Source organism: Phocoena phocoena, chromosome 5, assembly GCF_963924675.1.
Source record: "Phocoena phocoena chromosome 5, mPhoPho1.1, whole genome shotgun sequence".
NCBI lineage: Eukaryota > Metazoa > Chordata > Mammalia > Artiodactyla > Phocoenidae > Phocoena > Phocoena phocoena.
In genome coordinates, this window is record NC_089223.1 from 2356332 (window position 1) to 2428420 (window position 72089).

Here is a 72089-nt window from a genome sequence, read left to right on the forward strand (position 1 = left end):
TCTGATTTAGTAGGCAGCCTTTTCATTTGATTGGTAGCTCCCATGCTGTGCAAAAACTTTTTAGCTAGAGTAGTCCCATTTGTTTTTGTTTTTTAAAGATTTGTTTATTTATTTATTTTTGGCTGCATTGGGTCTTCGTTGCTGTGCGCAGGCTTTCTCTTGTTGCGGTGAACAGGGGCTACTCTTCGTTGTGGTGTGCAGGCTTCTAATTGCGGTGGTTTCTCTTGTTATGGAGCACGGGCTCTAGGTGTACGGGCTTCAGTAGTTGTGGCACACAGGCTCATAGTTGTGGCTTGCAGACTCTAGAGCAGAGGCTCAGTAGTTGTGGCGCACAGGCTTAGCTGCTCCGCGGCATGTGGGATCTTCCCAGACCAGGGCTCAAACCCGTGTCCCCTGCGTTAGCAGGCGGATTCTTAACCACTGCGCCACCAGGGAAGTCCCCCATTTGTTTTTTATTTTTGCTTTTGTTTCCCTTGTCTGGAGAGATAGATACAAAAAAACATTGCTAAGGCCTGTGTCAAACAGTGAACTGCCTATGTTTTCTTCTAGGAATATTATGGTTTCAGGCCTCACATTTAAGTCCTTAATCCATTTTGAGTTTATTTTTGTACATGGTATGAGAAAGCAGTCCAGTTTGACTCTTTCATGTAGCTGTCCAGTTTACCCTACACTGTTTATCAAAGAGGCTTTATTTTCCCCATTGTGTATTCTTGCTTCCTTTGTCATAGATTAATTGACCATATGTGTGTAGATTTATTTCCGGGCTCTCTATTCTTTTCCATTGATCTATGTTTCTGTTTTGGTGCCAGTACCATATTGTTTTGATTATTGTAGCTTAGAAGTATGAAATCAGGGAGCATCGATAACTCAAGCTTTTTTCTTTTTTCTCAAGAAAGAAAAAAGCTTGTGTCATCTTTGATTTCTTTCATCAGTATCTTATAGTTTGCTGAATATGGGTATTTTTGCCTCCTTAGGTAGGTTTATTCCTAGGTATTTTATTCTTTTTACGTGATAGTAAATGGGATTGTTTACTTAATTTTTCCTTGTGTTCTTTTGTTGTTAGTGTATAGCAATGCAAGAGATTTCTGTATATTAATTTTATATCCTGCAACTTTACCAAATTCATTGATTAACTCTAATAGTTTTCTGGTGGCATCTTTAGGATTCTCTATGTATAGTATCATGTCATCTGCAAACAGTGGCAGTTTTACTTCTTCCTTTGCGATTTGGATTTCTTTTATTTCTTTATCTTCTCTGATTGCCATGGCTAGGACTTCCAAAACTATGTTGAATTATAGTGGTGAGAGTGGACATCTTTGACTTGCTCCTGATCTTAGAGGAAATGCTTTCAGTTTTTCACCATTGAGAATGATATTGGCTGTGGGTTTGTCATATATGGCCTTTAGTATGTTGAGGTAGGTTCCCTCTAGGCCCACTTTCTGGAGAGTTTTTATCATAATTGGGTGTTGAATTTTGTCAAAAACTTTTCCTGCATCTTTTGAGATGATCATATGGTTTTTATTCTTCAATCTGTCAGTATGGTGTATCAGCTATTATTTTTTTAAATATGTTTTTTGCCCCTTTTCTCTCCCTTCTCATTCCTACACCCCTTAATGTGAATGTTAGTATGTTTGATGTTGTCCCAGGGGTCTCTTAAGCTATCCTTCTTTGTTTTAATTCTTTTTTCTGGTTAGCTTGGGTGATTTCCACTGTTTTGTCTTCCAGTTCGATGATCCCTTCCTCTATATTATCTAATCTACTGCTATTTTTTTCTAGTGTATTTTTCAGTTCAGCTATTGTGTCCTTCACCTCTCTTTGGATTTTCTGACTCATTGGTAAACTTCTCACTGTTTCATCCATTCTTTCCTCACGTTTGTCGAGCATCTCTCTGATCATGACCTAAACCCTTTATTGGGTAAATTACTTACCTTCACTTCACTTAGCCTTTCTTGTGGAGTTTTATCTTGTTTTTTCATTTTGAAAATATTCCTTTGTCACCTCATTTTTCTGGTTCTTTGTTTTTGTTCTTCTCTGTATTAGATAGGCTGGTTATATTTTCTGATCTTGGAGAAGTGGTCTGAAGTAGTAGACATCCTAATCATCCCAGCAGCACACTCCCTGCTGGTCACCAGAGATGTATTCTCTAGGGGTGCTTCTTATATGGGCTGCATGAGTCCTTTTGTTGTGTTAGGGCCAGCTACTGTGGGTACACTGGTAGGTGTGGCTGGCCCTCAGCCCAGTTGGTTGCCAGGCCCTGCCTAGTGCAGAGGCTGCTGGCCACTGGTGGAAGGGGCCAAGTCCCAGGATGGCTGGCTGTGGGGACCATGTTGTCCCAAGACTGGTGCCCACTCACTGGTTGGTGAGGCCAGCTCCTGTTGCAGCTGGCTGAAGTGCACCAGGGGGTCATGTGTCTAGTGCCAGCCCAGCGTGGAAACAGAGACTCGGCTCTTGAAGAGAGAATGCAAAATCTCACATGCTGTACTAGTGGTCTAACACTAGCTCCATGACCCCCTAATGCAGAATCAAGTCCTGGGGTGGCTAGCTGCAAGCCAGGGGGTCCTGGAGCTAGTCTTGGCCTGCTGATAGGCAGGACCAGGTTCTGCGGATACTGGGCACTGGGGGTGGGGGCTACCTATGGCTTCTGCTGGCTTGCTAGTGGGTTGGGCTAGTCTCTGGGGGTGGGGGCTACCTATGGCTTCTGCTGGCTTGCTAGTGGGTTGGGCTAGTCTCTGGGGGTGGGGGCTACCTATGGCTTCTGCTGGCTTGCTAGTGGGTTGGGCTAGTCTCTGGGGGTGGGGGCTACCTATGGCTTCTGCTGGCTTGCTAGTGGGTTGGGCTAGTCTCTGGGGGTGGGGGCTACCTATGGCTTCTGCTGGCTTGCTAGTGGGTTGGGCTAGTCTCTGCGTTGCTGGCTGCTTAGCCTCGGGCATCACAGGACTGGTGACAACTGGCCTTTGGGTGAGGCCAGATTCCAGTGCTAATAGGCTAGTGGGAGGACATCAAAATGGTACTTGCTAGCACCAGTGCCCTAGTGGCAGCATGAGCTCCTGAAAATGGCTGTTGCCAACACCTGTGACCCCAAGGTGAGAACTGCTTGCCTCCCGCCTCTCCAGGCAACTCTCCAAGATCAGCAAGAGGTCTGACCCAGGCTCCTTTCATATTACTGCCTCTGCCCTGGGTCTTGGAGTGTGTGAGATTTTGTGTGCGCCCTCTAAGAGCAGAGGCTCTGTTTCCTACAGACCTCTGGTTTTCCCCAATGCAAGTCTCACTGACCTTCAAAGCTAGAAGTTCTGGGGACTCATCTTCTCTGTGCAGGATCCCCGGTCTGGGGAGCCCACTGTGGGGCTTAGACCCCTCGCTCCTTGGGGAAATCTCTGCAATTGTGATTATCCTACTGTTTGTGGTCACCTACCCATGGGTGTCAGTCTCGACTCTACTGTGTCTTCACCCCTCCTCTCATCACCTTGTGGTTCCTTCTTTATATCTTTAGTTGCAGACGATCTTTTCTGCTAGCCTTCAAGTCATTTTCATTGATAGTTTCTTTGTAAATAGTTGTGATTTTGGAAGGAGGTAGGCTCAGGGTCTTCCTTCTCCACCATCTTGGTCACCTTCAAGAGATTGTTAAAGAGATCTTTAGGAGATTCTTCTATCTGTTCAGTTTTTTAAAAAGTCACAAATATAATTTCATGAACTATTTAAACTAATACACACCTAGGTGGTGCTACGGTTGAAGAAAAGTGCCTTTACCTCTAGGGGATCCCGAGTATGTAGCAACAATACAACTTAAATGTGCCCTTAAGCTCGTGTTAAATAGTAGAACAGCTTGTGCTCAGAAGGCACTGATAGGTCTCAAAGTCTTCACCCGTGCTCTGTCATTGACTTGTCACAACAACCAATTGAACTGAACAGGATCCTGGTCCACAAATCTTCATGATACAATCTACCCACACAGAAGAATTTCTTTACAATATCATACAAATTGTATCCAGGTCTTGGAAGAAGTTAGGTTTTCAAGCTCTGAAGACAAATTTTGCTTGTTTTATTGTTTGTTTTGTAGGTCAGTGATCAAAAAATATTTGTTGCCAACATAAATGAAAAAATGAATGAATGAACATGGGGTGTGAATGTAATACATAATTTCATAATGTCCTAACTTTTTATCTGGAAGGACTCTTACCATACTTTTGAAAAACTCAATAAGTATCATGTATTGATCACAGTTTGCTCACAGATTCACAACTTTTTAATTGTTTCATTTTTATTCCTTTTATTTCAGAAGCTCTTGAAAAGTACATCAAGTTGAAAGTGAACCAGCTTGCTCTCGGGCAGGACCAGAGCCATGAGCAATAATGGAACAGACCTCACCACTGGTTTCATCTCCTCTATTGTAGCCATCCTTTTGTTTGGCTCAAACTTTGTACCACTTAAAAAATATGAGACTGGCGATGGTAGTTATGTTTCCTTCATTGTTAGTCTTAAATTAATTTTAAATGTGAAGTTCACTTTTTCGGTCTTTTTTAAATGATGGCTATAAAAATGAATTTTGCTGTACCTGAAGCCAAATGAATAGAGCTTAAAAAAAATCATTTGACAATGCCCATGCCATGTTATCTGACTGCTAGTCAGTGTAGGATAACCTTAATATTGTGTTTCATCATAAAGCTAGGATGGGGAAAGCCTTTTAGGCATATCTGTTATGTTTAGAAAAGAAGGAAGTTAGCTCTACTGATAACACTTGTTGTGCAAACACAAATTGCCAACACGATTGATAGAATAGAAAACAATTTGCACATAACACGAAATCTGTGTTTGCCTATGAGCAATTTTGACTCTGACGAGAATTAGGTGAACACAGAAAACTGCACCCAGTAATGCACAAAATATGCTCACACACACCCCTTCACACAACCACCAGGTCTGTTACACCACGCCCATACACATCTGGTGTTCAAACCCTCATTCACCACCTTCCCAATAATTCACAAGCTACAACACTTCTGACATCCATTTGCATAAGTCAACTTCAGATCTTTTTTAAGGTAAAGTTCCATATTTATTGCAGCATTTGTGAAGGTCTTAACCACTTAACCAGTGTAAAACTGCACTACCATCTTTTTAGGCTCCTCTCTTTCCTTAATAAGTTGTTGATGAAGTTTCTGAGTGTTGTGTCCTTAGCCCCATTTTTCCCCCTAAGCTCTGCAGGCTTTATCACCTGATTTTACACAGTACGGTGATGTTTAGGAACACACATGTCACATTATGGTAGAACTGACTGTAATGTGAATTATCGGGAAGGAGAAGCAGTAGTTGTTTTTATCTACCTGCCTTTCCTGTTAAAGCCGGGAGAAATTGGGGATGTTATGGTGAAACCCTGGTGGGAGGCATTGTGTTTTCACTCCAATTTATGTCTTTTTTTTTTTCAACTTTATCTCAGCCTTTTTTCTTATGTCTTTATACCACTAAGACAATAGAGTTACAAATCCTTTCCCTCCAGAGCCTTTCTTCTTCTCCCCTTTGGAGTTAGAACAGGAATGAAAAGTGCTAAAAAAAATAACAAAAAACATACTGAGGGTTAGAGGACCTGACTTTTGGGTGTTCTACAAGAACTGAGTGATCCCAGACAAACCTTATCCACTCTTTTGTTCTCAGTTTCTCATTTGTAAAATGAAGTTCCCTTTCATCTCTGTGTTCTTATTTTTTTTGTCTTAGAGGTTAACAGCCTTTTTTTCTCTCCTCCACCGTGAGATTGAATAGAAATAGGGAAAATTTTCCAATAGAGTCAAAAGTGCTACACTGAGTTATAACTACCTTAGTATTTTTTCCAATGTCGATGTTTTCTGTAACCTTTTAATCCCTAAACCCTCCTTCTAAGCCTCAGAAAAGTACAGATACACCTCATATCACCATGTGACCTTCAAGTAACTTGCAGAGCATAGGAAAGGGAGTAGCCCTGACCTAGAAGGCTAATTCTCAGGTCTGGAATGTCTGACTCATTGCAGACACTCAACTCCAAGTGCATGAGACCTACATATGGCCGTAAAGGACTTTATGTTTATCCCAAAATGGTGCATATGGTCCCCAAAGGTTTAAATTACTATCATGCTGTTGTGAAGTTCTTAATGTTTTGTCTTTGGTGAGGAATGGCACTAAGTATAGCATCTGAATAAAAGTATATAGTCTTGGTCTTGCCAACATTCTTTGGTAGAAAATTTTTGATCCCTGTTAAGCCGGAATGCACAGTGTAGAGCAAGCTTTGGAGTCCAGTTAAGTTTAAATTCCAGTTTTACAGACTGTTAGCTATTTGGACAAGTTGCTTCATCTCCGATTCATTTTCTGTCTTTGAATTAGGGTTAATTATGTTGCATAGTAGTTACAAGAAGTATAATAAACATGTAAAGTGCCTGGCATAGAGGCATGCAATAAATTGTGACCATTACTATAATAATTCATTGATATTCCTAAACGCACTAATTTCCTTAGATCAGTTTGAACCAATGACACCAATTTTTTTTTTTATTTCCAGGAATGTTTCTCCAGTGGGTTCTTTGTGCTGCCATATGGTTGGTTGCCTTGGTGGTCAATCTGATGTTACATTGCCCTAAGTTTTGGCCTTTTGCAATGGTTGGGGGCTGCATTTGGGCAACAGGTAATATTTGATATAATTTATTCTTTAATCATTTTATGCTATGATCCAAATAAATCTGGTTCATAGTAGAAGGAAACTAAATGAACAATTTAGTTTCTTTCATTTATATGCTCCATAAATATTTTTGGTACCTTTCCTGACTCTTTCCTTTTAATGATTTCTTTCTTAGTTCCTGGTAGATAATTGTGATAGTAAAATTATTACTATATATTATATGTATAATTATATAAAATTATTATAGGAAAAATGTTTCACTCGCTATCTGTTCAAGCATAACTCATATATTAGTTTAAGTGCTCTGGTCTTTCTTTCTTTCTCTCCCATTATGTTTGTCAGAAAATATTTATTAAATAGTCGTTTCTACTACTATCATCTTTAGGACTTGTCCTTAAAAGTAGACAAACACAGACACATTATCATTTCAAAAGCACTGGCAGAGAAACAGAAGCAAACAAAAATCTTCCCTCTGTTGCCTTCTCACTGTTGCCTGAAGTTATATAACTAGAATTTACACCTTTGCTTGGCCAATCAGGAATGCTTTTCTTCTCTTACTATAAATGCACCCCAGGAGAGTTTTCTTCTCTTTAGCAAAGAGAATCCCAAGTATCAAGGCTCTCTAGAGGCAGTTTGATTAAAAGCAAATGAATTTTTAAACGTTAAAAATGTATTGGGTAACTACTTAATTTGAATCTCTACAGAATTAAGTGATTTAGTGAAGATGATGAGTTGGAGGACAAAAGAGTTAACTTTTAAATTTCCACTAGAGTTGTAATTATTATAGCTCACTTATACCTTAGTATGCTTATGATTGTCATGTCTAATGGGAGAGGGGAACAGAGAAAGCAGCCATTCATCCTGCAGATCTTGACAACCACCATAGTGTCTATATTCACCCAGCAGGTCCCACTGGGAGTCGGTGGGTTAGAGTCTAGTTTGAGAACTGCTGCAGACGGGGATGCTGTAGGTTACAGTAGCTGATTGGATGTGAGGAGCAGAGGAAAGGGAGGACCCAATGGTAATGTAGGGGTTTTCTCGTGAGTGATTGGAAGAGTGATGGTGTCATTGACTTGGATGAGGAAAACAGGGAAGAGAACGTGTCTGAAAGGGAAAATAATGAGTTCAGCTGGAACCTTTTGAGCTGAAAGTTCCTGGAAATTTCTTTTTTTCTTTTTATAAATTTATTTATTTTTGGCTGTGTTGGGTCTTCGTTGGTGCATGCAGGCTTTCTCTAGTTGCAGCGAGCGGGGGCTACTCTTCGTTGTGGTGCCCAGGCTTCTCATTGCAGTGGCTTCTCTTGTTGTGGAGCACGGGCTCTAGGCGTGTGGGCTTCAGTAGTTGTGGCTCGCGGGCTCAGCAGTTGGGGTGCACGGGCTCTAGAGCGCAGGCTCAGTAGTTGTGGCGCACGGGCTTAGCTGCTCCGCGGCACGTGGGATCTTCCCAGACCAGGGCACGAACCCGTGTCCCCTGCATTGGCAGGTGGATTCTTAACCACTGAGCCACCAGGGAAGCCCAGGAAATTTCTTATCGGCACTAAAACTCTGGAGAAGGTCCAGGCTAGTACTGGGAGCATGTGACTCTAGCTGATAGCTGAAACCATGAAACTAGTCAAGTACCCAAAGAAGAATGTAGCAGGAGGAGGGGTGTGTTCTAGGGAAAATATTCAGAGGGCATCTAAATCCGGAAGGTGTGATGTGAAAGAGCAGCCAGAGAAAGAGAGAAACAGGAGGCAACTGGGAGATGAAGAGATCTTGGAAACCAAGAGAGGGAACCTTTCCAGAGGAGATTGACTGAGACCAGACAGCCAATCAAGAACTGGAAAGACCAACCATGAACTTAGTCCTGAGCACGAAGCACTGGGTGCAGGACTCCAGAAGACAAGTGGGTGAGCATGGGAGAGCAAAGTCTGGGGCCGTACTGGGACAGGGACATCTGCCAGTGGTTGGCCCTGGTTCGAGTCGTAGGGGATGGTCACTACTGATTTTATCATTGACCAGCTTCTGCAAAAAGACATAAAACAGAGACCTAAGCTAAGGACGAAGAACATTGGTGCAGTTTGGCAAGGAGCTAATCCAACATTTTCTCTGTAGGATTTTGCCCTAAGCCTGGCTCTTTCAGCAGTCATAATCCTGAGTTGAATGCCAAAACATGCGGCTGTTTTATTTTTAAAATGACGAATTGCGCTTTACTAAGTTTGTCCAAATCCCATAAGCTTTTTTTTTCATTTTTATTAAAACTTTATTTTGTTTTCTTTTTTAAAATTTTTATTGGGTTGTAGTTGATTTACAATGTTGTGTTAGTTTCTGCTGTACAGCAAAGTGAATCAGTTATACATATATGTATAACCACTCTTTTTTAAGATTCTGTTCCCATATAGATCATTACAGAGAATTCAGTAGAGTTCCCTGTGCTGTACAGTATGTCCTTATTAGTTATCTATTTTATATATAGTACTGTGTATACGTCAATCCCACTCTTCCAATTTATCCCTCCACCCCCCCTTACCCCCTGATAACCATAAATTTATTTTCTACATCTGTAACTCTATTTCTGTTTTGCAGATAAGTTTATTTGTAGCCTTCTTTTAGGTTCCACATGTGAGCAATATCATATGATATTTGTCTCTGTCTGACTTACTTCACTTAGTATGATCATCTCTAGGTCCATCCACGTTGGTGCAAATGGCATTACTTCATTCCTTTTTATGGCTGAGTAATATTCCATTGTATATACGTACCACATCTTCTTTATCCACTCCTCTGTTGATGGACATTTAGGGTGCTTCCATGGCTATTGAAAATGCAAATCAAAACTACAATGAGGGGTGAGCTGTGACAAAGCGAGAGAGAGGCATGGACATATATACACCACCAAACGTAAGGTAGATAGCTAGTGGGAAGCAGCCGCATAGCACAGGGAGATCAGCTCGGTGCTTTGTGACCACCTAGAGGGGTGGGATAGGGAGGGTGGGAGGGAGGGAGATGCAAGAGGGAAGAGATATGGGAACAGATGTATATGTATAACTGATTCACTTTGTTATAAAGCAGAAACTAACACACCACTGTAAAGCAATTATACCCCAATAAAGATGTTAAAAAAAAAAAACAAAGAACTACAATGGGGTATCACCTCACACCGGTCAGAATGGCCATCATCAAAAAACCTGCAAACCATAAATGCTGGCGAAGATGTGGAGAAAAGGGAACCTTCCCATGAGCTTCAGTTGAAATTAAAATAAAAATTAATTCAATTGATAAACTTGTTTTCTGTATTGGAAATAACACCTTTCTTCTGTATATTTCATCTACAGGAAACATTGCGGTTGTCCCAATTATCAAAACCATTGGTTTGGGCCTTGGAATCTTAATCTGGGGATCATTTAATGCCTTAATCGGCTGGGCAAGCTCAAGGTAACACAAAGCAAAGTGTTTCAACTATGATTCTCTGCACTCACCCTCTGTGTAAGGCCAGTGCTAAGAATGGGACTAGCTGAGAGGAATAATGCTTGGTTCCTACCCTCACAGAGGCCACTACTGGTAAGGCGTACACATAATATATGCTACCTTGAATTACTATTTCCCTTAAGTTCTAAAGAAGTGATCTGACACTCTGATCAAGATAAAGTAAAGGATTGTCTCTAGGGAACAAATAGAGCGAGAGAAAGGACACTGATATTTATGTTCCCTTTCTATGTGTGGCAATTTGCTGGATATATTATGTACATTATTCCCATCTCATTTTCACAACTATATGAGGTAAGTGCTATCTTATAAGAGAACTGGCACACAAAGAAGACGAGGAACTTGCTGAAGTTCACAGAGCTAATCAGCCATATTCAAACCCAAGCCTGCTGGTTCTAAAGCCCACATTCTTCCCTCTGGGGTCTGAGCCAGTGTCAGCAAACCCTGGTCCAGCTTCCCAGCCATTTTTGTAAATAAAGTGATATTGGAACACAGCCAAACACATCCGTTTAAGGAGTGTCTGTGGCTGCTTGTTCCCTATAACGGTAGAGGTGAGTAGTTGCAAGAGGCCACCTAGCCCGCAAAGCCTAAAATATTTACCCGCTGGCCCTTAAAGGGAAAGTTTGCCAACCTGCAGCTCTAGAGCTGAGCTGTCCAGATAGGGTCCCCGCAAGCCACATGTGGCCATGTGTATTTAAATTTAAATTAATTAAAATGTGATAAAGTTAAGCATCAAGTTCCTCGGCTGCAGTGGCCACGTGTCAAGTGCTCTATCGCCGTATCTGGCGGAAGCTGCCCTGTTGTCTGTTGCAGCCTGGGAACAGCTTCATCATCTGAGAAGATCCTTTCGGACTGCACCACCCTCAGTCAGCATTAAGATGAACATTCAAGTTGAGTTTGGGAAAATAAATAGAAAGGGGGCTTTTACTCTAACCTTGCTTTCCGGGCCCCTCTTCCCACTCAAAACACTACAACAACGTCCGTTATGACAAAGCCAGCTAAGTTCCAGTACATTCTTTCCTGTCCTTTCCTCATCCCCGCCCTGCTTTTTACAAGTGCTATTTTCTTTTTCCTGTCCTTGCCTCCTTTCTCTGGCCCTGGGTGGTTCACAGTGATTGTCGGTGATGATCACTACAACCTCAAGACATGGAAAAAAAAAAAAAAAGAATTTAAAGGGATGCCAAAGAGCAGGGATCTTTAACCAAGCAGTTATTGAAGTCTATTTCAAGTATTATACACAACAGCAGTCAACTCGTCAGCATTCAATTACCCACTTAATCTATTTTTTCTTCCTTCTTCCTTAGTCTTAATGAGAAAGGGACTTTTCTTTTAGACAAGTACTTTTACATATACTAGCTCATTTAACCTTAAGAAACCTGTACGTGAGGTATAATTGCATGTATAATTGTTCCAGTTTTAAACATGGGAAATTGAGACACAATAAAGATAGTTAACTTATCCAAGTCACAGGTAGGAGGTGAGGGACCTAGGATTTCAATCCAGGAATCTGACCCCGAGTCCATGGCCTTAAACACTGTGATGAACACATATTCAACAATATCTACTTTGATATGACTCTTTCAATTTCCAGGTTTGGCTGGTTTGGAATGGATGCAGAAGAGGTGTCAAAACCACTGCTCAATTATATCGGAGCCGGGCTGTCAGTAGTAAGGTACATGGCCATTTCTTATGATTTAACTCTTCTTCCCAACATTCAGGACACTTGCTAAAGATCCTGATGTGTGGACATTGCTTTACACCCACGTCTCATCAATCAACATGATTTTTTCTCAGATGCTTCATTTACATTGACAGGCATGGCTTCAGGGGACAGAAAGTATCAGCTCTGGGGTCAGGGGCCCCAGCCTCAGTGGTCAAAAGCTCTGAGACCCTGGGAAACCTTTTAGCTGCTGTGAAGCTCATTTTCATTATCTGTAATATTCAGAAAAATCATAAGACACAGCTCATAAATGAGGATCAAATGGAGTTAAAGTATTTTGCGAACTAGAAAATGCTGTAAGTCAATGTTATTCTGGCTTCCTGATGCTCTGAAATAGCCACTGATTCTCTCTTATTACTCATGTATTCTTTGCCACTCAGTTTCCACTCTCCTGTCACGTCACTCAGCTCTTCTCAACCCGCTCACGTAACAACTCTCTCACCTGTGACAACACACACTCATGTAAATACCTGTTCGGGGATGTCTAGTTATATTCACTGTCTGAATGGCAGTGTTCAGTCCATAAAACCATCACAGAATTAGGTCACCTTAGATTCAGTCCCTTTTCCTCTCTAGAATCCATCTGTATTTCCTGTCAGCACCTCTCATAATGGATAGTGTTGCCTGCGAAGATTTTAGTACTTTTTTATTTTTCAGGGAAAGAACACTATATTTCCCTTCCTCCTGCAGCTGATGGCTTTTCTCCAGCCGCATTCAGGAACAATCTCTTTGTTGTTGAAATGTTGCCTTAGAGAGTTCTTCCAGGCCAATCGGAGAGGAAATAACATTGATTATTCTAAAATAGCAGATTCTTGACATTTTTGGTTAGAGGCAATTTTGTATATTTTGTACAATTCACAGAGCATTCAAGCTTTGAAGAACTCGCTCAGAAAACATTTCTTTACGCCCCAGAATTGGAATGTAGAATGCCTTCATCTTGACTTAATGATAATTTGAGGCCAATTTATCCACTCCATCAGGCTTTGTTTTTCTCCATGTTCCTTCTCCCTTTAGAAAATGTACATTCTCTAAAATTACAAATTATTCACGTTCTATCACTTCTACTTGTGTGACCTTGGGCAAATCACTTAATTTCTCTAAACCTTGGTTTCTTCATCTGGGGATAAAGTGGGGATAATAATTGCACCAGCCTCATAGGATATTTTGAGGATTAAATAAATATGTTCAGTGCTATGTATAGTGCTAGACACATGGCTAATGCTCTATATGGTGGGTAATTTTAATTACACTAGTCACTCTTTTAATTAATAACTATTTCATGTTTGGTTTCTGTTACCCCTTTTGGTCTATGTTGTCCAATTCAACAGTTAACTAGCCAGCATGTCTGGGAGTCACCCAACTTAGTCTGGATCTTGGTCTGAGGCAGGAAAATGCAGTGATCTCTTCTGTGGTGCATCCTGGCTCTCTTCTAAGTTTCTTTTGTTGACCTGAAACAAATAGATGGCCAGATTGTCCCCAGCAAAAATGGGTTTATTCAGGATCAGCAGAGAATTGCAGTTCAGGGTCTGCAACCATGGCGAGCCAGTACAAGTCCCTCACATCAAGGGAAGGAGAACGCTTTTATAGAGGACACAAGGAAGTTGGGAGGGTTATAGTAAACAAGGAGTCCATGGCTGTCCATTGGCTGAGGCCTGGCCAGGAAGGAAGAGGGGTCTGCCTCTTTCCCGTTGGGCTCTGCTATGATCACAGGGTATGTGAGCTCCCCATTCTGGTCTCTCGACTCTATTTAACTGAGTTTTCTGTTTGTTAATATTTTTTACCCTTTACTAAAATGAATTTCTGGAACCTTTCCATTTTAACTCCATTAAATCAGTTTGTTCTGAAGAGAATTCATTGAAATGACTTGGAGTTTCATAGCCAGTATAAGGAAACTTGGAATCTGGTTACATTGGTTTAGGATGTTGCTTTTCTTTTTAAAATGGAAACAATTGCTCCCATCCTCTGTATAGTCAATTGTAAAGCGTTGCTAAGGTCATGTCTAGCCTTACATCTTCCCTACGTGTTATCCAGGTTAAGTATCAGTCAGTTTCCATATCCAAGACCACCCCAGGCATCTTGAACAGCAGAGGATTTAGCACAGGGAATTGTTGACAAAAAATGTTATAAAGCCCAAAAGAGCAAAGGGAGAAGGTGGCATCACCCAAAGCCCAGGGCACCCACCCCAGCTGGCACTGTGGGGAGAAATGTGTCTGCCTTGAGCTGCTGACACCCCAGCAGCCACCCAAGGCAAGATGATGCCCGACCTCACCCCACCCCCACCGTTGGCAAAGCCGAGTTTCGGCAAATGTAGTTTTCAGTCTTCTAGTCCCCATGGTTCAGGGTGGAAGTGGAGTGGATGCCAAGAAACAAAGTCCAGGACACTCTCTTAGACATGCTTCAGTGAAGATCCAGGAGTCGGAGTTCACAAGAAGACAGATTTCCTTTTCAATTAGAAAAAGGCTTTGAGAACTTCCCTGGTGGCACAGTGGTTAAGAATCCACTTGCCAATGCAGGGGACACTGGTTCAAGCCCTGGTCCGGGAAGAGCCCACATGTCTCAGAGCAAATAAGCCCATGTGCCACAACTACTGCACCTGCACTCTAGAGCGCTCGAGCCACAACTACTGAGCACACGTGCCACAACTACTGAGCACACGTGCCACAACTACTGAGCCCACGAGCCACAACTACTGAAGCCCGCGTGCCTAGATCCCGCGCTCCGTAACAAGAGAAGCCACAGAAGTGAGAAGCCCGCGCACCACAAGGAAGATTAGCCCCCACTCGCAGCAACCAGAGAAAGCCCGCGCACAGCAATGAAGACCCAACGCAGCCAAAAATAAATAAATTAAAATTTTTTTAAAAAAGGCTTTGAATTATCCTTGAATCTACTCTCCATTCTTTTCTCTACTTCCTTAACTTGCTTCCTCTGTAGAGTTGTGTTGTGAGGAAACCCAGATCTTTGATTCTAGCGGTTAGCTTTCTTCAGAGCCACAGTCCTTACGTAGAACTGCGGATCAGGCTAAATATCTCGACATGCATGCCCCCTGGGTGCCTCCTACTCCGTCTCAGGTGGGGCTACCTGTGGAAGGGGAACCTGCCAGGTCAGGCACAAGGTCAGCCCTGCACAAACCCTGGGCTGCTGGTTCCTTTCTATTTGCCTTCAACATTTCCCAGTCAGAATTACTTTTCTTACTTTAGCCTTCCCTGAAAGTTGGTCCCTCTTCCTGCGTTCCTTCTCTCCGTAGAAGGTATTAGCCACAGTCATTCAAATTCAGAACCTCGGGCATCTTGAATTTTTTTCCTTTGTACCTGACCCCATATCAAATCCTGTAAAATTCTTTCTGAATCTTTCAGAGGTTCCTCCTCTCCTTTCCCTCGGTCCCATACTACCTGCCCACCTGTATACAGTTGTAAAAATCACACATCTCAGTTCCCTAGTTCCATTCTTTCTTGTTGCCAGTATGACTTGCTTGTATCTGCTCTCAAATCAGGACATCACTCTTCTACTTAGGAACACCTGAAGGCTCCCCACTGGATTCAGAATAAATCTGTCTCCTTAATCCAGCATGTCCTCCACAGTTAGAGATTCAACACTTCTTCCTAGCACAGTTTCGCCCGGGGTTGTCAGTTCACTGACCCAGGATTACTTATCATACCCGACAAAGCCCTTTCCTCTGCCTCCCTGAAATATCACTTAAGATTTCCCATTCTATATGATGTTTTCTTGATTTTCTTCTTCTAATTATCAATAGAATGAGTCGCCCCTAAACTCCCATTGTATTTTGCACTTCTTCTATTGCCCACATTCTCAGGGTCTGTGTTGTATTACTCAGACAACCCTCTTTATCCTTAAACTATGAGATCCTGAAGGACAAAGTCTGTTATTTTCTTTGTGCACCATTTCTCCCACCATCACTATCAGACTTCACTGCACAGTGCTTGACATATAATAGAGGCTTGCTGAAATCAGTCGTCAGTGTAGACACACACGTGAGTTTTACTAATAGGAATGTGCATAGGGTTACAAATCTAGGGAAATTGGAAAGGTTGAAAGTATAGAGAAGTACCCTTGCGTATAACATATTGATTTATTTTTAAAGTTTCCCATGCTTTTGAAAGCATTTGCAGACTCGATCATGGAACTTTGTGTTTGACATACTGTACCAAGGTCTTCAAGTCTGTAGCCCAGAAGACCTTGTGTTCTATTTGGCTTTATGTTCATATCCATAAGATACATCTCATTACCTCGTCCTAACTCAGTGCCACCAGATTCCCTCTTGACCTAATCGAGCTGGATTCTTCTTTCTGACTCACCCATTTCACGTCTAGTATACAGGCTCAGACCACTGATTCCTTAGTCTTCATTTCTTCCTCATGCTCAGCACCCCATCTCCCATCCAATTTGTAGTGAAACTTCTCAACTGACTAACGTATTTTGAGATTTTATCATGTGCCAAAAAATACCCCGAGAATTTTGTAGCCATTACTATTTAATTCTCCTCACAGTTCTGTAAAGTGGGTATATCTCCATTTTTTATTTTATTTATTTATATTTATTTATTTATTCATTTAAAAAAAATTTTGGCTGCGTTGGGTCTTCGTTGCTGCGCGTGGGCTTTCTCTAGTTGTGGTGAGGAGCGGGGGCAACTCTTTGTTGTGGTGCGCGGGCTTCTCATTGCGGTGGCTTCCTTGTTGCGGAGCCCGGGCTCTAGGCACACAGGTTTCAGTAGTTGTGGCTCGTGGGCTCAGTAGTTGTGGCACGTGGGCTTCAGTAGTTGTGGCTCACGGGTTCTAGAGTGCAGACTCAGTAGTTGTGGTGCGCAGACTTAGTTGCTCTGTGGCATGTGGGAGCTTCCCAGACCAAGGCTTGAACCCGTGTCCCCTGCATTGGCGGGCGATTCTCAACCACTGTGCCACCAAGGAAGTCCCTCCCCAATTTTTAGATGAAAAAAGTTGAGGGTCAGAGAGGTTAAGTGATTTGTTGGAGGGTCACACAGTTGTTTGAGGAAGCACTCTAGGGCTTTTCTCTGTGTCCTTCAAGTATATTTCTAACATATCATCCTCTATTGCTATTAGAAAAACAGATGGGTCTATACAAAGCAGAGGGTTTTCATGGTAACTTTGAGGAGAAAATGCAGTTGCAGTGTCTAATGTTAGCTTTGTGAATTAACATATATATGAGCACACACACATGCCTATTTAACAATTAAGATAGACACATATAATCAGGTTTTATGCATTCAATTTTACTGAGTGTCAGGTACTTCGAGGACCTTGAAGCAGATGGAAAATGTGGTTCCTATCTTCTATTGAATTGGAAAGTCTTTAGAGAAAAAAGATTACATGGACCTGTGGCAGATGGTCTGGACCATGTGATGACGATTCTCAGTGTTTTGGGAATTCAGAGAAGAGGACAATAGGGGAGGACCAGCCGGGGGTGGGGCTCCCTTCTCACAGTCAGCACTTCACGTCTTCTCTAGTTTGGGTAAGAGGTGAGGACACGGTATGTCCAGCTAAGGAAGGCTCACAAGCGGGACGTACAAGCTTGGAGCAGGGGCTGGTCAGGGAAAGAAGTCCATGGGAGAATTATGTTGAGAAAGGTTGAACAGGGCATGAAGCAGAGAGCAGTAAAAATCAAAGCGAAACTCGAATTTCCTATGGAAGGGAATATGGAACCATTCGCGTTTATAAAGCAGCCAAGAGACTGAACTAAGGAAGCTAACTCGACATTTTAAATTTTTGTACAAAAGATAGGGTTCACTAGTCTGCACTCAGCTACCTATACTATTTCAGTCTCACGTGTGCTTTGAAAACTTCTTATATTGCTTTAACTTTTGAACCACGCAAGTGTTTTTAAAAAGGAATATCAGAAGAATACCAACGTTGTTAGTTTCCTTCAGTTAATTTAATATTTTAACACATTTTAGCATTTTGGCGTGGTTCAAAAGTCAAGGTCAGTGAGGCATTTATTACAAAGATACTGGACATGAATAGTCAGTGCCTTGGGAGAGAGAGGTTAAAGGGCAAAAAGGCATTAGGCTTACGTTTGTTTTTATCTCTTAAAATATACTCTGGAGATCTTTCCATATCACAGCACAGAGGGCATCCTCATTCCTTTTTTATGGCTGTGTCATATTCCACTGGATGATCATGAAGGTCGGCTCACCTGAGTGCGGCTGTGCTTGTGTTAGAGGTCCTGGAGCGGGACTGGTAGGGACAAGAGTGGACACACCTATGCCTTTAGTACATGGCCTCAGGGTCTCCTCTGCAGGGGTCACACAGTTCTGCACTCACACCAGTGGTACTTATCTCCTCGAGTTTGTCCAATTGAGGATGTTAAGCTTTTTGGGAGGGGTTGTCAATAGAACAGGTGAGATATATTATCTCAAGGTGTTTCCATTTGTGTTTTTACCATGTGGTTCCAGGGTTAAAGCATGAATAAAAAGAAAGATGGGGCCATTGACTGAAACAAGAAAATCAGGAGAAAGATCTGATTTGGGAGGGAAGCTTAGGAGTCTAGCTTTTAAGCTGTTGTAATTCAAGACAAGGAGAGATGTCAAAGAGAACAGCAGTGCTGGAGAAATGGCAGGACCCCTGAAGAGGCAGTTTGGAAGTAATCATCGTATCATTAAGATACGATGTCTTCCCTTAAATTCAGCCAACTTAATGTGAACCAGGGTTGTGATAAATGTCACTAAAATTTATTTTCTTTGCAGCGCTTTCATATTTTTGTTCATCAAAAGCAAAGTACCAAATAACACATATTCTGTGGACACCACACCATTAATAACAGAGCATGTGAGTAGAGAATGAGAACCACCTTGATCTGAAACATATAATTAAGACAAAAGGAAAATGCATGAATTTGAACGCAGATAAGAGGGTAAAGGGGTATTTTTTAAAATCAGGGCAATCTGAAATATTTTAGCATATTTATTATGGCTAGGTCTATGTAGCCATCAATATTTCCACAGTAAAGATGCTCAACAAATACAGAGGTCTACTTCTTTTTATTAACGGTAGATCCCTACTAGGAGATGTGCACACAAGCCCATATTCTGAAGTAACTTAAGGATTTCCGCAGTACGGGAACACTGAATACTGAGAAGGAACACGAAAATGACTTTAGAAAGGGGGAGGAAGGAGGCTTTAAAGTAGGATTGGGAGAGGGCAGGGGCCACAGATAAGACAAAGCCAGTGAAAGGGTAAATCAAATCACACGAAAGTGGGAATTAGACTTGACTTTCTTCTATTTCTCTTTTCTGCCGTATCCCATTCCACTCAAAGGTGAAGACAGGAAATAAGTAAGGAGTCACTGTTTTGACACTGAAGAACATAAATTAGTCTGGAATAGCAAGTCTAGGTTAAACAGGGGCAATCTTTACAAGACGGCCCGCAGCACTAGTGCCAGTGGCTCCATATACAGAAGTGGTTCCAGGGCAAACTGCCACGGCCATGAGCACAGACTCCAGCACCACGGATGCTGAGTGTCTCGTGCGCCTGCCCAGGGCCCAGTGCTGGCTGCCGCCACCTCCCACCCACACACTGAGGCGCTGCCTCCCTGGTAGGCACTGCCTCTACTCCTTACTTCAAAATGAATCGTTTCTTCCCCTTCCTTCTTCCCCTATCAAAACTCTTATCAACTAAGGTGACAGAAACCTTAGTTAAATTGACACTAAAGTCAAATAATAAGTAGCTTAGGTGTTAGAGGAAAGAGATGTATTGATCCGTAGGCCTCTCTGATCAGGGAGATGTTTCAGAGAGAATGAAGGAGTGAGACGGGGAGAAGGTGTCTGGTATTCCTTGCCCACATTAGGGGGGTGGGGAAGAAAGGAAAATAAATGCAACTTGGTAAAAGCTACAGAGAAGGCTAACGACCTTAGATTTTTCCATCAAGATGGAAGTATGTAAGCAAACTTAAGTTTAAAGATACATAAAAAGTATTGGTCACGATGCTGCCATACGTCACGAGCTGCTCGTGGGGTGAGAAAGCACGATTGCCAAAGGAAAGCTTGATTTAGCACGTAACGAAGAATTCAGATGTACAATAGTTTCTCATCTCTTGTGAAAGCATTAGGAGTACGGCATCAAGGAAACTTCAGCTAGGAGACAGAGATGCTTACATTCAATAGCAGAAATATTACGAATTTGCTCATAACTTTTCCTGACTTAGAATATTAGCTAATCTCAAAACAAGGCTGGAAGTGTTTCGTTAGCTAATTTAGTTAAAGAATCTGGATGAAAATATGCCTATCGATCTTAGGTATTCCATAGTAGAAGAGTCTAAGTTCTCATTTCTTTACAAGTTATTAAAATTTGCAAATAGAATGCAAGCATTAATAACTTTTGTTAGCTTTGACAGGTGTATCAAAATAGCCATTTAATAAACTGTGAAAAACATTTAAACAGAGAAGTTGCCCACTGCCAGACCATTCTGAGTGACAGAGAAACAGAATCAGAAACATTTGAGTCTAGAGATGCCCACAGAATCAGTATGCAGGGTGACATGGTCATATTTTAAAGTGCGGTTGAGAGAGAAGAGAAAAATGCTGAACATCTTCTTGTCACCAGTGTGGTTATCAATTGAATGCTGTTTTCCTTTTGATTTTTGCCAATGTTTTCAACAGGTGGTTAACAAAACTCAAGACCCCGATTCTGAACATTCCTGGGTGGATAAACTTTCTACAGTGCAAAACCGCTTAGTGTAAGAAAAGGTTCTCTTATTCTGTTTTATATTTGGTTAAAGCAAGAGTGAAGTAATATTCTTCTGAGTTCAAGACGAAAATGGTAACACAAGCTTTGACTTCCTAGCTCCATGGTAGAGAGACTTTCGGGCCGCTTGCTGAATTTTAAGGTACAGAGGGCCTGGCTCTCAGTGCTCCAAGGAATTCCTAAGCCACTGCAGTGTCTCTAGCCAATAAGTAGCTGACAAAAGCAATCTCATTTTGCAGGACTTTCGTGCCTAAAGTAAAAGTAAAGTTAAAAAAGAAAAAGCAAAGTAAAGTAAAACCATAGGCCACAGAGTATAATGGCCAGTATGCTCCCAGCCATCCCAATTGAATTAGGTCCACGTCTCCATTACATTACCCAGGATGCTCTCCACCGGAAATCCCTCCACTCGTGTGTCAGACAGTTTTATAATCCCAAGATATTTATTGTCAAATATAGTAGAATATTTTGTGTCTGTGTCGGCCCTAGCGCCCACCCCCAATTCTTTGTATCAAGACCAGGAGAGTTAGGCTCAATGACAGCCCTTATATTTTAGGGTTTGGGGGGCTGACAGAGAAGTAGGAGAATGTTTATGTTTTATGTATGAAAATTTTGTATATTTTATATAAGAAATATGGATATGTAATAGTATGTAGCTTGCATTTTTCAGTTGAGGGATGTTTTAGACTTTCTGTGGTGACACCTCAAGAATAGAAGGCATGTCCTCTGTTAGTATATACAATGACCTCACAGTGGGAAAGAGGCAGTACTGGGTGCATAATAGATGCTCAATAAATATTTGAATAAATGGAATGAATGAAAGAATGAACTAACCCACACGCTTTGGAAGAAACAAATATGTTGCTATTTTTGCTTTGGAATAAAATAGATATATCAAACAAAACATTTTTCACAAAGCATTGCCTTTGTTAAGGGAATATTTGTTAAGAAGAATGTTTTCAGTTGTCTCATTGGCCAGCCTAGTCTATTAATCTGGTCCACGTTTGGGACCCTCGTCCAGGACTAGATGGTCTAGGCCTCCCCAGGATGCAGGGGTTTCCATCATGAACAGAGCTCACTGGCCATGTGAGTGCCTACAGTCTCATATTCCTTAAAACACCACTAAAATAGACTTTTTTTGGGGGGGGGGGCCACACCCCATGGCATGTGGGAATCTTAGTTCCCCAGCCAGGGATCGAACCCATGCCCCCTACAGTGGAAGCGTGGAGTCTTAACCACTGGACCATCAGGGAAGTCCCTAAGCATTTGTTTTCAAGCTTGGAAAGGTATGGTTTTTGCCTAAAACTCTTTCCTGTTTCATGCTATTGTCCTTTATATTAAGCCAAAGGGATTGTTGCAAAATATTATTCACCTCCCTGCCAAAACCACTGGAAACACTTGCTTCACGCAAATACGGCCCAAGTCTGAGGGATCAACGTGACCCTAGTGCTTAAGGCAAAACGTTTTCTTCTTACAGGAAGTAATGTTTTACCTGAAATATTCCAATTATTTTGTTAGGGAATTCCCTGGTGGTCCAGGGTTAAGACTTGGCGCTTTCACTGCAGGGGGCCGGGGTTCAATCCCTGGTCTGGGAACTACGATCCTACAGGTTGTCGGCACAAAAAAAAAAAAAAAAAAAAAGGTTTCTTAAATTATGTTATTAAATCAGCACTTCCCCTTGACCATGCCTAAGACATAGGCAAGTCTGTGGATCTCAGGAGTTGTTTTGAACAAACGTGTGTTTGGTCCTTAGTCTATCCTAGTCATTATTATTATCTGTGCTATTGTCACAGAGGGTTTAAAAAAGAAGCATAGGGCACGGTGTCAGTCTACAAATACTGCATAATTTAATGAGAGAGCCAGGTTTATTTACGTCACCTGTAGAATATGATGGCAATATTCCCACCTACGTAATGACAATTTATCATGATAATCCATTGCAGCATCTGTAAATCATGTCCTTCCACCATTAGATGGTGGAGGACGGAAGCTGCATCACAGCAAGTTGGCATCAGGTACCTTGACCCTGCAGGGCACTCCTGGGGCTTTTGCTTGTCACCCCACTTGAGATAGATGGGTGATTGCTACACAATGCCTTGTGATTTCCACTTTGAAGCATGCTTTTGCTATGATTCCATGTGTGCGTTTAGCAGAAACATTGCTTTGGGCCCAGATGAATAGTGATTTATTTGTTTTTAAGGGGCTGCAGTCTCGCGGTAATATCTGGAATACTCTATGGATCTACATTTGTGCCAATCATTTACATCAAGGACCACAGCAAGAGAAATGATAGTATATACGCAGGGGCAAGTCAGAACGGTGAGAGGAAAAAGTTATTTTACACGTATCTAGTTAAGAGTATAAAAAGAATGGGACTGTGGTAGATATTGGTACATAGATTTGTCGATGAAAATTCAATTAACAGTCAAGTTAAGAAGCGAAAATAGGGAATTTTATCTGAGCCAAACTGAGGATTATAGCCCAGGAGACAGACTCTCAGAAGCTCTGAGAACCGTTCCGCCTGTTAAAAGGCAAACGCACTGTCGTATACTGTTGCGAGACAAAGGATCGTACATCAAAATGACGTACCGATATTTTACGTAAAGTTCACCAAGGACACATAGTCCACCGTAAGCGGCTGCAAAGGAGCAGCAGGTCGCCATGGCCCGCTGCAGAGCTGGGAAAGAACAGGTCTTTTAAGAAGTTATCATACATTGGTAGCATCAGGAGCAAGAAAGAAATTGATCTTTCCGGTCAGGCAAGCGCTCCCATTCTGAGACGCTCCAGTTAAAGTGTAACGCAGATGCGTACCTCACATTCGGGGGGGAGGAAGCCCAGACAGACACAGAGAGAAGTTTATGTCTAGATTTTCTCGGCGTGCCTTAAAATAAAATTTCATTTCATCAGATTTGATCTTACTTTGTCATTGCAAGTGGTGAGTTAGAAGGGCACGGGAAACTAAAAATAAAGGACTGTTGGAATATTCTCATGTGATCTTTAACATACAAATAGAATCAATTTTAGTCAGGATTCATTTCAGCTACTTGGATCTTAACACATGGTTTTTGGCTTTACTGCAAGATTTGGAGATTAGTTTCCAGTTTGATGATCTCTAGGAAAATATGTATTCTTCTCCTCTTTAAAAAAAAACACACACAAAAAAAAACTGAAGTGTAGCACATAGTACTTTAAAATCAAATAAAGGTCAAAATACAGCCTGCTTAGTGTATAATTTTTCGAGCACAGAGTAACGCATTGAAAGGCCCAATGTAATGCTGCCAAATTATCTCGGTTTCTAGCGCTAGAATTAATCTCTCAAGACGTCACTTCCACACAGTGTTCAACAGCCCTCTGCAGGCTCCGAGGAGGTGAGAGTGTCTAATTCAGGATCCTGTGATTATACTGAAACGTGGCTTACACCCACGAAACGATAAAAGAATGATATCGTGGTTAAGGCAGTTCTACATCCATGGCACAGGAAATGAATGTCTTCTGTGATCCGATAAGGGAGACTTCTGGAGGGCAAGTCATGAGGGAAAGATTGATGGAGAAGCTGGGATTTGAACTCTAAGTGAGCAGATAGACTTTGAGTGACTGCCATGGTCTGTTTCTTCCTTTTTATATTCAGCCCCACGAACAGTACTCAAACTTTTATTAATTTCTGTCTTTTTTTAAAGATTTTATACAAATACCTTTTGTATTTTTATTCTTTTCATTTTAAAGGATAAAAACTAACAAAATTAGAATAGCATAGGATAAATTAAGAGAGAAGGAAAAAAGAGTGACAAAATAAAAGAGCCATGAATGAGTCGAAAAACTGTGCTACTTCCTAGTGATGAGTCATAATTTGGCTCTAAGATTTCTTACAGCCACAAAGGAGATCAGATCAGTCCCAGAATTCAGCAAACACAAGATAAAAACAACTAATTGTTCAGCAGTACGGTTGTTCTTGGTACTGGGACATAATAAACAATGTCCTCAACAATCTCTTCCCATAAATAGTACAATCAGTTCTTAGGGATCTTTCTTATGACAACTCAGATGTCGTCTGATAGAGGTACACTTTATTCCAATTTATTCAAAAATAATTCAAGGGGGCATATTTTTTTAATGTCACTTGTTTAACAATCACATAAATGGTATATGCTCTGTGCTGGGCGCTGTTCTAGTTACAGTGATAACTCAAGGGACCCTCCTAGCAACCTTACTGGTTGGATACCATTATTATTCCGGTTTTACAATTGAGAAAATTAAGACAGAGAGAGAGTAGGTAACTTACCCAAGTCTCCAAGTTAGCAAGTGGTGGATTGATGAGTCCCACCAGGTTGTCAGTGTTTGAATCACTAGCTATGCTGCCTTTTCTGGTGGTCTTTGGGTGGATGTGTTGTGATATGACTCAGAGGTAGGATTTACGACTTTAGAAGAAGAGACAAACGCTTTGACTTTCAAGATTTTCTGGCTAAACAGGGCCACTCATCTTTCTCCAAATTTAGTTGAGACATCGAGCCCAGTGTGACCTTCCCAGCCAAGAACCTGCATTACACCCATCTGTTTGGCCAAAGGACCCTCTGCTTTAAATAGTCAGTGGAGTTGGGTTTCTCAGATATTGGGCCACCATCTGTGTTATTAACTCCCCCGTGTAATTAGGTTTATAGAAAACAAATAAAATCCTCTTTGGAATAACTTCCTGAATGTCCTTCTGTATAGCTGCCTGGGTAGCTGCCATCTGCAACCTGGAAGCTTGTCTCCAGATTGATCAATACACTATATAAAATTAGCACTTCTAAAATTTTTTTACACACCATCCCCCAACTACAGTCTACTTGGAGATTTGCTACAATGGCTATAGCCATCAGTAAAATTAGGTCTGATACCTGTTCTTAAAAAAGGAGATATGTTCTTTGTTATAAAGCAGAAACTAACACACCATTGTAAAGCAATTATACTCCAATAAAGATGTTTAAAAAAACATAAAAAAGGAGATATTAATGTATATTCACATAATGTTTATTGTTTCTTATTTAGCTCTCCAAGATAATCATAAAAGCCAGTCTTTTAGATTTGATTATAGTAACTTCTTACTATTTTAAATATGTTAATTAAAATTCTATATAAATAACATGTAGATGATAAAATAGAATTAATGCTTCCTTTACATTTAAGGTTGATTTGAGTGAGTTTGTTTTATTCTTAGGACTCTAGATGTATTTGAAGTGACTAAACTGATACGCTTGAGAGTTTTCTAACCTGTATTTCCAGATTTAGACTACGTTTTTGCACACTTCAGTGGCATCTTCCTTGCAAGTACAGTCTACTTTCTGGCCTACTGTATAGCCATGAAAAATAATCCTAAACTATATCCCAAAGCAGTCTTGCCAGGTAAGAATATTAACGACAGAAACTCTTCTTACTCTGTGAAAGTATCATGCCCTATTCATTTAGCTTGAATAATCGTCTTCTGGAAACCAAGCCATTCTCTGTGTGTGTCCGTTTTTGTGTGTCTTTGTGCATATGTGTTCATTCCCTCAGTGACTTTGGCCCAGTTCACCACCAAATATGAAGGATTTAAAAACCGTGAAACTGGGTTTGAAATGCCAAGTCATTATTACAGAACCTAGAACTTGAACAATGAATCTAAGATTGTTTCCTGTGCCGAAACATCTTGTGTATTGAGGATCAGACTTTAGTATTTCTTCTTCACCAACTAAGGATGTATATTAAAAGTCAGAGTCCTGGGGCTCTCTCTATATTTTTATCTATCTATCTATCTATCTATTTATTTATTTATGGCTGTGTTGGGACTTTGATGCTGCCCTCGGGCTCTCTCTATTTGCAGTGATCGGGGGCTACTCTTCGTTGAGGTGCATGGGCTTCTCATTTTGGTGACTTCTCTTGTTGCAGAGCACAGGTTCTAGGCACATGGGCTTCAGTAGTTGTGGCGTACAGGCTTAGTTGCTCCACAGCTTGTGGGATCTTCCTGGACCAGGGATTTAACCCATGTCCCCTGCATTGGCAGGCGAATTCTTAACCACTGCACCACCAGGGAAGTCCTGTATATATTTTTAAAGTGTCAACAAATACGAATCTCCAGTCACTTGGGAAAATAAACATTTTCTCCAAAAGTTTAGGGCAAATTATTTTAAACTTTAAAAAAGTTATGTTAAATACACATGCTTTTGGATTTAATCAGTTAGGCATTGGTTTAAAAAAAAAGTGTATATATAATAAAAAGTTATAATTTCTCACTTATTTAAGAGTTTGCTATAATTCGATATGGAATATAGATCCACAAGTAAAATTTTTTAAAGAACAACATAAAGCATATGTCCGAGATTCACTTTGAGTGCCTGATTCAGTTAAGCCAAAGTGTGCCACTGTACCGCTATACCATTATAGAAAATGGTAGAATATTTACTGAATGTCTAGCTAAAGTATCCTGAAAATTTTAGCTGCTATTTTTATTCAAATTCCAGGAGGTTTTTTTTCCCCCCTTAGCTAAGTATCATCTTGAATTTCACATATTTTTTTATATTGTCACTAGGGAAAACATTTTCTCCAAAAAGTTAGGAGAAATTATTTTTGAGCTTAAAAATGGCATGTTAAATGTACATGCTTTTGAATTTAATCCACGAGGCACTGATGGTAATATATCTGTGTGTGTGCATATATATACATACACACACACATATATATAAAATGAGAAATTATATGTGTTATAAATATAATGAGAAATTATAATTTCTCACTTATTTAAAAGTTTACTATAATTCAATCTGGAATATAGGTCCACAAGTAAAGTCTTTTAAAGAACAAAATAAAGCATATGTCAGAGATTCACTTTGAGTGCCTAATTCATTGAAGACAAAGTGTGCCACTGTACCACTATACCGTTTTAGAAAATGGTAGAATATTTACTGAATGCCTAGCTAAAGTATCAAAACTTTTAGCTGATATTTTTATTCAAATTCTAGGAGTCTTTTTCCCCTTAGCTAAGCATCATTCTGAGTTTCACAGATTTTTATGGTCATGGTTTAGAGTAAATGGTGTTTGCAGAATATGTTCAGACCCAGTATCTTCCCTGGGTCCCCCTCCACTATCCAATCTTTACCTCAACTACTATTTTGGGTACTTGATTTCATGTCAATAAGGTAAAAGGTGATCTTTACACCCACAGCAGTCAAGAAAAGAGAAATCATTTGGTTTCCAAAATGGTCCTAAAACACGGCTAAAAAACCCATGTTGGCCGTCAGTGTTGATAGGAGTGTGTTGATCTGGGCACTTTAACATTCCCGCTCTACCTGGAGTGTGGATTTTTCAGGAGGGGAGGTGGTTGGTAAACGTGTGGTGTGTGTGTGTTTCAGGATTCCTGTCTGGAATACTCTGGGCCATTGCTACCTGCTGTTGGTTCATAGCGAACCACTCCCTCAGCGCTGTGGTCAGTTTTCCAATCATCACTGCTGTAAGTAGCTGAACTGCTTTTCCAAATTTTTGTTTTTCAAACGTAAATCTAATTTTTCTCAAGCATTCTTAGTGAATCACTGAAGCCTGTCATGGAGTTTAATTTTTCAGGAGTATAATTAGTATAACAGATTCATGTAGATAAACTGATACCCTCTAATCTCACGTCCTTGATCTCTAAGGGAATATTGCTAACCTCATTTTAGCAGGTTTGTTAATCTTTGATAACCTTGCAGTTTTTGTTTGGTCGTTTTACCTAATTTCGTTTGGGATACATTGTAATTTGCTATTGATAACAATATTCATCTCTATATAACAGTTTATAGATGTAAAAACTGCTTTTGTGTGTATTATCACACTTGAATCTCATGACAGCCTTGTGAGACAGAAAGTATTTCGGCCCCTGTTCATAGGGCTTGTCAATATTTTAAGGAAGGCTTTCAGAAAGTGCTGAAGCAAAGTATTGTCTCTGGATGGTGGCATTTATCATGCATTCGTAACGCAGTTTGCTTCATCTGATGTTTTTAGGTGCCAATCATGTAGCGCATAGGTAACAGAAAAACAAAAATGTTTCTTTTGACATAGGCAGGACAGGTATTGTCAGGCTTGTGCCCATTTTGAAGATGAGAAAATTGAGGCAGTAGCTGACAGAGTCGTCTGAAAGAACATGGCTACGTGGACATCTCAGGGCTTCTCAGGAGAGAGTTTCTTGCATGCAGGACTACATTTTGCCTTTAGTATAGAATCCAATTTAGAATGTTTCAGGTTCCTTATGGTACTAGGACCAAGACACACACACACACACACACACACACTAATTAATTGCTTTAACATTGAGCTCTTATTTCTACTCTAGTATCTTAGGTTGTTAAGTTGTTTACCTGCCTCCCTGCTTCCTAAGTCATCATCATAAACAAAATTTGCCTAAAACATTTTAGCAGCACACCTGTGCAAGCCTACAAAACTGATATTTTCAAACACATCGTCTGGTCTAAAATACAATTCCATAAAAGTTTGAAACATCCTTAAATTTTAATTTAAATTCTGGGTTTCAAACAGCATATTTTGACAGTTCTGTGTTCATAAAACTGTTGGCTTTATTTTTTATTTGAATTTAGTGGTACACTAAAGTGAACTATTTTAATAGGTTAGGATTTTTTAAATTTAAAGGGCTCACATTTTGACATTCTTAATTTCTATTAAGGGAAAATGTTATCAAAATTGAGCAAGTTATAAGGAATATATATATATATATATATATATATATATATATTTTTTTTTTTTTTTTTTTTTTTTTTTTTGCGGTATGCGGGCCTCTCACTGTTGTGGCCTCTCCCATTGTGGGAGAGGCTCCGGACGTGCAGGCTCAGCGGCCATGGCTCACGGGCCCAGCCACTCCACGGCATGTGGGATCCTCCCAGATCAGGTCACGAACCCGTGTCCCCTGCATTGGCAGGCGGACTCTCAACCACTGCGCCACCAGGGAAGCCTTATAAGGGATATTTTTAAGTTTAAGTCCTCATCATTGGAATGGCATAAGACCCAGCTTTTTTCACAGAAAGGGTTTGTTTCTCATTATTTCAAAGATATTTAATGCTAGAAGTGACCATATAACAGGAAAATGTAATGGGAAATGGGATATATCACTTACCAGTGAAATGCTTAAAAGTAAATTTGTAGATCAAAGTATACAGTATGATATGCACCTCAACTAGGGATGCAAATGTTATTTGACAGTCATATCCCACTACATAAGGAGGAATGACACATTAAAATAGATGCAGTCATTAATCACATCAAATTTAAGCAACTTTTTGTATAAAATACACAGATAGAATTAAGCCACACAAGACAAACAGAAATACAAATGGAAAATGGAAAATATGATACAAGTGAGAAAGTAAGCAAATAACACAGAGAGTAAATAGTTATGTGATTAAACACTGTTTTACTTTTGCTTGCAAAAGGGGGTGAGACAATGTGATAACTAATTCTTCTTAACTGGGAACATTATTTCCTCAGAAAAGACCAGTTATTTTCTAACACTAATTTTTTTTTGTTTTTGTTTTTTAAACACTAAATTCTTAATAGAATTTATCCTATGGGGCCTTATACAGGGGACGTGGAACAATAATAAATAATATTCTTCACAAAAATTTTATAGTAGATAGAGATATGGTTTTCCTCCTACTGTTTCTTGTTTTAAGTTATGGTAAAGACTTCACACAAGACATTAAAGCCCGATTCAGTGGAAATAAATGGCTGAGGCAGCTGGGGTGTAGGCAAAGGGCCGGTGGAAGTGGTCACTGTGGCATTTGGAGACTCCCGCGTCAGAAGCATGATCCTCAAACACTGTGATGAAAGCAGGCGTCTCACCCGCCAAGTGTGGCTTCCTCTGGCCCCTGAGGAGTGTTTCCAGGAGGGACAGGTATTTCTGGGAGGTGAGGGCCTAGGTCTTTATTGCTACTGGGCTCTTGCTTGATTTCACTGTCATTAGTTCAAAGACAGCCTTGTCTGGATGCAGAAAAGATTCGGCCCTGCCCTTCAGGATCTTACCTTCTTCTTTATTTTATTTTCATGGTAGAGCTAGATTGGTTTTAATTTTAACTTTTTTTGCTGGAAAATTTCAAAGACACCCATCACCCAGCTTTAACAATTATGAATATGGTCAGTCTTGTTTCATCAAGAGTACATTTTTCAAATCCCAGCAGCATACCCTTTTACCCTAGGACATGTATTTCCATTCTTAGGACCCATCGGTGACTAGACTGAGAGTTCCTTGAAAGCAGCATCTACATTGTTTATTGGCAAATATTCAATTAAAAAGAAAAAAAGAAAAGGAAAAGAGAAAGAAAGGAGAACAGCCCACGTAGCAGGACAGCGGGCTGGGTACCTGTGGTCCCGGTCTTCCTCAAGGAATTGAACGGCCGAATCAGCTTCTCAGGAAGGTGGAGCCTCTCCAGATGGCTCAAGCTCACGTTCTTTTCCAAGGCTGATTTATAAATGTGTAATTTGTACTCGTTTACAGTAGAAAACTACGCAATCCCAGTGCCAGGACAGCTGTGACTCTTATTTAAGATGCCCTTCTCCGTTGACTGTCCTTTGCCAAACCAGGGTCCGCGCACACTTAGACTTCTGCTTGGGTTACATCTAGCAAAGCACGGCTTCCAGCAACCACAGTGCTCCTTCCAATAACTCTGAGGCCACGTCTAAACTCATATTTAGGAAGTCATCAGCCAGAAAGCTTCAGAGGTCAGTGGTACCTCTTGGTACTGTCTTCTCCCACGTACTCTGAAGGGATTAAAGAGGATAAAATTCTTGAGTGATTGTCATGATAGCATTAATATTTACACCCTATTCTATAATTTCCTCCCATCCTGCCCCAGGTCACTATGAACCTGCTAAAGGGCCCAGGTGTTTCTTGTTCAGTTTGGATTTTGAGGCTTAGGACCATACGTCATTGGTAGAAGACAGTTCCTTTGACCTATTTCTCTGGTTCTTTTGATCTTGACTTTTCCAGATCCCAATAAACAGAGAGTAGTGTGTTCCTATTGCTTTGCTCACCAGCCAGGAGTGGAGTCCAGCTTTGCTGAACCAGTCATGTAGACAGTTGGAGTGGTGGAGGGGAAAACAGGCTGGGATTGTTTATTTGAAACTCTTCCAGAGTGTGTGCAGGGTTTGAAAAGGAATCGTCCAAATGCTGATACAGCACACCTTCTACACAAAGACTGCAATTAATCTAAATTCCAATGTTTTCCTTTCTCAGTGAAAAAAATTAATAAACTTTAATAGCTTCAAGTTTTCAGCTATTTCACTTTTCAGACTCTTCCTTTTTCCATCTCATTTCTTCTCTTTTGTGCTATATTATCTCATTCCTGTCTTTGTCTCCTGCTCACTAACCTGTTGTTTATTTTTCCTTACATGGTTTTCCCATCTTCCCATAATACTATCTGTAGCATTCACTAGAGCATAATGTGAGACATAGCTGATTACTGTGCAGTAATATCAGCCAAAGAGAACCTTAAAGTACATGCTGCTCCCATATGCACATTATTTTTCAGGTCCAAAAGAACACACTAAAATTTCTTTAGTTATGATATTATCTAATGCCAAAGGAAGTAATAAGTTTATTCATACACGCTTTCCTCTTAAGCCCATTTCTAGAATCCTAAGGAAGTAGTTCACTAGAAAAAATAAACTATTTGCTTATTAAAATATTTTATTATAAATCACATTAAAGAAACACATTGTATGGCATAAAATATTATAGCATCATCAAAATAATAAAAATGAAAACCATAGAGAAAAAAAAGAGAAAAACTTTTTTCCATAGAGAAAAACTTTTTCACCTAACGCTACTTAGTTTAACTCAATGGTGAGCTCAGATTGAGATTATGAATAGTTTTTCCCGACAATATTGTTATATTTTTACAATAGAAGTTTATTTGAAGAAAGTGTCAGATCAGCTCTCCACCTTACTGTATTTGTGTAGAGGACAGTCACAGAAAAATAACCAATTTAAATAAAGTTCTTGTTTTTTTTTAAGGGTCCGGGATTTATAGCTGCAATGTGGGGTGTCTTCATGTTTAAGGAAATACAGGTATGTACACAAAAGGTGCAGGTCCAGTTGAGAAGGGTATTTAATACTATGTGTTATTTTCTGAAAATTGCATGCAACATGAATGAATTTGACAGGTCAGATGTTCAAAGTGCTATCATCTCTAACTAGGAAAGAAAATATTAATGATGTGACAATTATTATGAACATGTTTTTCTCCACCCCAACTTCAGGGAAAAATGCTTTAGTTGACTTTATTTTCCTGTAAGAGATTTTGGTTAAATAATCCAATAAAATATGATCGAGGGGAAATTTTATCTATTGTAAAATATGGTAGATAAACAAGATGAAATATTTTTTATCCCAAAGATTAAAATATCCCTGAGGCAAATGGAATTTGGGAATAGATTTTCTGTTGGCTCTCATGCCTCCCAAGGTCTTCCATATCCAACCACAAGCTTTACAGGAAAACAGTGTGGTAACAGGTGACAACTACCTCTTCCCTCTTGAGTGTAAATGGTGCTGACATTTTTTTTTTTTTTTGGCTGTGCTGGGTCTTTGCTGCTGTGCACGGGCTTTACAAGACAATTTAAAACATTTATAGACCCATAAGTTACTTTTGTGCACATGTTTCTTACTTATTTTAGTTAGGGTTGCTTTCCACAGAAAGTAATTCTATGCCTAAGGCATGCTGTAAATCTCTTTGCAAACATTTCATCTGCCTCGTGAAGGATAATGATTTCTATAGAATTGGGTGTTATCCACCATAACACTCTGAAGTCTTAGAAAAGAACAAGTAAGTAACCATAGCTTATTTACAACTATAGATATAAATAAGCACAAACTAAGAATAGATTTATTATGAAGCGTTTAAAAATTATTTTAGTCACTACCACAGTAATAATGATACTGAATTTTAAATCTTCTTCCCTAGATACAAGAACTCCCTTGAGAGAGAGAATCCCTAACCATTGGGCCTTGTGTTAATTCTTCAGAGTCCTCTAAAAAGACACTAAGCACATTCAAAGAAATGTTTTTTAAAGACACCTCTTAAAAAGACAGCTCAGGCCAAATAGAGGAGGAACTTTTAAAAATGATAAAACATGACCAAGGGTTTAATTCAAGAATGCGAGGATGGCTCATAATATGCAAATTAATTAATGTAATTTATTATACTATTACATAAGCAGAAAGAAGCTCTGTGACAATATATATTCAAAAGGTACTTACTAAAATTAAAAACCAGTTTTTAATTAAGAAAACAACCTCTTACAATAGTAGAAACCTCTTACAAATAGGAAGAAGCTTTAGTTGATACAAGATGTCTATCAAAAAACAATAGCAAATATGTAACTAAGGTGAAACATAAGAGTTCTCTGTCAACTCTATCTCAATAGAACTGAAAAAAAAAGAGTTCTCTGTAAGTTGGAAGTCATAGATTTTCCATCGTTGCTATTATTCAGTATTTTCTGGAGATCCTAGCCAGTGTGATAAGATAAAATTAAGAAATAAGAGGACTAGATATAGGAGAGAAAATTGTCAGTTGCATATAACATTCTCTTCTTTAAAAATTTAAGAGTATCAGCCGAAAATCTTGAGACCCAATAAGATCATTTACTAAGGCACTGAAATATAGGATAAATATTAAATCAATAGCTTTCCAATATGTCACCAAGAACCAATTAAAAAGAGGAAAATAAATGCTATTAATACCTACAAAAAATTATAAAAATAAAATAATTAACAAGAAATGTGCTAGATTTATAAAATCTTTTCCTTTACTGCAGAAGTTTACTACAAAACATAAAAGACTATCAGAACAAATAGGAGACTCATATATCCCTGATGGAACAGCTCACTATGGTTTAGGCAGCACCTCCAATTACATTCAGTGTAATTCAGATAAAATCCCAGTGTGTTTGATCTGCAGATTTAGAGTGAGTGCAAAAGTTTGGCCAAGTATGTAAGTAAAAATAGAGAGAGGGCAAAGCTGAAAGCACAGCAAGTTTTGCTAACCTTTTAACTCTAGTTTAAAAAGCCTTACAAATCTGTCTACAAACAGAACTTAAGGTGTGTCCAGCGATACTTGTTCAATGCAGATACTGAGTTGCCTCTTGACAGCACCTTTAAAGGAAAGTTTTAAATACTTCCCATGCCAACGAGTTTAACAAAGAGTTATCAACTAGACAGTGATACCATAATCCTATCTGAATTTTTAAAATTATTTTTCTTAAAAAGAAGATAAAACCATAGAGGAAAACAAAACCAACACGTTTACCTTTATGACTCATAGGTCCTATCAGCTATGTCTTGAAGCAGTCCTCAAAGACACGTATTTAAAAGTCTACAACCTGGAGCGATAAGGACTTAATGGGAGATCCAAGCACTTTTTGAGTGAAAGAGTTTAACGACTTTATTTCATTTTAATGACATCAGTGCTCTGTTTGTCTGATTTGCCCTTGAGACATTCTTTTATATCTGATATCTGTTCTTCTTGGGAAGTTTGTTTTAGAATCTTATATTTAGCTATTGTAAACTAGACAGACATCATATTTTTAGCAACACATTTTAGTCAGTGTGTCCACAGAAATCCCAATGCAGGGGATTGTTACCACAGCAATTTACAGGTCCGTAGCAACGCCCAGATAAAGAATGAGATGATTTGTCATTTTAGTAGCTGTCTCAGAAATCCAAGTTAAACACTTTTCTTTGCTTCGGGAAGGAATGTTACCATGATTTTTCTAAGAGTCAACATTCACCTTTGACAAAGGAAAACAAATATAATCAGTCTTTTTATCTAGGATACTAGGGAGTTTGGACAGATTCTTAACCTTAAAAGGGAAAAAATTTTACCCCTAAGGACATTGTTCTTCTGTCTACATAGACAATAAAATAGAGCGCTCATGAAGTGTTCACATAATTAGGTGGTAAAGTGCTGATAAGTGAGGCCCCATATATTGTTTTTTATTTCAGTGATTGCATCAATTGGCTAATTCACAAAGCACATTTGGAAATTGCCCGAGTGTATTGATTCTTTGAACAAATATTTATTGAGCGCCCACTCTGCACCAATACTGGCATCTAGGCAAAGGCTGCAATCTTTAAGACTAAGAAAAAGATGTCAGGGACCCTTAACGCCTTCATGCAGGAGTGTGTGTGTGTGTGTGTGTGTGTGTGTGTGTGTGTGTGTAAATAGGCTGCCCTGTGCCTGGCAAGGATTTGTGCTGTCTTTCACTTGTAGAGCTTGAATTAGAATGACTTCTGGTAGGGTTGGTGCTGACAGTGAGTCAGGTAATTCAACCAGCCCAACCCAACTTACAAAGACCACTGTGGTCATCAAACAGACGCAAAATCACCCACTTTAACCCAACTGTTTATCAAGATGAAAAAAAAGGGGATATACAGTTTTGACTATATATTGTCATTAATCTTAAAAAGAAGCTGGTAATAGTATCATATGATTTGACTACCAGGAGATCTCAGTATAATTGAGACCCTATATTACTTGCCTCAGAGTATTGGGTCTATATTTAAAGAGCTATATAGACAGCCTGGCAATCATTCAGAAGGAAACATCCAGGTCCGTGCGGGAGCTTGAAACCGTTCCATTTGAAAGATAGTCAAAGGAGCTAAAATATTGACCAGGGAAAAAGATGCTTCAGGGATAAAAGACATTTATTTTTCAATGTTTGAGGGTTTATCTTGTGGAAGAGAGATTAGAATTGATCTATCCGTACCCCTAGAGATGGAACTTATGAGAAATACAATATTTCTATGGCGCACAGGACGGTGTTTCTTTGTTAAGGTACAGAGGGACTGGCTGCGGTGGGAAGTGGTCCTCCGTGCTTCCATCTTTAAGACAACATAGCTGGGCGAGTAAACTCCATCTCTGTTTTTCCCTTGCCCTTTAGACTGGTCTCTGTCTCTCCGTCTTCACTGCATCGTTTCCGCCCAGGAGGACTGCAATCACCTTCTCACTGGTCCCCTTGCATCCCTTCTGGCTCCCTCCAATCTGTTCACCATCTGCAAAAGCGTGGGCTTTACAAAATGCAAATCCCATCTTTTCGCCACACCCAGCTCTGCCCATTCCTCCGATGTTTTCCCACTGCTTGGAAAAATAAAACCAAAAATAGAGCATGGCCTCTAAGATGCCTGTGTGCTCAGGCCCACAGCTTCCAACCTCATCGAGCTCCACCTAACTCGCTGCTGTAGCCTCTCGGACCTTCTCTTAGTCCCTGGCGAGTACAATGTTACTCTTGCAGCAGAACTCTGCACATACATTCCTTCCACCCAGGATCTCTCCCAGCTGCCCTCCTTCCCTATTCAGTTCATTGATACTTAGAAGCTCAACTCAGCCTCAAACCTCCCGCCTTAAGGTTCCTTGGTAACACACAAACAGCCCTGGGCGTTTGCTTTTTAGCCTCTCTGTCTTTTAACATGCCTTTCTGTAATGATTTGATTCATTCCTGTCTCCCATATTATGTGAGTAATGAATAGGGGCACGTTTTTGTTCACCATTTTAACCCCAGCAAGTGTGGATGCATGGTGGGAGCGCACATGTGTTTACTGAATGGTTAAATGATGGAGGATCTGCGGGGTTTCCAGAGAGTCAGGAAGATCAGGCAGAAGGGTAGCAAAAAACATACAGGAGGTAGACCAGATGGTTACTAAGGTCCACAGCAATGTTGAGAGTCTGTGCTTTTTGCATATTTGGTTCAGGTTTTCTTAATGACAGTTATTCATTTTTATTACTTAGGGTCGACAAAACTACCTGCTGATGATACTTGCATTTTGCATCATCTTGGCTGGAGCCTTATGCACAGCTTTTTCTAAACTCTGACAACCACAAGGCCAGCAGATGGCAGCAGTGCTTGAGAACACGTCTCTCCTGGACACAGAGACTGGGCTGAGAACAAGGTTCATGTTCATACAGCAAATGGATCTCCATCCATCCCGGATTAGGGTAAATGATGATTTTTTTTCCCCCACAAATGTGAGAATGAAGGAAAACACTTTCAGTCGAGCATAAAAATGAGAAATTCTTCTAATGAACTATTTATGAAGCATTACATCTAAGGATGCTGCTTTAACGACAATATGTATTTACTGGTGCATAATCTAGAAAACAGTGTGGATTTCGTATACAAAGAACTTGGTACATGTCCAAATTTCCAACATACGAAACTCATTAGTGAAGAAAGGCATAAAAATGTTTGGGGAGGAGTGGGAAGAAGACATAGTGGAATTAGAATCCAAAGATATCTGGGGCCTTTGCGAGAAAAAGTAAATGTCAGAGTTGGTAACAGAATGTGAAAAGGGCCATTTCATTATTTTTAGCCCAGACTTATTTTAACCTCAAATTAATGTTGCCCAGTTCTCCATCACCCACCTGACTTAGCTCAAAGTGCCTATTGATTATCTCCAGATAAAATCCATCCTCAGAGAACAAAATCTTCCACTGTTGAGAATGTGTGTAACACATATACATACATAAACAAGTACACACATGAATACACATGCACATATGTATGTACTACTCCAAATTGGGGGGAGATTCTAGAATTGGTGAAGTGAGATTCTAGCTTATCGGAGTGAGAATTTTAAGGGACCAACACACCCCTTTAGATGTACAATTTAATTTTTTTTTCTGAAATATACTTTTCTAAAATCCCTCTTGTAACCGGTGGTTTTCTTCCTGTTTTAACTGGCGGTTTCCACTAGGTCAAAGAAAATCACAGAAAATGATAGTGTTCTTTAAGAAAACAGAAATGGAACTGCTAGTACAATGTTTATCACCGTGGTTCCCAAACTGTCAAAATAGTCGAATTAAAAAACCTGGAAGAGGGCTTCCCTGGTGGCGCAGTGGTTGAGAGTTCGCCTGACGATGCAGGGGACGCGGGTTCGTGCCCCGGTCCGGGAAGATCCCATGTGCCGCGCAGCGGCTGGGCCCGTGAGCCATGGCCGCTGAGGCCGCGCGTCGGGAGCCTGTGCTCCGCAACGGGAGAGGCCACAACAGTGAGAGGCCCGCGTACCACACACACAAAAAAAACCTGGAAGAGTGCTGTGTCAGTTTCACCCACTCCCTCTCCTAGAAGCACTTTACTTTGCTGCTAGGACAGGCAGAAGGTGTGTGACTCCCTAGTTAATCTGTATGGGTTCAAATCCCGCCTCTGCTTCATCTTGTGTGACTTTGGATAAAGGTCCTGCACCCCCTGTATCAGAGTCCCTATCTGTAAACTGGAGATAAGGGTAACATCCATCTCACATGGTTACTGGGATGTTCAAATTAGTGAAAATCTGTGAAGTATTTTCATGAGTGTCTGGTGCTTGGCAAATATATAATTCTTTTTTTTTAATTCACTTGTGGCAGCACTGGGTCTTCGCTGCTGCGCGGGCTTTTCTCTAGTTGCGGCAAGCGGGGGCTACTATTCATTGTGGTGCACAGGCTTCTTATTGCGGTGGCTTCTCTTGTTGCAGAGCACGGGCTCTAGGCACGCGGGCTCAGTAGTTGTGGCACACGGGCTTAGTTGCTCCGCGGCGTGTGGGATCTTCCCGGGCCAGGGCTTGAACCCGTGTCCCCTGCACTGGCAGGCGGATTCCTAACCACTGTGCCACCAGGGAAGTCCCTCTAATTTTTAGCTATTGTTATATGTCTTGTTTGAGAAAGAAAGCCTGTGTCTGTAGATTGGAGAATACTTTGTAAGAGCTACTCCTCTCACCACCATCCACACTCAAACAACTCCTTATGCCTCTCTATGAGCTCAATTTAAAAATGATCCTGGAGTCCCTGTTTAATTGTTGAAGTGTGAATATAAATAAATATTTGATTGTAACATCTTCCAAAAATTCATTTTAATTTTAACCTAAAATGTTGATATCTTTGAATCAACTGACATGATACGAAGCTATTTTTCTTGTTTAAATATATTTAAAAATTTTATATTAATGGCATTGAATTATTCTTTAGCTGAGGTTGCCAGTTTGTATGCAAAATTTTAAATGTGAAGTAAAGCAATTGCAGAGGAAAAATGAAAAAAAAAAAATCTTATTACCACTCTACAGTTTCCGCTACCAGATTGTGCCTGTAATGTTAGGACAGTAGTGTGGTATAGAACAAGCTTTTTCAAAATGCTTACCAAACAAACAACTTTTTATGTAGAGGTTAGTCTAAATGGGCAATTTCCAAATCTCCACTCCCTTCGCTTATCTTAGGAAGTTAATGCCCACGGTTCTTAAAGTTTGGGGGTTTCCTTTTTCCTTGTCTAGTATGGTCAGATTCTTGTGTATGCATTCATTTTGGCTTGGCTTTCTGTCTCTGTGTTCAGAGGGCAGTACCTTAGGAGGGCATAGCCCCCAATGAAGCTGGCTTCCAGATTATGGTAATTTTCTACTATCAGAAGAAAAATGCCTGATTACCAAAAATCCCTAATGAGTTTTAAAGAATTAATAGTACAGACTTTCCCCTGAGCTACCAAACCTCGTTTTAGTCCTGTTATACTGATTTATTTGTACTTATAGAGTTGCTACCTACTAGCCTTGTATGTATCACTATTGGGAGAGCTTCTGAAAAACACATTGAGTAAAAAAAGGTGAGTTGTAGAGATGTGTGCATGGTATGATACCATTTAAATAAATTTTTAAAAATCAAAGAAATATGTACATTTTCTGTGAATTCATATGTATGCAACGTATTAGAAAATCATATGTACTGAACTCATAATAGTGAGAATAAAATGGTGACACTAGGTCAAGGTGACCTTGAGCATTACCTGTAATACTCTAATTTTTATGGCAATGAATTCATCTATGTGTTCTTTAATATGTGTTAAAGAATCAACGGCAGAAAATCTCAGAAGCATATGTCTAAATGTTAAAGTAATTCAAACTAGGTATTGTTTAAAATATCAAAGCAAGAATACACACACACGAACACACAAACTAAAAACACAAAGATCAGGACAAAACTGGGAAATTTTCCAATGTGGGAGTCCCACCTCCTAAAGGTGGAAGCCAGAAACTCGCTTTCCTAGCCTCCCTGTGGTAGGATCTAAGGGTTTTTCTGACCATGGAGCCTCCAAGCCCAATTCCATGGTCCTGCGGGAGATTCCGTGAGCTACCTAATATAGTTGTTGCAGAAATTTGGCCTCATTAAACAACAACAAAAACTCACAAATACCTTGTAGTCTATTTTAATCAACTTTAAGAGTATGATTTGCATCCGATAAAATTCTCCCATTTTAAGTGAACAGTGCTATGAGCTTCAGCAAATATATACTCATGTAACCACCACTACACCCTAGATACAGAACATTTCCAACAACCCAAAAAGTGCCCTTCTGCCTCTTTGTAGCTAACCGGTGATCTGTTTTCTGTCATTCTAGATTACTTTTGCCTATTCTAAAATTTCATATAAATGGGATCATACAATGTACCCTTCATATCTGGTTTCTTTCATCTTCTAGCCATTTTCAAACAATGTTTACTGATCTGAAACAATTATAATGCATTCTCAATCGTTCTCCCTAGTGGAAGAAAGCATACGTGTGTATTCAAAATAACAACTAAAGCAGAAATGATTAACATTTGGAATTGTTATATTTAAGTGTGTGATGTGTCATGTTCCAGAAAGTCACCATTTTAAATTAATAGTGTGGTTAAGAAGAATTCTTAGCTACCTTTGAGTCCATCCCCACTCTATAATGTTCTCTTTTGAGGGGCTGTAAGATATTAAACTACTTAAACTAGATGACCTCCATTTACTACATGTTGGAAAAAACGCCTGTTCTTGGGTTTCTTACAATGACCTAATGGATTATAATCTCTGGGGCTGGAAAGTATGAATTTGCATTTTTTACAAGTACTCTTGGTGATTCTTTTTTCATACCTTGCTATCTAAAAGATTTCAAAGTACTAGGTTATTACAAAATAAAAAAGAATATTGTCTTCCACTCCTAGAGGAAAGAGAGAAGATATAAAAGAATAGGTATCCACTTAATTTTATGAAGACTTTTAGGAGAAAAAAATGAAAGGTTTGAAACCATCCTGTTTGCGTGGAATTTTTGGCAAAAAATAACAGTAATAATGACTGAGTATCATATTACCTTTTTTGGCTCAAACCACGTAACTTCCACACATCAAATCATCTCTGCCTGGTGGCCAAGCCTATTTTCACTTCAGATTATGCAGATTGATTCTTTCTCCAGTATAAAATCTCTAACACAATTCATGTTGACAGGATCCCATGAAAACAAACAAACAAAAATTCCAATTTCCAAATGGAGTTTTTGCAACAAGATCTAGTGAAGCAAATTTAAACACTTGAATACACTGTTTGGTAATACCGTCATGTGGAGATTTTCATGATGTGTCTGAGACTCTAGTAAAAACATGTTTATTATAAACACACAAAAGAACGTGCAATTCTTAAGAGGTTCTCCTCTGGATCATACCTGATCTGACATTAATTCGAATTTCACTCACTTATCTTGAAGTCAAATTAAGCTCTATAGAAGTAAACATGTGGAAGCGTGTAAAAAACATGGTTCAGCCTTTTAAGAGCACAGTCTGAAAGAGGAAACTCAATAGATTCTCTCCACGTGTGTAATGCGTCTTTCAGCTGAAACCTGACACAGAGCTGTTGAAATACAAAGGAGGAGGGTAAGTTGTCATTTACTTGACTGGTCACAGCATTATGAGCTTGGTGGTCAGTTCATTCACAATAAATTTTCTAAATGCGTAAAACGTTTTAGTAAGTGATAAAGTTCCATAAATTTTGATGGAGAAAAACATGGTAAGACTGTGTTCGAAATAGTGTTTCTATTTGGTTCAAAATATGATATAGTAAGAGAAGGAAACTTTGAGGTTTACTTTTATTGAGGCAAGCTGTGAAATTTGCTGGATGATAGGCCATGGGTAAGAGAAGGTCGGTGTGTGTGGACTGACCTGACGCTTCTTCACAGCAGCTCCTAACAATGTCTGCTGTATGAGGAACGGAAACCAGCAAAGAGCAAGGGGGAGTTGCCCTTATCTGATCTTGCAGACAGCTCTCCACTGGTTTTCAGTGTATAAACATCTACAGAGAAGCTTCTTCTGTCTTACAGCCCCAGTGAAGAGTGGACACCCACTAATGACCCCACTGACATGCTGGGGAAAGGCACCCAAGAACAACTCTTTTGAGGACTTCCCTGGTGGTCCACTGGTTAAGACTCTGCAAGGGGGAATGGGAGGGTGGGATGGATTGGGAGATTGGGATTGACATATATGCACTACGATGTATAAAATAGATAACTAATGAGAACCTATTGTAGAGCACAGGGAACTGTACTCGGTACTCTGTGGCGACCTAAACGGGAAGGAAATCTAAATAAGAGGGGATATATGTATACGTATAACTGATTCACTTTGCTGTACGGCAGAAACTGACACAGCAGTGTAAAGCAACTATACACCACCCCCCCAAAAAGACTCCATGCTTCCAGTGCAATCCCTGGTCGGGGAACTAAGACCTCACAGGACGTCTAAAGCCCCACACCCGAGTACTCGCCCCAAGGGGATTAGCATCTGAGATGCGACTGAAAGCAAATAGGAACAGTACATTGTAATGAAAAGCAGGTTCAGAGGGAACGTTACATTTTTGTTAGTAACAGGAAATATATCATACTTTGAAGACTATAGAGAAAATCACTGGATGGTGTTAGGGCCCCTACATACTACCAGCAGTGAAACTGTGGGCAGGTCATTTGATTCCCCTAGATTTCATATTTTTGTTTTTAAAGAAATAGTTTTTATTGTGCAAGTAGTAAAGTTCAAGTTTGAGAAATTTAAAATTGTCAATCAGAAAAATTATCTGACCAGAGTAACCACGAAGAGCACTAGGTATGATTGCTGGCTTAAGAGACTATAGCCTGATATACCGTGACAATAATGTACATGTCTGTGTTCCTAAAATATTCATTTGAATACGCCTGATAAATATGCATGGTAAAACTATTTAAGGCATTAAATAATTCATTGTCTATTTTTTAAGATTAAGTAGTGTAACAGATCGAAGAAGATATTCTTTCTTATTATTTCTGCATAAATTGTAACATATATAAATACCTAAATCCCAAGTATATAAGTAGTAGTATCCAATACAATTTACTACTTACAGTTTAGAAAAGTGTAGAATTGGGCCCTCTCCAAAAAAGAGCCATTCAACCTTAATAACTAGGGGAAATGTAGTCAGGTGAGATAGTGAAAATGGGATATTCATACAAACTGAGGCACTTGGTTGTTCTACCTTTAGTTATTTTGACGTATGCTAAATAACCATTCATTTAATTCATCTGTAGAAATACATGTTCATATTTGACCACCAGAAGGCAGTATAGGCTTAGTTGTGATAGTCTTTATGTTAAAACATGTAAACTCTATTTTTTTTAAGTTTGAGCTTCCTCACTCTTCCCCGTCCCCACCCCTGCCCTGCCTTGCCCTGCCTTGCCCTCCCTTGCCCTGCCCTGCACCTCTCTTCGGAAATGACTATAATTTGCCATCAATGGATTTTTTTTTTTTTGCGGTACACGGGCCTCTCACTGCTGTGGCCTCTCCCGTTGTAGAGCACAGGCTCCGGACGCGCAGACTCAGCGGCCATGGCTCACGGTCCCAGCCGCTCCGCGGCATGTGGGATCTTCCCGGACCGGGGCACGAACCCGTGTCCCCTGCATCGGCAGGCGGACTCTCAACCACTGTGCCACCAGGAAAGCCCCATCAGTGGATTTAAAAAATATAAACTAGGAAAGAAAACTACTATCTGCCTTATGTCTTATATGTATCAGTCGAATCCCCAGTGTGACGTCTGCTTTTCAGTCTGTAAGTTTTCACGCCTTTTCAGCTTTATTATTTGGACTTTATCATTTGGTTTCCTAGAAGTTGAACACATCACAGAATGAACCCACACCTAGAGTTGTTCAAACAGAAGGGTGTGTTCTCTCAGAATATTCAGGACCTAGAAGAATTCTCGCAGCCCGTGCTGCCAACACTGTGAGTAATGCCGAGCGAATACTGAGCTAGAAGTCTCGTAATTCTCTGAGCCAGTGACAGAACCGTCATTACTAAATCGTCAGGCTGAATTGCCTCAGGTTTCTCTAAGATGCTCTAATAATTCTTCAGCTTCATTAGGCATTTTAGGTCACAGAGACCTGGGACTATTTGCCCTGCTATTTTTGAAGAACTTTTTGCAACCAAGAGGCAGGAATGTTTTCCCAATAGGCTATTAAGAAATCCTACGCTGTATCTGGATGGATTCTAAATTTGGATTCTTAAGGGTCTTCCCATCACTGGTAGACTGGCTTGTGGAAGGCGAGTTCTCAGTTCCTATTTCCTGGGTACAGAACGATGTCTTACTAAGGTGAACTGTTTGACGTAAATGGAGTAGCAAATGAGCCTGATGTCTGTTTCAGCTCTTAAGTGCCTAGTGGAAAATTACCGTGAAACAACTTCCACGGAGATAGGAAAGCTGGACATGTCTAAAATGCTCAGATCAGAAACGGAGATATTTTGCAGAATCTTCTTAATTTCTCTTCATTTACACAACAGAAGTCATTTAGAATCCTGTCTCTTCATTTACATCATCTTGTGATGCTTCCTATTGAGGACCTCAGGTCTGAAATTCCAAAATCACATATAGGTGCTGTCTTAGTAATAAAACCTTCAGCTTTCACATGGAAATATAACATAGTTCTTAAATAGGTGGTAAGAAAATATATATAATTAACTCTCACAATATATTCCAATAGGATTTTGTGCATTTTATTGTGGGTGGAGGGGTTGAATGACAACTTGGTATTTATTCCAGCACCATTTGTTGAAAAATTCTGCTTTTCTCTGGTGTTCTGAAATGTTTTTAATGAATGCCAAATTCCTATAGGTACTTGAATAAATCTGTGGGTCCTGTAATCATTTTTTGTGCTAGGACCACCGAGTTGTAATGTACTTTTTTTTTTTTTATGTAAGTTTCCTTTATTTATTTATTTATATTATTTTTGGCTGCGTTGGGTCTTTGTTGCTGCGCGTGGGCTTTCTCTAGTTACGGTGAGTGGGGGCTTCTCTTGTTGAGGAGCACGGGCTCTAGGCACGGGCTCAGTAGTTGTGGCTCGTGGGCTCAGTAGTTGTGGCTCACGGGCTCTAGAGCACAGGCTCGGTAGTTGTGGCGCACGGGCTTAGATGCTCCGTGGCATGTGGGATCTTCCCAGACCAGCAATGGAACCCGTCTCCCCTGCATTGACAGGCAGATTCCTAACCACTGTGCCTCCAGGGAAGTTCTGTAGTTACTGTCTTAATAACATATATTAAAATTGTTTAGCTTGTCCATTAGTGTTGTTATTCTCTTTCAGGTTATTCCAGGCTATTCTTGCATGCTTAATTTTCTGGATGAATTTAGAATAAGTCTATCAAGTTCCAAGCAAACGCATATAACAGCAATGAACATCTGTTTGTATTTTGTTTGGATAGCATCTGAATTTGTAGATTTAATTCAAGTATTGAATTATATTTTAATAACAATTCAAATAATTCAATATATAAATTTCAAATATTGAGTCTTCCTTTTCAAGAGCATCTAATATCTTTGCACATTTTAAAAATATTTTAGTTGTGGTACTGCGTGATTTTCTATCTTATTATTATTGTTTTAAAGTACCAGTTCTTGGTTTTACTTGTCGATTCTACTACTTATCTTTCATATATCTGTTGTAATCGTTTTAGTCCTCTTTATTTTTAATCTGAGTTAAGTGGTTAATTCAATGTTTTATTCTACTTTTTTAGTAAGTATAAGTTCCTAGGCCTATTAATTTTTCTATAAATATGGTTTTAGACAAGTCACATAATTTTTGATATCTAGAGTTTTTATTTTCATTTTCTAGGGATTCTGTACTATCAATTTCAGTATCCTGCTTTACATAAGAATAATTAAGGCAGCACTTAAAAATGTCCAGGTGGTTAAAATTTTTAAATTTTTCTACTTTCTATTTTTCACATAATTAATGCAATCTATATTCTTTCTATTTATTAAAATATACTGAAGAATTTTTTGTGCGCTAAGATAGGTTCTTATTTCTATAAATACTTAATGATGTTTGAAAATAAGGTGTCATAACTGTTCTCAGACTATTAAATTCAGCGTATACCTATTAAATCAACCTTATTTATTGTCTTTTTCATAGCCTTTAAACAAATATTTGGGACCCCTGCTGTAGACAACTTAAAAGTATAAAAGAATATTAAAAAAGAAATCACACACCATCCCATAAAACTTAGATTATTACTATTAACATTTTAGTTTATTTTCAAGAGTTTCCTAAGGATATTTTATTTAATCATGCTATGCAGTATTAAATATTACTTTTCATTTATTTCTACATGAGTATTTCCTATGGTAAAAGAAGAACATTTTAATTAACAACATTTTAATGGATATACAGCATTCCAATATATGCAAGTCATAACTGACCTAACCCTCTCCCTGTTGTAAAACACTTGGGTTGTTTCCAACTGTTACTATAATTAATCCTGTTATGAGAACCTCTGTGCTGGATCTTGGAAGTATCTCTATTTTCTTATATTAAAGTCCTGGAGAGTGAATTATAGGGCCAAAGAGTACAAACAATTTTAAGACTTTTAAAATGTATTGCCAAATTACTTTACAGATCAATTTTACCAAAATACACACCCACAAATCCTTGCTTCACTGCACATCTACCAGCATTGAACCTGAACACTAGTTTAATCTTTCCAGTTGGATAATCAAACCTAAGCTCATTGTCATAATTTCCATTTTCAATGAGCCTGAATATTTCCTTATGTTTGTAGCCATTGACCTCTTCATAGGATGTATGTTGCCATAATCTTAATATAATTGGTCCATAGGGACCTGTATTCAAAGTTCCCACCAACTCGCAAATGAACTTCCAGTGTGCATCTCATCTGTAAGTTAGAAGCTGTTTATATTAGCTGTAGGTTAGAATGGAACAAGAGAGCTGGCACACTACCAAACTCTATCACAACAACCCGAAAGAACTTTCTGCAAAGTTGGAGATGCTTTATATTTGTACTGTCCATTATGGTAGCAACGTGTGACCATTGAGCTCTTGAAATGTGGCTAATGTGACCAAGGAACTGAATTTTTTACCTTATTCCACTTCCAGTAATATTAATTTTAATAGTTACATATAGCTAGTGGTTGTCACATTTGACATCACAGCTCTCAGCCTTTTGCCCATCTTAGGGAACGGGTCAGTCTAGGTTTTGTAATTGGCCTACTAAATCCATAAGCAAGAGGGGAAAAAATAAGATCACAGGGCAAACTACAGAGTGTGAGTCAAGCTCAGTAAACGTAGTATAGACTCAATATATTTTTGTTGGTTTTTGAATTGAAGTGGCCATGTTCATCTAGCATATTCATGTACAATAGTCATTAATACTTCTTCAGTGCTTACCCATGTGCCGATCTGTGTCCCAGTGCCTTTCACATATTAACACACAATCCTCACGGCAAGTCTTTAACATAGCTGCTCTCAGTTTCTCCATTCTACAGATTAAACGACTGCGGCACAAAGAGGCACTTACCTAGGGGCATACAGCTAATAAGTGCGAGCGCCGGGATTCAAGCCCAGCTGGTCTGACTCCAGAATCCATGCTTTTATTTTATTTATTTCTTATTTATTTATCTATTTTTGGCTGCGTTGGGTCTTCGTTGCTGCGCCTGGGCTTTCTCTAGTTGCAGCGAGCGGGGGCTACTCTTCGTTGTGGTGCGCGAGCTTCTCACAGCCCTGCCTGAATTTCTTGTCTGGCCTCTGATCAATTTCTATTGATTGGGGGAGGCCAGGAACCCTGGCCGGTATCAAAAACCCTGTGCAGTCCTATTGAAGACTATAATCAATACTGGAGAGAGGCAAATGCTGGTGGACAGGAAAGTTGCCTTAAATCAGAACGCCGGCAATCTGGGGAGATGGTAGACTCACTGACTGCAAAACAGCAACTCTGACGATTCCGTTCAGCCGTGAAGGTTTTTAAAAGCAAAAAGGGAAGTGATCTCAGTGAACCACTGAGATAGGGGGTCACGGCTGTCGCCGTCCCCCACTGTGTACAGGCTGTCGACTTCTTGTGATCTTTCTCTAGATGCTATCTTGTTCACACAGCTTGTTCATGAGATTACTGAAGCTGGGGAAGAGATCTGGTCCTCTATTAATTATTTATTCTCCATTTCTACTTCTTTGATCTACGGAAACAACCAGCAAATTAGGCAAGGTATTGTGTGATCAAAAGATTTTGAAAGGTGTGCTAGGGCCAGAGATGAGTAGAGCGTGGGGGTGCCTAGTTTAAGGTTAGTGACAAGACCAAGGGGCCTCCTGCAGAGAGCTCTTTCCTGCCAAAGGCTGCTTACAATATCAGAGAGGCAAGTCTAAAACCCAATCCTGCCACCTACTAGTAGTGTAGTACTAGATCATTTGATTAACCTCCCCGAGCCTTGGTTTCTTCATCTATTATGAAGCCACATTATTGGCCAGAGTGCTGAAGACAATCTGTGAGACAGCAAAGTTCCAGAGGCTTGTCACACAAAGAGAGGATGAACCCAGAGACAAAATGGCATCAGCAGTCATCAGACCAGGATGAACTCAGAAAAAGACCAAACCCCAAATTGGGTTAACAGGGTTGCAAGGACAAAGCAAACGCAGCAACAGCTAGGATGAAGAAGTAATTTCAGATGCATGCCAAAGTCACAGTAAAAGAAAGATGATGTACCTGTCAGAATTCAAAACAACCTAGGGGCAGGACAGGAATAAAGATGCAGACGTAGAGAATGGACTTGAGGACACGGGGAGGGGGAAGGGTAAACTGGGACGAAGTGAGAGAGTGACATGGACATATATACACAACCAAATGTAAAATAGATAGCTAGTGGGAAGCAGCCGCATAGCACAGGGAGATCAGCTCGGTGCTCTGTGACCACCTAGAGAAGTGGGATAGGGAGGGAGGGAGGGAGACACAAGAGGGAGGGGATGGGGGATATATGTATACATATAGCTGATTCACTTTGTTATAAAGCAGAAACTAACACAACATTGTAAAGCAGTTATACTCCAATAAAGATGTTAAAAAAATAAAATAAAATAAAAATAGTGGAAAAAATAAAATAAAATACCAACCCCGCCTAGCACAGTTATTTGGAGGAACAAGGGATTAATGCAAACGAAAACATTATTATGCAAACTAACATCCTATAACATTAAGTAACCCATTAGTGTGTTTTCAGTGCCCTAATCAAGTATCTTAGGAGAGAGATTTTACTTACCTCATTATCCTAGGAAATATAAACGTAACTAGTAATCAAATTAATAGTTATTCTAAGAGGATGTCTTTGCTGCCTAAATTAAACAGGATTAAGACATGAAATCTCAGCACTTGTTTATTATTTAGGATTTTTATGTATTCTACTTTCTCTGGTGGATATTTACTTTTGTCAGGGAGTGGGACATTTCCCCTGGACCCCTCTTGAGTTCTTGTGGCTAGACTAATAAGAAAATTAACACAAGACAGATTCACAGGTAAAAAAAAAAAGCAAATATGAATTCATGCTCATGGAGGTCTCATAGAAATGGGACCTAAGAAGTGGTCAAAGCGGGCAGGTTTTATAATTTTTAGACAAAGAAACAATACATTTGTGAGGAATTGACAGGACAAAAAACTTAGGCTTTGGGCGTTCAATTAGTGAAGAATCTAAACAATGTTTGGGCTTGGGGTAGTAAATTTAAAAAGAAATATGGTTTGTTTATACAGGCTTCTCCGCCCAAATTCCCTGTCTCTGACAGTAAGGATGTCCTTGCACCTCTAGATGCAGGGAGATCACCTTTCACAGGGGAGGTTTATTTCCTGCTTTTCTGGGAGACAGAGAAGGGTCAATTTTCTTCTTGGATTGGCTGCTTCTCCAGCAACTTCTATTCAAAGTCATCCATATGCAATTGTGGCATATTTGGGGGAGGCCTGGCCTGAGCCCCGATTCTTTGTTTTTTAATATATAGCAGTTGAGTTGTTCTTATACTAGATCAAGGGTCATCAATCATGTATGCCAAAGTTAGCCACAGGGAATAACGATTTGTTGTGACATTAGGCTGCTTGCTTCTAGATACGTCAGCACCACTTACGAAAGGGCGTGCAATGCACTGGCTGATACAAACAGGCTAGCATTTTATTGACCCGAGTTAAACTCTAGCTCCAGCACTCGGTATTTGGGTAAACTCTGGTACATTATGCCTTCTAAGCTTCAGTTTCTTCTTCCTTTGTAAAGGCACATAAAAGAAAAATACCGGGCTTCCCAGGTGGCGCAGCGGTTGAGAGTCCGCCCGCCGATGCCGGGGACGAGGGTTCGTGCCCCGGTCCGGGAAGATCCCACATGCCGCGGAGCGGCTGGGCCCGTGAGCCATGGCCGCTGAGCCTGCGCGTCCGGAGCCTGTGCTCCGCAACGGGAGAGGCCACAACAGTGAGAGGCCCACATACCTCAAAAAAAGAAAGAAAAATACCATGTTGCATAGTGGGGGACCACAAAGAGTTAAGTGTCCCAGGTAGGTGGTTATGAAATGAGGCAGAAGAGGTAACTAGGAGCAGAGGGGGCTGGTCATGGATCTGTAAGTCATTTCTAGAAAGCTTAGAATTTAGTCAAGGGCTGCCAACTTTTTCAAATGTGAGAACCCCCTTTCAACATTGATGAATTTAGGGCCTCCACATGATGGTAACTGTGCTTTTAATATTCACATACATTAAAAATACACAATGCTGGGCTTCCCTGGTGGCGCGGTGGTTGAGAATCTGCCTGCTAATGCAGGGGACACGGGTTCGAGCCCTGGTCTGGGAGGATCCCACATGCCGCGGAGCAACTAGGCCCGTGAGCCACAACCACTGAGCCTGCACGTCTGGAGCCTGTGCTCCGCAACGGGAGAGGCCGCAACAGTGAGAGGCCCGCGCACCGCAACGAAGAGTGGCCCCCGCTTGCCACAACTAGAGAAAGCCCTCGCACAGAAACGAAGACCCAACACAGCAAAAGTAAAAGAATAAATAAATTAAAAAACTCCTACCCCCAACATTAAAAAAAAATACACAGTGTCAAACATTACCACAAGTTCACCACAACTGAGGAAATTATTATTTATATTACTAGTCATACCCTGCATCTACAAACTTTTGAAAAACAATCATGTAATTATGTATGACGTATTATTATTTTTGTTGAAGTATAGTTGATTTACTATAATTGCGTTAGTTTCAAGCAAAGTGATTCAGTTACATGTATTTTTTCATACTATATGCCATTATAGGTTATTACCAGATATTGAATATAATTTCCTGTGCCTATGCAGTAAATCCTTGTTGTTTATCTATTTTATGTATAGCAGTGTGTATCTGTTAATCCCATACTCCTAATTTGTCCCTCCTTCCCGCCCTCTCCCCTTTGGTAACCATAAGTTTGTTTTCTATGTCCATGAGTCTGTTTCTGTTGTGCATTATTTTCTAGATTCCACATACAAGTGATATCATATAGTATTTGTTTTTCTCTATCTGACTTACTTTACTAAGTATAACATTCTCTAGGTCCATCCATGTTGCTGAAAATGGCATTATTTCGTTCTTTTTATGGCTGAGTAGTACTCCATTGTATATACAGAACACATCTTGTTTACCCATATTCATTTATCCATGGACACTTAACTTGCTTTCATGTCTCGGTTATTGTAAATAGTGCTGCTATTACAGCACTATTATTGGGCTGTATGTATCTTTTCAAATTAGAGTTTTTATTTTTTCCAGATATATACCCAGGAGCAGGATTGCTAAATCATATGGTAGCTCTATTTTTAGTTTTTTAAGGAACCTCCATACTATTTTCTATAGTGGATATTTTTTCAGATTCTAATCAAATTTTGCATCCAGCATAGATCTGCAAACCTTAACCAAAATATCAAAATATCATCAAAGGTTTATAGGCTACAAACTGGGTACTCTACTCTAGTCCATGAAAAGTCAATGAAGCTTTCAAACCCTAGAGAGAGATGGTCAGAACTGCACGACAGAGCAAGAGCCTGGACAGGGAGAGCTGAAGTGGGTACGGGGTCAATTGTTCATTTGAGATTTCCTGCATGAGGGCAGTGAAAACGTGAAATGCTCGAGAGTTAACAGATAGCATAGGAACGGTGAAGGAAGGGGAAGAGTGAAGGCTAAACACAGGAATGACCAGTAAATGCTGATGACATTAGCAAGTAGGAGGAGACTCAGAAGGGAAGGTGGTCAGTTCTTTCTGGACACGCTGGTTGGAGCCGCCATGAAGTAGGAAGATGCACGGTGGACAGTAGATAAACACTCCGAAGTTGGAGGAGTCCACAGTGCAGAGTGATAGCCTCAAGCTTAAGAGGTCACACGGGGAGAGTGTAGAGAGTGACAAAGAGGGATGATAGCATGAATTGTGGGAAAGGCCAAGATTTAAGGGGTCAGAAAGGGAAAGGAGAGTGTGAATGAGACAGAGAAGGAATAGGGGCATCAAGGAAAGCCAGGAAAGTTTGGGACCCTTGAGTTCATGGTGAGGAGAGAGTCTGAGTAGAAAGGAAGAGTGCAGCTCCTGCAGGATCATGTATCACCCTGGGCGGCCGCTACAAAGTAAGAAAATGAGACTGATGGAGTGAGAAGCAGCTCTAGAGACAACCTAGTCCAGTCAGAGCCCTCATTTTGCAAATAGGAAGTTGAAGTTCAGAGAGGTTTGGTGTCCACCGTGGGTGAACTATAAACGGCAGATCTGGAATCAGGATCAAGTTCTGTAACAGCAAGACCAGGACTCACCAACTGGTACTGAAATCTGAGAGTATCAAGTGCCTGAGAGAAGTAGCCAGGTTGTTTTAAGATCAAAACTAAAGACGGTATGGTCCTTACGAAACCACTTTCATTTCTAGGGATTTTTTGGCCTGAGCATTTTATCAGCTTCAGCTTACTGACTTTGCCTAATTTGCAAATCTGTAAAACCTGCACTGGTGTTTTATCCCAACACAGAGACACTGTGTGTCCCTCGCATGGCTCCCTGCCAGGTCCAGGTCACAGTGACAGCAGAAGCCACTGCACAGGAAAGAGACAGCTATGAGACAACTAACGCATAATTGCAGCACCTGCCTAGCACTTAAGGCCTGGCCTGGCCTCCTCTCTCTACCCCCAAAGTGTGTGTGTGTGTACGCACATGTGCGTGTGGGTATCAACAGAGATGTTTAGATATATGCGACACTTTTATATTAGGGAAATTCTTATGTTGAATAATCCTGTGGTAAATATAAACAATTTGGAAGGGAATGCCAAGTTTGTTTCCACTTTTTACGGCAAAGCTAGTGGAGTGACTGTATTGCAGTCACTGTAAGTGTATACCTTTCACAGTTTTGACAGATATTTATGAGAATTTAACATCTTGATTCAAAAAGTTTGAATATCATAAGTTTCATAAAGTTGAAACATTATAAGGTCTTCCTTTTTGAATGGTGTTTGTGGACTTTTTTTTATGGAAAGTATATGAGGTTTTTTGTTTTTGTTTTCTGAGAGCACAAAATATTTTATTTAACAATATGCATTTAGAAAACAGAGCAGCTCCCTCCTCAGAGGAAGCTTCTTGAGTCAAAAGTCGCTGGCAGTCAAACACAGAGAACGACGGGCAGGGCTGAGGAGGAAGCCAAGGGCGCCAGGTGGGTCTCGGCCCAGGAACTGCACCGATCGCTGATCCTGGGACGCGAGAGACTGCCTGTCAACAAGGTAGCAGCCTCTCCCAAAGGGACGAATTAGTGAAACATTCTAGAACTGAAATGATGGTTTCAAAGTCCCTTCTGGGTTTAATCTTACGAAATTCTATTCACCGTGGATTCTGGGAGGCCCTAATCCCTATGGCTGTTTAATAGGGAAACCTTATCAGAATCTAAATTTCACATAACATCTATACTTAAAATGTTTCCTTGCAGAATCTTTCTTAAAATTATTTTCTCAGCTCCTGGACTAAGAATCATTTTATAAGCAAACACTATCACTTCCCTACAAAGTAGCTTTGCCTTCTCTCCCCGACAACTGAGAGCTTTTTAGCAATATACCGATTTCATTTGGAACAACCTTCTGACTTGAACATTATTCTTTTGATCTTTTTTTATATTCACCAGCAGAAAAACAATGCAAGGGCATATCATTTATCTTTTGACTATAGAGAATTTTATTCTGTCTAGTAAGTCATTCTGTAGCCTCAAGTCACCTAACTTAAAGGCAGCCTGCTTCAAAGAAACCAGCTAGTCTTCCTAAAGATGCATCATTCATGACCCCAGCTCTTCAACTAAGCTGCCTTGGATCTATGTGAAATAAACACAACCTGTTTCGAAATAAATTCCTGGCCACTGAACTGAGATACTGAAAGCACACTCCTCTCCTGCCAGGGCCGTCGCCTCAAGCGTAAGTGTGTAAACCAACCAGAGTGTCAGGAAGCACCTGGGAGTCTATGCTCTGCCCACAATCTCCCTCACGGCAACTGCTAAGCGGCGTACCTATCAGACACCGGACACAAAGACAGCACAGACTCCAACTTTTCTAAGTACAGAATCATACACATTTAGATGTTAAAGAAGGGAGTGTCTAAACACCGCAAAACATGACAAGGAGCAAAAAGGACACTCGGAAAAGATGTTTACAGAAGCAAGAAGGAACCACATTAAAATCTGCACACCTACCCTGGAGAAAACTTTCCGTACAATTCTGAGACTTACTGCAGTAACTGCTCTTAAGGGTGTATGAGTCACAAAGAACAAGAAAGAACTGATTTTTTTTTTTTGCCTCTTGCTCTATCTTTGTAAGGTAACAGTGCCTGGAACCCTAAGAAAGGGCAGGGGGAAAAAAAACTGCAGGGAGGCTGAAACTTGCAAAAGTATCAACCTAGGAACAACTGTCTGTGACCCAGTTTGCTTCTGGCCGTAGCCGGGGACAGTAAATACCTCTCTGGTTAACATCTGCATCACGTGTATTTAAAACAAAATCTTAATAAACAACTCACAATCTCCAAACCAGTTAACGCTTTTCAGGTAAAGGGCAACAACTGATTTTAAATGGCTGTGTCATGTCCAGACGCTCTACCGTAGTACTTTCATCACGTAAAGGGCAGGCCGGCTTACACATTCCTCTGCCCCTTGACACAAAACACAGCGCTCGACCTCGGCTGCAACCTCTTGGTCACCTCGCCACGACGTTACCACTAGACACAACAGGGCTGGTCCTTGGTTCAGATGTCAATCTACCTCGTCGCCCGCACGGCTCAGCAGAAACCCTTCAGCCAATGAACGCAGAACTTCAGAACCTTGGAAGCCAAGGGCACGCTGAACTCCTACAGAGATTCCCTGTTCCTACTGCTTAAAAAGTTGCAGGTCTGGCTTTTCTTCCAGCCTTTGCAACACAACCCCACACTGAGGCCACCCACTGAGGCTAGTGTCCACGCAGCTGAGCTCGCAGCCCGTGCAAGGCGGGGGCCACGTGGGCCTGAGCTGGCAGGCAGCCAGGGGGTCCGCCCGGCCCGCCCAGCCCACAGGCCCCCGCGACCCGCGCTCCCGGCCTCCGACGCCGCGCGCGGACACGGCAGCCGCCTGGGCACCCCCGGCTCCAAGTTTTGCCTTTGATCTCGAGTGCAATGCAAAGAAGTAGACCGTATACTGCGGATTCCATGTGAAACGAGCCTTCCAGAAAAAAAGAAATCAGTTCCTGTTCCACAGATTCTGAAAAACACGCGGAGCACGATTCACAAAAAAAACAAGCACCCCAATAATTTGCAGGGAACAAAAACACAAGGCAAGGAGTGTAAGAGATGTCTTGCCTTCCCTGGGAAACAGGAGTGTTACTGAGTGCAAACTCGTAGCGCTCGCTGCACGGCAGGCGGGTAAATCCAGAGACAAGGCGTTGGGACAAGGAGTTGTGACTTCATTCAGAAAGCCCGCAGACCAAGAAGATGGTGGACTCATGTCCCAAAGAACCACCTTCCTCGACTTAGAATTCAGGACTCTCTTTTATATTGAAAGGGGAATCCTGGTTCCGCCAGACCCCGGAGGAGGTGTGTGAATTCCTTCCTTCCTGCGGCCATTCACCGGTGGGCCTGGTCAGGATGTTTCCTGGGAGCTAAAGGAAGGTATTTACTTAATGCTCATTACCTGGGGAGCAGGGTTAGGGTTAGTGTTAGGGTTAGGGCCCCCAGAGACGGGCCATTGTGTATAACTGAAGCTTCCAGGCACCATCCCTTTAGTGATGAACTTGTGATAGAGCCCAAAGGTTCTTCCCTGTTAGAGGCCACTAGGGTGAAGGGTTGTACTCTGTTACGTCAGCAGTGGTGGGGAGGGGAGTTCTCTCTGATTTACAGAGCAGTATTTACTGTGAAGTGATGGCACATGTTTTGCTAAAGTTTCTCATATTTTCTCACATAACCCCGATTGTTTAATTATATATATATATATATATATATATTTTTTTTTTTTTTGCGGTACGCGGGCCTCTCACTGCTGTGACCTCTCCCATTGCGGAGCACAGGCTCCGGACACGCAGGCTCAGCGGCCATGGCTCGCGGGCCCAGCCGCTCTGCGGCATTTGGGATCTTCCCTGACCGAGGCATGAACCCGTGTCCCCTGCATCGGCAGGCGGACTCTCAACCACTGTGCCACCAGGGAAGCCCTAATTATATTTTAATATAACTATTCAATGATAAAGCACACTATAATCAAGAGCTATGAAGCCATTATACAAACTTGCTGCTCCCATTCCCCCAGGGTTTTTGAGGGGGGAGGGGGCTTAGTAGAAAATAGTTTTAATTCAGTAAAGGGGCAGAAAGATGCCAAAACATTGTACCAATTTACAGGTGAATTTAGTTAGGTTTCACAAAGGTATTGAAGATAATTTATTTCCATAGGTTGAAATTTTTAAGGTCAAAATTATATTCAGCTCTTGGAGGAATCTGTGTTCATGGCAAACTCTAAAACATCTTCCACACAGAGGAAAGACAGTGGCTTTAAAAATTGATTAAAATACATAGATCAAACCAGATATCACAAGTAATACTGTTTTATTGCCACCATGTTACTGCATCCTTGGCCTCAAATGAAATAAATTTCCAAACATAAATCGCCTAGAGATCAGTGCTGTTCCTGAGCATTTCTCTGTGTTGGAGAGAAAGCACACGTGTGGACTGTGTACCCCGAAAAAGGCACTATATGGGTTCTCGTGGAATACAGCTACCACTGCCCCTGTAGTTACAAGAGGAGTGACGGTGTGTCTCAGGAACTATGCGGTCATCCGAGCCCCAGCCGAGTCTGGCTGCTGCTCTCATACTGACGTTCCAGGTCAAATCACTTCACTCATTTGTTTCATTATCTTAAAGAAATTATAGTAGTACATCACTGCAGCAAGAGCCCCAGTGTTATATTTATAACTCTAATTTCCTGAGAAAGGTACAGAGTCCCATACAAGATAAACCCAAGGAGTAATATGCCAAGACACATAGTAATCAAATTGACAAAAATTCAAGATAAAGAGAAAATATTAAAAGCAATACAGGAAAAGAAGCAAATAACATACAAGGGAATCCCCATAAGGCTATCAGCTGGTTTTTCAGCACAAACTCTGCAGGCCAGAAGGGAGTGGCAGGATATATTTAAAGTGATGAAAGGGAAAAACCTACAACCAAGAATACTCTACCCAGCAAGGCTCTTGTTCAGATTCGTTGGAGAAATCAAAAGTTTTACAGACAAGAAAAAGCTAAAAGAATTCAGCACCACCAAACCAGCTCTACAAGAAATGCTAAAGGAACTTCTCTAGGTGGAAAAGAAAAGGCCACAACTAGAAATAAGAAAAGTACAAAATGGGAAAGCTCACTGGTAAAGGCAAACATACAGTAAAGGTAGGAAATCATCCTACCTAATATGATATCTAAACCAGGAATCATGAAGAGAGTGCAAAGGCAGGATATTGGAAATGCATTTGAAATTAAGAGACAAGCAACTTAAAACAATCATATATAGAGAGAGGTTGCTATATTTTATATCCAGGAAAACTGATCAACTCTCACTAATTCTAAAACATAGCTACAAATTCTTTTGAGTATAGATACACAGTCACATCAGCTGTAAAGCATAGCAGTTTTCATTTGCTAGCCTTATTTCCTTTATTATTATTTTCTTTTCCAGTGCAACACTGAATAAAGTGGTGACAGCAGGTAATGTTATCTTGTTCTTGCTATTAAAAGCCACCATTATTGGGCTTCCCTGGTAGCGCAGTGGTTGAGAATCCGCTTGCCGATGCAGGGGACGCGGGTTCGTGCCCCAGGTTCGGGAAGATCCCACATGACGCGGAGCGGCTGGGCCCGTGAGCCATGGCCGCTGAGCCTGCATGTCCGGAGCCTGTGCTCCGCAACGGGAGAGGCCACAGCAGTGAGAGGCCCGCGTACGGCAAAAAAAAAAAAAAGAGCCACCATTATCTATGATATTTGCTATAATATTTCTGGTAGCTAGTCTTATGAGATAAAGGAATTTTATTTTATACCTAATTTGTTTGAGGTTTTCTTTGTTCTTTTTGTACTTTATCAATTCTTCGTCAGAAATAATGATATGATTTTCCTTTTTATATTTTTATTGTAGTAATTTATGTTAATTTTTCTAACGTTTAACCTTTTATTTTTTGGATAAACTCAATTTGGTTGTGAATATCTACCCTACACGTACTGGTTTCTCCAATATCACTAGATCCAGTTTAGTAATATTTTAAGATTGTATGTTAATTATAGGCAAATTTGGCTTGCGATTTTCCTTTTTTCTACTGCGCTTGGTAGTTGCCGAGGAGATGATGAAATATAGCTCCTGTGCTTCTGGCTGCATCTGATGGTTTTATTGCCTAACCTCTGCTCCTTTGGATTCTGCCGTTCCCATGGGAACTGAGTAGCTAGTCTGTAGCAGACCCCACCTGTCAGCTCTAATGGAGAGAGTTGCAGTGTGGACAGCTTTGCTCACCCTCCCAGGAAGCCCAACCCGCCCTCAGGGAGATCTAGGGAGCCCGCTCACACCTGGGATGCAGGGAGTGAAAAACAGATTCGGGTCATGCATTTAAAGTCCAACCTTTCCACTTTATCCATTTAACGTAGATGTATCTATACAGGATATAATATCTGTATATATGAATTCTATATTGCTTTAATTTGAGCCGTTCAATCTAAACCGATGTACAGGTGTACAATGAGAAATTTAAATGCTTAGTTATTTTTCCCAACAAAGTATAAAATAACCCTCGTCCGACAGTGGGATTTGCAAACTTTTGATGTTAATGGCTTTGCTCACTTCCTGGCAGGGCAGTTCAGTACCCAGTTTGTAACAGAGCCCGGAGGTTGAAAGTTACCTTTAAATACATGTACAAATAGTTGTCAAAAGTAATGTTATTAAAGTACATTTATTATCCCTGAAGAAAATAAAAGAAGATCCATCACCACAGACCTTCTCAGTGACGCTGGTGTCCCCTCACCAGTGGGGCTTCTTGACCTGGTGAGCTGTGCCCTGTGGGTCTTCTGAGGGAGACATTACTATTCCTCATGCTCTGAACGCGCCCCTTCCTCCTCGTTCTGCCTCTACTTCTTTAGTGCACCTCATAGCTTTCCAGTCTTCTGGGTGCCGAGCTAAAAGGTATTGCAACTGGTCATGCCAGAGAGTCAAAACCTTCAGGGTAGAGATAAAGGCAGGTGCTGAGGACAAACATTGTTTCTGCAGATTCTGTCCTCAAACAGGAGGAAACAGGCCACTTCTGCAGAGGGTGCAAGGGGATCTGTGGATTGAAGGTTCTCAAGTGCCTCTACTCAGACAGATCCATCTCATGTCCCAAGTGCCACTCTCCCCGAACAGAGCCCTGACCTTGGCACGGAGACTTCTCTGGGCTGAAAACTCAGCCTCCTGACATTTCTTCCAAATGTACTTTAAGTCCTGTGCCTACATCACAGTTAACCAGGACTTCTGCTTGCAGAAAGTGAAAGTCTCTTGAAATATTGTCAAAAAGGTTCTTTGGGCTTCCCTGGTGGTGCAGTGGTTAAGAATCCGCCTGCCAATGCAGGGGACACGGGTTCGAGCCCTGGTCCAGAAAGATCCCACATGCCGCAGAGCAACGAAGCCCGTGCGCCACAACTACTGAAGCCCATGCGCCACAGCTACTGAAGCCCACGTGAGCCCGTGCTCCGCAACAAGAGAAGCCACCACAATGAGAAGCCCGTGCACCGCAACGAAGCTTAGCCCCCGCTCACCGCAACTAGAGAAAGCCCGCACACAGCAACGAAGACCCAATGCAGCCAAAAATAAATAAATAAATATTTTTTTAAAAAGCTTCTTTGAATGTCACACTGAACTTGAGGTCGTTAATTAATATATCCAGGTCTGCCGTTTCTTCTTGTCAGTAAATAATTGGCAGTTAGCAGCAGACATCTAATTCCATCACCCTTATAGGTACAATTTCCCCCGACCTGTTCAGATGCTCAAGAAATTTCAATATCTAGTACATCCTCTTTCATCTGTAGCCCATCCCAATTCACCACAGGTGAAAGTCTTTGCAAATCTTATTGATACAGCGGTCTAGGAGCTATCAATATTTCATCCACCACCAATAATGGGATTCCCTTTTGCAATCCAGTTGAAATTAAGCAAATCCTATCTTTATGGTCTGTTTCATAGGCCCATGCATGGCACCACCCGTCTTAGATGTGATTCCCAAGAAGCAGAGCCTGACAAGAAGATTGTTGTTCAAGATTCATTGAGTGAGTGTTCTCGTGAGGAGAGGAAGGAAGATGGGGTGAGGAAGGGAAAAAAACGCTAAGAGGAAGTTTCAGCCTGATCTCACAAGAAAGCTTGAGTGCACAAATCACCCTGTAGAGTTGGTTACCCTTCAGGTAAGAAGACTGGCCTTTTGTGCCCCCTTGTCATTCAGGCATCGGCTGTGGACTACCCCTGGAGAGGGCGCAAAAGTTTCCAGGTGACCTGGGTACCATCATCACAGGGCATTTCTTCAGAGAAGAGGGGAAGCCCTGAGATGTCAGTAGCCAGCACTCACAGCCGCTGAGTCATTGGCGTGTTAGTCAGATGAAGAGAATCCGGGCACTGCAGCAGACACCGTGATCGCATTTCTAGGGTTGCCACCTGTGCTACAATCAGGAGGTTACTTGCTTTAGAGCTATCATTTCACGGCTATAATCTGTCACCACAGTGAGAAAAAGACCACCCACAAGAAGCCACCACAAACAGAAAGTCCCTGTAACTTTGCTACCACTCTTGCCTCAAGGTTCAAGCCAAGCTGCTACAGCCTGCATCCAAAAAAAAGACACTCTCCACACTGCCTCTCAGCATTGACAAAAAACGACCTCATGGTCCCTGGGACTCTGCTAACACTCCAGCGAGGGGAAGAAAGTTCCACATCTCTGCTTGCCAACAGAAGCAGCAAAAACAGCCAATCCAGATCCCTTGTGGGCACGTGTGACCAACTGAGCTTAAATCAGGGCTGGAGTCTAACTGCGTGGGGCCTGGTAAACATTGTTTAGCTTCTTCAGCCCCTTGGTTCTGGACATCTCATCAAAAGGTGGGAGCAATGATGGTCAGCATCAGTCCACAAATCCGCCTTCGTCCACTCTTGTTATTCAGAATCTATCTCCAGTATTTCAAGTTCTGAATAAGAACATCAGTACCAACAACAGGCTGACAACAAAAATATAATAATTCAACTTATCCCCAGGAAACACGTCTCAATCTTTATATGGCAGGAAATGTCTTAATTTTGCCTTTACTCTCAGGTTAGAGTTTAGCTGTGTAGAATTCTAGGTGAGCAACAATTTTTACATCAGAACATTGAAATTACTATTTCACTGATTTGTAGTATTGATTGCAGCCCCTGAGAAATCTGTTGTCCGTCTAATCATCCTTCCTTTATAGGTTAGCTGGCTTTTCTCTCTGGCAGAAGAAGTTTTTGTCTTCTTATTTGGTTCTGCAATTTCACTGTGGTTTTTCTAGATGTCATTTATTTTTCTCTTTCCTCCTGGATCTTGGTGTACTCCTTCAACCTGAGAGCCATCTTCAGTTCTAGGAAGTTCTCAGCCATTATCTCTTCTAAGACCACCCTTTGTCCTATCTTCCTGTTCTTTTTTTCCTGGAATTTTATCAGCATATGCCTATGGATCCTTTTATTTTCTCCTCTCTGAATCTTAGCATCTCTTTCATATTTTTCATCTCTTTATCTCTATGCTGAATTTTTCTGTGCTTTCATCATTAATCTTTCAACGAACTTTTTCAATTCAATGATTACACTGTTCACACTTTTAGTTGAATTTTTAAAACTTCAGTTTCTGTAAATTTAACCATTCTTAACATTTTTTGGGGGGAGGAGTGTTTCCAAAATTACCTGTTGTTTCCTCTACGCCTAGTTTTGACCCCTTGGTCGCTCAGATGTTTTTATGTCTACAATATTTATGCATGTAAATGTTCCCATTTATTGCATCTTCTGAATCTTGTTAATGTCACTTGTTCCTGCTGGTTGTTTGTCATTTTTACTATATGTGGGGGATGAGCTTACTTTCCAAAGTAGTTCAGTGTTAAATCTGCTTTGAAGCAACTTGAACCAGTACTTCTGCTTTCTAGTCTCTTATAAACATTTCCATTGTCATTAAAGGAAAACACAAAACAAAATGAAAACTTCAAACTATAGAGATAAAGGAGAACCATGTATGCAGCAGAAATTAACACAACATTATAAATCAACTATACTTCAATAAAAAAATTTTTTTAAAGGAGAAAAAAATAAAAGTTCTTTTTAGTTGAAAAAGCAGTAGTTCAGTGTTCTCTGTGCTGTGGGAGAATTTCTAGAGTAATTTTGAGTTTCTTCTTTCAAGGGTCTGGTGGGTTTCATAAGTCTAGGACCAGCTTTCTGCCAAGTTTGCACCTCGGTGCCCTGAGTGCCGAGGGGAGCTCAGCTCCAGCCCTCTGCACAAAGCCACTTCTAGCCCCAATTCCCTTGGCTGGCCCTCAGGCGTCAGCTAATTCACTGACCTGGGCTGGAATTCCCTCTTCATCATTTTACCTGACGGTTCTCCTTGCTTTGAAGCTCAAGTATACACAAGGGTTTGGGGGTTTTGTTGTTCTATTTATTTTTGTAATTTTTATATATGGAAACTTGCAAAGGATTTCCCATACCTGCTCAGTCTGTCCTAGCAATCAAAAGTATTCTCCATGACCAATAGGTCTTCCATATCCTGAAAAAGAACAAAAGGGCAGTGGCAGTATCCCTCTAGGAATTTGGTGAAGCAGAATTGTTAGCAATAAAAGTTTCTTGAGCTGATCTTAACTTGTCACCTCCTAGATAGGAGACGGATGGTCCCTGGGGGAGGAGAAGGAACCCCATTGTACTTTATTTCCCCTTACTACACCCTCGGTTGCTACTGGTAAAATCTTGTTTGGGTGGAAGAGTAAAGTATCTGTCTATGCCAAATACATTTGCAGTTAAGATGCAGATGTTATACCATCTTGCAGCAAGAAAAGTCATTTCTTTTTATTCTATAACCAAGGTCTTGGATAAACAAAACTTAGTGAGAACAGGCCCAGTTGCTGGATTTCCTGATAATGTGAAAACGTATTTCTCACACGGAGAATCCTTTCAGCCCCTTGTCACGCTTCACACTCCACCTCAGCCCCCTCTCCGTCCTCCCCCACTCAGCACCGGAGTGTCATTCTGCAGAGCTGCTGCATCTTCCCAGAGCCTCGTCTGCCCAGCCCCCAGATGGCAGCAGATCGAGACAAGGCCAGCAACCCCACTGCGTAATGAGTAAGGAGGATTTCAGGGACCACTGACCTGCCTTGTGGACCTGCACCCAGGCTGCCCAAGACTCCTGCTGGCGTCGTTTAGGTTTCTGCAGCTGAGAAGTGCAGCCATCCCAGATATGCACGCACGTTTCTGTGATATAGAAACCCTTGGAAACGGGCCTGGGGGAGCTCTCCCACCACATGACATGAAGTGGGCATGACTATTTTTTCCCCCTTAAAAAGAGGGAATAGTCAATAAGTCTGGACCCTCCTGGGCCCAAGACCCGCTTCTACCTGCTCTCCACACGTGTGCAAAAAGTTAAATATTAAGGTTTTAGATTATAGAAGATTTTCTTCCTTCATTTTCTATACTGATTTGGTTTTGATACCATTCTTTAAATTACTTTTTGTAGATGTTAACTCACTATTTCTTCTTCAGTCTTCTAAAAATGCTAGGATCAAGTAAAATAGGATGGAGACTTTTTTTTTTCCAAAATTAGTTGCTTTGTTTTGACATCAACCAGCTACAGGTCCACGACAGGTGGGCTGACGTCTAAAAATATGTGAGCAGATACACTTTGTATAATACTAAATTAAGGAATCCACCACTAACACAAATGCCTTTGCAATTAACAGGAAACATTTGTTCTTGTTCTTGTTGTTCTTAGCATCAACGAATATATAGAGAATTAAGTCATTTTTTAGAGGAGCTAACATGCCCTGATTGAGAGCAAACTCCAGGATTTTTTCTTAGGAAATATTCTTCTATATTTTAAGATTAAGCTCAGAACTTAATCTCCTTCTCAGTCCTGGGAAACACACTAGAACTTGAAATCGGGTGTTTTGGAGTGAGATGTTTTGGAGTGGGAATATGTGTTCTCTTTGAAAATGCAATTTGAATATATGTCTTAACCATGCTATAACTCTGCTGCTTGCTTTAGAGATTGCTCTTCCTAAGTGGATTGAACTTTAGCAGGACTCAGCACTAAATCTCACCTCCTTGAAATGTGTTTGTGTTACTGACCAAGAAGTTCTCAATACGTATCGGTCAGAAGCTGAATCTCCTACTTGATTATGGATTCAAGCTAGATGGTAAAGTTTAAGAAAGCACTGGACTGGGTTTGGTTGCACTTAGCATATGTGACTCAGAGATGGTTCTAGATAGAGTCATAAAAATGTTCACATACCAAACACTATTCTAGGTTCTGGGCTCTGTGTTGTGGTCTCATATTTAGTCTCATGGAGGCTACCCTTCAGTTAGAGAGACAGAAAATAAACAAGAAAACAAAGGCGCACACGTGCCCACACACACACACACACACACACAGGCAAACAAGAATGTCAGATAGTTCTAAGATCAACGGAGAAGGTGAAACATGTAATGTGATGGTGAAAAGACAGGTGGAAATAAGAGACTATTTAAAGTGGGTCATCAGGGAAGGACTTTCTGCAGAGGGGCTACTGTGCTAAGGCCTGTTGTTGAGAAGAGGCCAGAGGGAAAACCCAGTGGAAAAGCATCCAGGCAGAGAGAACCACAGGAGCAGAGGCCCTGAGAAGACACAAGCCAGGGAAGGTGAGGGGTAGAAAGATGATCCGTTTGAATAAAGTATGTGAGACAGGAAGGAGGATGTTATAAGTGGAGATGGGGCAGCCGAGCTGCAACATAACTGTACGGGGCCTTGCACCTGTCCATAAGCACTTTGAACCTGATTTTAAATGTGACAACATGGAGAGGGTGTGGAGAAGAGGGAACCCTCCTACACTGTCGGTGGGAATGCAAGTTGGTGCAGCCATTGTGGAGAACAGTATGGAGGCTCCTCAGAAACTAAGAATAGAGCTACCATATGATCCAGCAATCCCACTCCTGGGCATATATCTGGAGAAAAACATGTTTTGAAAAGACACATGCACCCCAATGTTCACTGCAGCACTATTTACAACAGCCAAGACATGGAAGCAACCTAAATGTCCATGGACAGAGGAATAGATAAAGATGTGGTAGATATATATGATGGAATATTACTGAGCCATAAAAAAGAATGAAATAACGCCATTTGCAGCAACATGGGTGGACCTAGAGATTATCACACTAAGTGAAGTAAGTCAGAAAGAGAAAGATAAATACCATGTGATATCACTTGTATGCGGAATCCAAAATATGACACGAACAAACCAATCTATGAGAAAAAAACAGAGTCGGGGACAGAGAAAACAGACTGGTGGTTGCCAAGAGGGAGGGGTGTGGGGAGGGATGGACTGGGAGTTTGGGGTCAGCAGATGCAAGCTAGTGTATAAAAGATGAATAAACAACAAGGTCCTACTGTACAGCACAGGCAACTATATTCAATAGCCTTTGATAAACCATCATGGAGAAGAATATTTTCTAAAATGAATGTATACCTATGTATAACTGAATCACTTTGCTGTACAGCAGTAACTAACACCTTGTAAATCAACCATACTTCAATTAAATAAATAAATAAATATGACAGCAAGTCATTTGGGGGTTTTAAAGAAGGAGTTTCCGTGGTTGTATTTATAGTATCTCAATATATGTGAGAATCAACTCTAATATTTGTACACTTGTATGTTCTTCAGAGCATTTATTATAACATTATTTAATTGCTGGTGGGTGTCTTTTCTTTAATATCTGCCTTCTCCCTGGAAGTCCGATGAGGGTAGGAAAGAGAATGTTTTGTCTCCCACTGAATACCCAGAAGCTAAGCGAGAGTCTACACATGCACCATGGGTGCTCACCCAACATGCGCTGGTGGATGAATGACTAGATGTTAGACGTCTATTTGCAATTCCTCTTAAGGTCACAGGACACTGAAATCGCCCTCTCCAAAATAACTACAAGACAGCTGCACCAATGAATCGACTCCAGGCACCATCCCAACGTTCTCAGCAGGACTGCACACGCTGAGCCCAGAAAATACGTATTTTTATGTACTTTTCAATATTTGAAATCAGTGTACTTGTTTCTGATAAAACGTAGAGAACTCAAAGAATAAAAAATATTCCCCACACAGAAGGAAAATAAGACAGAGCTCAATAGATAGGATTTTAATAGCTATTGTTTTATGTGGTAGAAGCTGTAATGGTTTCTGTCATGAACTGAAACCATTGACAGAAACCAATGGTTTCTGTCAGTTCAGTGAATTGAACAGGCCAAAACTACATTTCTAAATAAAAGCACTGAAAGGGATTTTATGGCCATTTCCTTCCAGCAATTCTGCCCTGGATGGAACCATTACAGCCTAAAACTTTGAAACAATAAACCCACAGTAGTTTTGTTCAAGGAGAGACTGAACCTTTCTGCTCTAAAGATACTTAGAATCATTTCAGAAAATCAAACCTGTGTATGCCTTCCTAGAAAGAAATCGTTATAATGACCATGTTTATGGCCACTGCCAGCCTCTCTCCTCAAGTGGCTACATGCTGACTCCACCCAAACCTCCAGTTCTCGTGTGTGTATGTCTGCGTATTTCAGTGTTGGCTTTTTCACTTCTTTATTTTTTAATTCCGCCAGCCACCAAGTCATATTCAAAACTGCCAAGGGTGATCACTAAAAACAACTAACAGACAGGTCATAAGAATGGGCATGTCAGCATTTATCTTTTGTGATTTCAGGATATTGAAACATATAATTGTTTATAGTAGCCATAAATTTGCTCCTTTTTGGCTGAACAGGTGATTTATAAACAAAGAGATGTATCAGAATTTCCCAAGAAGTATTTTTGTTTAGTTTTGGTTTGTTTTCTTGTTTCAAAATACACATGCGCCTCTGTTCTAAGTTAAATCTCTGAAAGTAGGATCTGGGCATGTGTACTTCTTTCAGTTTTTGTTTTGATATCATTTTAAACCTATAAGAAGGCTAAGAGAATAGTACAAAAAACTGCCACCTACTCTTTATTCAGAATTCTGGTTCTTTTGCTGCATAACCAGTCCCCCAAAAGTTAGTTACTTAAAATAGCAGTGATTTTTTTAGATCGCAGACCTGCAACCTGGGCAGATCTCAGAGAGAAGGCTTATCTCTGCTCCAGACAGCATCAGCTGCAGTACCGACCCAGCTGGACCAATTCTGGGATGGGTCCTCCTTTGGCTGGCAGGTCGGTGCTGCCGTGAGCTCCGAGCCCGGCCAGCGATGGGCTGTGGACCTCAGTCTCCGCCACTGTGCTCACCACGCGGGCTTCCGCACGGCCTGCTTGAGCCACCTCTGAGTGTGGCGGCTGGTCTGAGACTGAGCCAGGCACAGCTGTACCGCCTTTTATTATCCACCCTGAAGAGTCATGTAGCATCATGTCTGCCATGGACGTGCCCACCCAAATACAGAGACGGGAAATAGACCCCTTATACTGGTAAAAGAATATGGGATGAGTGGTATTATTGTCAGCATTTTTGCAAAATGCAATGTTCCACACCTGGAATCAACCATTATTTACATTGTGCCCCATTTACTTTATCATTGTCCTTAACTATCTATATATTTGTTTATCTATCTCTACAGAGATATAGAATGTCTATATATACGTACACTACATATACTTACGTGTGTATTTCCTAAAAACTACAGCATTATCTTTTGTTACCAAAGTCAGGAAATTTAATATTGATCCGTTACTGTCATCTAATCCACAGTCCACATTTGAATGTTATCAACTGTTCCCTCCCTTTCCTCTGTATCCATAAAGGATCTTATCAGGCATGTGTATTTCTTAAATCTCCAAAGGTGCGTCTGGTGGGCACTCTTAGTCTAGAATAACGTGAATATTTGGAGACAGACCCAAGTGTAAATCCCAGCTTTGTCACTGACCAGGAGCGTAACCTTTGGCAAATTACCTTAGCTCTCTCTGTCTCAATTTCCTCATTAATAAAAATGGGGAAAGTGTTGGCTACACCACAGAATGGAGGGGAAATCTGCATGGTGCCTGCTTCTCAGCAAATCTTAGCTTTATCTCTTTTAGTCATTAAAACTACCAACTGGGGCTTCCCTGGTGGCGCAGTGGTTGAGAGTCCGCCTGCCGATGCAGGGGACACGGGTTCGTGCCCCGGTCTGGGAGGATCTCACATGCCGCGGAGCGGCTGGGCCCGTGAGCCATGGCCGCTGGGCCTGCGCGTCCGGAGCCTGTCCTCCGCGACGGGAGAGGCCACAGCAGTGAGAGGCCCGCGTAACGTATAAAAAAAAAAAAAAAAAAAACAAACTACCAACTGATCACACAGAATGGGGTGCTGGAGGGGACAGGGACATCTCCTGTCAACACCTGGAGAAGTCTCACCTGAGCTCTGCTTCTACAGATATCCTGAAGAGATGGAAAAGGAAGAGCAGGCCATTGCTGGAAAGGACATAGCCAAGGAAGAATGTCAGGGTGAATGGGCTGCTCCAGCTCCCGAGTTCACTGCTACCCAACCCAAGGTCGAGACTGGTCTGCAGGTGTGCGGACCTCCCTGCTGGAGAGAGGTGACCAGCCTGCAGTGAGCCCTGCCTGCAGCTAACAGGCCCTGCCTGCACCCCACCAAGTGACCTCAGCTGTTTTCTGTTTTGAGACAGAAAACAACAATTATTGGTAAGGCTGTGGAGCAATAGAATTTCTGTACACTGCTTGTAGGAATATAAGTTAACACATGGAGAACACTTGGTCGGTATTTATTCAAACTGAACGTATACCTACCTCATGACCTAGCAGTTGTACACACACTCACCAGAAATTCATGTACTTATTCACCAAAAATGTGGAGAAGAATGTTCTTTGTAGTGCTATTTACGACTGAGCAAAACTAAAAACTGCCCAAATGACCATCAACTGCAGAATGAATCAAGTGTGCTATTTTTCACGGTGGAACATAATGAACACATCGAGAAGGGGTGAACGCTGGCCGCATACAAGAATGAACCTTCCCAACGTAACGCTGTCTTGCTGAGTGCGGTAAGCCCGACAGAGAAAGTCAAAAATCACATGACATCACTCACATGTGGGATCTAAAAAAGTGGTACAAATGAACTTAGTTACAAAAGAGAAATAGACTCACAGACACAGAAACAAACTCATGGTTACCAAGGGGGAGAGGAGGGAGGGAGATAAATTGGGAGATTGGGATTGACATATACACATTACTGTATATAAAATAGAAAACTAATAAGAACCTGCTGTACAGCACAGGGAACTCTATTCAATGCTCTGTGGTGACCTAAATGGGAAGGAAATCTAAAAAAGAGGGGATATGTGTATATGTAAAGCTGATGCACTTTGCTGTACAGCAGAAACTAACACAACACTGTAAAGCAACGATACTCCAATAAAAATTAATTTAAAAGAAACAAAAAAAACACATAACATTGAATGAAAGGAGCCCTACAGAAAAGAGTGCATATTGGGTGATCCATTAATGTAAAGTTCAAGGCCATGTATAACTAATGCATGATGCAAGACACATTTCCCCTGGAGGAGGGTAGTGACTTGGCCAGGGTGGACGGGCTTTGAAGGGAGTTTCTGGGTATATATAGTGATGTGTTTCTTGATCCTGGTGCCTTTCACAAGTTTGGTTCATCTCTGGCAATTCATCCATCTGCACACATGTAGGATTGGTGTACTTTTCCTTCGTATGCTATCCTTCAGTAAAAATTGTTTTTAACTTTATGGTGATTTCATTCGATTAAGAGTATTTTCTAAGTTTACTAACTAAGAAATAATGTGTGATTATTTGCATGGAAGAGTTTGTGTATTTCCACCATGCATCAGATTTTACTTTTACTGTCCCTGAGACAAACTCACATGTTTAGTATGGTACAGAGGAGTTATTGATGTAAATGCTTATGCCTGAGAAAGATTCCCCCATCACTCATTTCCTTTTTTGACTATCTTATTATACAGTAAATATTTGATTTTAAGTAAGAAAACGATATGTTCAAGATGGAAAGAATAAAACGTTTTATAACCTCTCTTTTCTGAGAAACCAGATGTCAGGCAGAATAAATTAAATAAAATTAAAATTATATTTATGGGTGGGGAGAATCTTAATTCCACTGTGATTATTGACTACATATTTGAGTGCCCCCCTTTCTAAAGTATATATCATTACATTTAAATTACTTACATATTTTTAGAACCCACAAGTGACATAAACCGCACTGAGAAATATTTTTAAAGTAAAGTAAATTATGTGAGAGTATATTCCTTACTTCATAATACATTTAAAAAATTAGTCTTTTCTCTTTGAACCAAGGAAGCTATCTTTCCATCAAATGTACAGAAAATAAATCTCCATCACCACAAAGGGGTTCCCTTGAGCCCTCTCATGGTTAATTCCCTGGTAACTACTTGTCTGCTTCCTATTACTACAGTAATGCCTTTTCCAAAATGTCATTAAGTGAAATCACGGAGTACGTGGTCTTCTGTATCTGGCTTTTTTCACTGAGCTTAATATGTTTGAGATTCCTACGGGTTGTTAAACGTATCCATCGTTTATTCCTTTTTGTTGCTGAGTGGTGTTCCATTATATGGATTACCACATTTGTTTATCCATTCACCAGTGGATAGACATTTGGGCATTATCCAGTTTGGATCTATTATGAATAGATAAATAAAGCTTCCGTGAACATTTACATGTAAGTGTATGTGTGGACAAATATTTTCATGTCACTTAAGTAAATACCTAGGAGTGAGCTTGTTGGGTCA

The 72089-nt window shown here is 40.7% G+C and overlaps 1 protein-coding gene across 1 annotated transcript; it reads left to right on the forward strand.

Annotated features, from left to right (window-relative positions):
• The first annotated feature begins 4339 nt into the window (after positions 1–4339).
• TMEM144 (transmembrane protein 144) lies at positions 4340–37388 on the forward strand. The gene is made up of 11 exons (XM_065878199.1): positions 4340–4448; positions 6524–6646; positions 9954–10053; positions 11696–11776; positions 18540–18621; positions 20451–20527; positions 22733–22851; positions 25792–25911; positions 27894–27991; positions 32537–32590; positions 37305–37388. Exons 1-11 carry the CDS (start codon positions 4340–4342, stop codon positions 37386–37388), a joined length of 1047 nt encoding a protein of 348 aa, XP_065734271.1.
• The last annotated feature ends 34701 nt before the right edge of the window (positions 37389–72089 follow it).

Bases quoted from the DNA above. Each gene is read 5' to 3' on its own strand.
- TMEM144 (XM_065878199.1), top strand. From the start codon at position 4,340: ATGAGCAATAATGGAACAGACCTCACCACTGGTTTCATCTCCTCTATT. The intron at 6,647-9,953 runs GTAATATTTGAT...TTTCATCTACAG, and splicing joins GGGCTGCATTTGGGCAACAG to GAAACATTGCGGTTGTCCCA. The intron at 22,852-25,791 runs GTGAGAGGAAAA...CTGTATTTCCAG, and splicing joins CGCAGGGGCAAGTCAGAACG to ATTTAGACTACGTTTTTGCA.